We start from the raw sequence: 72,089 nt of genomic DNA, 5'->3' as shown, positions 1-72,089 counted from the left end.
ATGCATGGCTGCGCGTTACTTCTAGGCAGTGTACGCGTTTCACACTTTATGCCACAGAAAAATGACGCCTGAAAACGCAAGCGTTAATCCCTTTAAACCTTTGAAATAACGAAATTCAGCACACATAATCTTTATTTTTGTGCTTGTAATTTTTTTCTATTTATTATTTTACTGTCCAGCCAGATGGTGTATATAGCACGGCTATCATCGCGCCATTTTTGGCACGTACTCTCGAACTGTCCTTACGGTGAAATTTGCGCGAAAGACGAGGACGAAAGTAATGGTAAATGAAAACCCTAAAATTCGCGTCATTTATTTGAGCCTTCTAAATTGCCCATTAAAGTCAACAGAAATAGTGGTTGCAGAGGAAGGCAAACAGGGCAGTCAATATATAACGCCTTCAGCCAGCTGTCTCATCTCCGCCTGATACCGCAGGAGTACACTGCCGTGGCGATAGCTGGCGCCACGGGTGGCGCTAAAGCCATGCGCTGCACCGTGGAGCTCACGAAAATAAGCTCGCAGAAAAGTAGGGGCTCAGGGTTTCGCTTACGTTAAGGACATCGGGCAGCGTCAAAGCTAGGAGCGCCAGTCGGCTGACCTCTCCATAGATGTTCATTATGGCCAAGTGCTTCATCGACGGCGGTAGGCCCCGCAGATTCTGCTGTGTTCTCTGGTTCTCGAAAGTAACCTTGTTTGCGTATCTGCGGAAGAAATAGAGGTACGCTGGGCTATGGAGTAAGCACTTCAAGAGAGTACGCAGCGTAGCAGTCAGAGCGGCTGGTGCAAGGGTTGGAAGTGTGAGCAATGTGTACCGGTATCGTGTGCGTGGCGGTGAACGTTAAGATGCCGGACGATGATGCTGATGATGTGGGGGCCAGTGACTCATTTGCTCTAAACGTACAGTTTCCGTCAAAAGTATACAGCCTGAAGGGTTTCCTTCTAAGCCGTTTAGCGCGGCTCCCTAGCACATCTACCAGTCCAAAGCTTGGGACGATCGAGCATGCAAACCGGCCCCACCGTAATCTCACCTCACCATGACCGTAACCTATCTTTGAGGAAGCATAACGAGGCATGTTGCAGGCCTCGCAAGCAAACCCCTTGGGCTGTATACTTTCAAATGAGGTTGTACAAGCACCCACGTAAGACTGATTTTTCGCTTCTACGAAGTAGCCCATCCCTTAGCACTGTACATGAATGACTGTGCTCACATAAAGTCTCATCTAAAAACTTACTTAAAAATATAGAGCCATCAAGGTTTGCTTCTGGACTGTAACGTCCCCCCGAAGAACAGTAGACTTCCTGGTTGCTGAGAACCCCACAACTTCGCTGAGAAGCACACAATCTGGGTTGTTTATATTTGATGAAGGATCTAAAGCGGCCTCGTCGAATGAAGTGGTGCGCTAACCGCGTACGTACTTCTCGGGCTAAGTGGTGTCGTCTGTTTAGTGAAACTAGCTTTGTCGATTTTTCGAAGTACTGGAGGCCTCAGGACGAATTATCAATGACAGAAAATTGTTCCATAGTCATACTTGCTGACGCAGCGTGGATGGAAACGAATATTCTTGTCCTGTATCAAGACCTCCAGTCTCCACTTTATTCGATTATAAACATCTACCAAAAGGGATGGAAGAAATATACTTTGCGAAATACTCCGTAAAGACCATGGATGGCTGGAAGCAGATTGTATCGCCGACTGTGCTCAGCGAAAGAGCCTTGTAGGAGTACGCTACGGTATCTGCGTAAGCGGTGCAGTAAATCGGCGTTGGCTGGCAAAAGAAAAGTAAGTTCAATATATGCCGTAACAAACTGAATATAGTTGCAGGTCCGAAATATTTAAAATTGAGTCGTGCGATACATTTGAGCAAGCCGACCCTAATGACGACTAAACGTAAGAGTTTGTATGAGTCCCTGCCAGCTGGCGCTTTCATTTAGTGATTTCCGCGAAGGGGCCACATGGAACAGCCAGGTTTCGAAAGGCAGTTCGCAACAGTTCCGTTTTCCGTTTTTCGCAACAGTTCCGTTTTTATTTTGTTGTTTGCCAGAGTTGGAGCGTGTATCCACTCCTCGGTGACCTGCCACTTAATGTATTTGTTTGTTTTGTTTAGTGTGCCTGATACGTATACGTCTTCTGGTGGCCTAGGTTGGCCGTTTCTCGATTAAGCTTCAATTGTTAGTCCAGCGTTGTCCTGTGTTCTTCGTCTCCTCGTGTCGCGTTCTTTCGCTGGTGAAGTTGTGTCCGTTCAATCAGCTTTGTCTCACACAGCCAGCGCTGAAAAGAGCGCATATCTGCTTCGTTAGCACTTGCCGAGCTAAGAGTGCGGTGGCTTTACATTGAGTACCCTTTGAATGCGCTCATGCAATAATGTACCATGAGCTTCGGAAGCCCGCTGAATAGCTTTACATTTTTCATAGCTAGCACTTACCGCGAATCGAATGATAGCCCGCAAGTGGTGTTTGCGTATCCATCGCAGACGGCGGTGAAAGCCGTGTAGCTTTCGTTGTTTAGCGAGGCGACCTTGCTGGTGTTGTCGACCCTCACGTGCGTGTAGATGAGCATGTCGCAGAGGCCGTCGGGAGGGTACACGTTTTTCAGCGTGGCCGTGTGGTCCACCGAGCACAGCAATGGCGGCGGTGGCGTCGTTGTGGTCGTGGTCGTTGTGGTCGTGGTGGTCGTCGTGGTTGTTGTGGTCGTTTTGGTTGTTGTGCTCATCGTGGTCATCGGGGTCATTGTGGTCGTCATGGCTGTGTCTGCAATGAAACATGATTACGAAGTGTGGTATTGTCATTATTATTAGATCGCGTTCCTTGACCCTGGCACAAAAATTGTCAAAAAAGCACATGTCAATTTTAGAAACACGGACGAAAGAAATTAACTATTACGTGGAACAAAGCACATGTACTACAGCTGTAACCTTTTGCTATTACATCGCTTTTTTCTAACCTCCCCTCAGGCGTTTCCTCATTACATGTCCTTTAGTACTCATAAATGGTTACGATAGCGGGAACTTCCTATTAACTTCTCGGCTGTCACGACTAGTCCTAGTTTTCGACACTCCACTGGCTTGCCACCTTGAGCACATGTGTATGCTTCAAACGTCAATATGCTAGAGCGCTGAAAACGCTTAAAAACATCGTTCTAGGCAGTGCGCATGCAAAAAACACTATTGTAGTCCGAGTTGTAATAAATTCTGAGTTATGGCCTTCGGACCCAAACGTATGCAAAAAGAATTACAGTACTCTGAGAGGCATTATTCGAAGAGTTGTGCTTGAGAGCGAGTTTACATTGGCCCTTAAGCTTCATATTTAGCAGCGATAAAAACGAAACCTACAACGCAGACAAAACACAACCCAGGGGCAGTCTACCAATTGATTTTTATTCCCAAGAAAGAAAACTATATAGGCGCATATAACGCAACGAAAGAAAAATAAATATTTCCTGTCAGCAAGGGCACAGAGAAGGCGCAGTCATTCATTTTTTTTTATCGGCCCGAACAATCCAATAACGAAAGCAAAAAAAAAAAACAACAGCAGAGACACTCAAGACACCTTCTCATTCAATCACCTCGAATGAAAAAGTTCCGTTTTTTTCCCGCTGATCTCTACCTTCAATTCTTCAGCTATCTAGTTGGTGTCACCCTTGGCATACGAAGCTGAATAGTAAGAAATGTAAGGTTATGCGTATTTCACACTGGTCTCCTAACATGAATCTTAGTCCCTACCATATTTCAGGCTCTGTACTTGAGCAAGCAACGACGTATAAATATTTAGGGGCTCACATAACTGTTAACCTGTCATGGCAGGCGCATGCTGATTATACTGTTAACAGTAGTGACCGCATGCCTGTCCACTTGTGTTGTAACTTTTCGACGACTCCATCTTTTTTGAAGCTACTACTCTTCAACACCTTAGTGCGATCGAAATTAGAATAGGCCTGCTCTGTGTAAGACCCGGGACTCGAATCTCTTACTAATCAATTAAGAATCAGTACAGAACCGTAGCTCCCGATTTATGTTGTCTAACTTTTCCCGCACTGCTAGTGTAACTCCAATGAAAAGTTCTTTGAACCTTCCTAGCCTTTCCCTTCGTAGAAAACTCTTGCGAGTGCTAAATTTCCACAAAATTTACTACCACAATCACCAGTTAAAACGGGATCATATATCCGCGCCACTTTTCATACCACTTCGCACAGATCATCGCCATAAGGTTAGCATTCCATACTGCCTGACCAAAGCACTTTTTAAATCATTTATACCGAATACGGCCAGCGATTGGAACCCCCTGCCCCCCTTGGTTACCAATACTTCTGACACGCTTTTGTTTAAAACAGCCGCTTGAAACATAAAGTTTGAATAATCTGCCTTGCTGCCTAATCCGATTTTCTATCTTGTGTGAGCTTAAGGTCTTCTTTGCTGTATTACATTTTGTTTTTCTTTTGCTGCACTTGTGACTACTTTTCTGCTGTTTATTTCTCATCTTGCGTAAGCTTACGGTGTATACTTTCTTGTGTTACATTTTGTTTTTTTGCTGCGTTGTGACTAATTTTCTCCTGTTTATTTCACTCCCTTCTGTAACGCCCCCGGGGCCTTGAAGGTATTGCGGTAAATAACTAAATAAATAACTGCCCTTTAAGTCCTTTGTCCTATTGAGAAATTCAAATGCCATGAGACCATACTCAGTGCACTATGAAGCCTGGAGCATGATCGGACACAAAGAAACGGACAAGTAAACATCAGATGATATAAAGGGCTGTCGTTTCACGTCTCTCCGTCTTTTTATGTGTGCCCCGATAGCGTTGTACTCTTCGTGATGTTTCGGCCCAACTAGTGTGAAAGAGCATCTTAATGCAATATCGAACGCGCTCTGTACAAACTCATCACTGTCCATGAGCTGCTGCCTTCAAGAATACGTTTCTTTACGGCTCTTGCAAAACGAAAGCACCCCAAGACAAAACTCAATAAAAGAAAAATCAAGCCAACACTGAAGTGATGTAAGGTCATTTGTAATAGTTAGCCACAAGCCAGCTTCTCTAAGTTGCTTTTGAATATCCCACGCTTATTGTTTCCAGGTGCAACTCGTCTTGTCCTTTCTGCTACTTCATTTCAGCACTAATTTGAGATAAAAAAAAGTCAAGTGAGTTTTCATCGGCGCTATGATACATTCCCAAAGTGTGAAGCTTGTAGATCTTAAACGACAAGTTGTGTTTAAATGCTTACTATTTCTGTGTTTTCGTACGTGCAAATTTAGACCAAGGCGACAGTCGCCGCGTAACGGAGCGCCTGATCGCCTATAGGCTCCATCTTTCCACACATTAAGAGCTACTCTCTTTCCCTCAGAGACTTCTGTAACGTTGTAAGCGTTGTAAAACAATTACGTAAACATCGCCATAAAGGCATCCATCCGTCTTAGTGGACGAAGATCGGTAGAGTAAACAGACTACAAGCATATCCATGTGCCTTGTCATCGTTGCAGTGTATCCTCATGCCCTCTTAATTAAGAACGGCACTGCTCGCTTACAAACCCGACTGCTCAAACACAGGTGGCTTAGTTATCTTTGAGGGGGCCAGAACTTTTGAGCCATTCTGCTGAATTTCGAAGTGTCACTCACATGTATTCGGGACCGCCGTCTGTGTCATTGTGGTCTCGGCCGGAGTAGTCTGTATCAATAGCAAGAGAGAAAAATTATGAAGCGCTTATTTGAAAAGACAGCAATATACAGGGTGTTGTCTCCTTCAGAAGAATGCTGAATGATAGTTCTCTCGTCTACATCACTGTATTATTCCAGCTCAAATTTTGGCAGAACGGTAGTAGTTGACAGCCAATTTCATTTTATACTTCGTTTCGGAGGCCTACACTTTTGATTCGGTGGGAAACGCATCTCATCATATGTGCCAAAATTGGCCGAAAAAAAGAAGGGTGAAGATCAACGCTATAGCCAGCGATACATGTTGCGCTCTGCTATGTATGCGAGGTTGCTTCCGATTACTGACGTTCTTTTTACCAAGCTTTTCATGTTGAGCAGTTTCAAGTTTACAAACGTGCTCTCTGACGAGTGTCCTCTTGAGTAGTGCCCCAGCGCCTCGCCCTCTCCAACCGGGCTTACTAAACAGGCTTTTAAGCTTAAACTAGGCCGCTATTCGGTAAGATCACTGAAGCCTTAGGACAGTAAACAGATTCTTTAATATCTTTTTATATAGAGCTTCTTAATATCATTGCCACCGTGCTATAAATAAAACAATTGACGACACTCATTACATTCCTGCACTAGACATTACCGACACCAAAACTTTGCCAAATGCTTTAGATAAAGATAAAAGTTAACAAACGCCTGTTATCTTTCTAACCTCGCTGAAACGGCACGTATACACGCCAAGGGGATGCTCCTTACACCCACAAGACCAACCCCCAAGTATTAAAGCAAGTGTTCGGGGTGGTGGCATACGATTTCGCGGTTCGTGCAGCATAAACTTACTAGTTAAGTTAGAGTCTAGCCCGCGGCAGGGATTCGAACCGGCGACCTAGGTTAGGTGTTTTAACGCTCCATATTCGATCGCTGCCTCAGCGTCGGCTCCTTTTGCAGAAATGTATGTCATGATCTGCGCATAAGAGAGCAAGAGGTACAAAGGTTGCTTCTCGCGTAAGAATGCTTCCTACGCAGTCTAAATTTCACAATATGCGGCATTGCTTTTTGTGGACAGGATTTACAGTGCACCGAAATAAGAACGAAGATGGGAATGGCAGTACCAAAGAATGTTATGGCATGAAGCTGCGTGTTCTGCCCCCAGATAGGTGCATCAGTTTCAAAAGTTCTAAGAAGAACTCGCTCTATGCACAGCCGCAATTGAGAACAAAAGTACCCCAACACCTGATAAGGTTTTGCTATCAAATCAAAAACGAGATTTTTTAGACCATTTTCTCAGGACCTAGGAACTCTCTACCTGAACTTAGTGGCTCTGGTGATGCCTCTGGTGTTTTAAAATTTCATTATATTTATCGGCTGTGCATACCGCCGAATTGATTCCTATACCGTGCAATGTGTTTTTATGGACATTCTGAAAGCAGCAGAAAGTACATAAAAAATAAACAATTTCAGTTAGTGCTGTACATTCTTATGTGAAACAAGTCAGGAGGCTGGGGCAATATGAAGCAAAAAAATAGGAAGGGGGCTTCATGTGACAGCTCTGAAGCCTCAGTCAGAAGGAACAAAACCGGTGAAGTCGGCCCGAGATGACCACCCATTGTTAGCCGCATTCGCTAGCACCTGTTACCGTTTATCAGGTGGGGCCGAATTAGTTGTGGTCATGAGAAAATAGGGGAAAAGGAGCGATATTAAGAGGTCTTGCCTAGGAAAGGCCCTCCGCTTATCGTCACACTTCCGTCTAAAATTTTTCTCTCCATGTCAGGGAAAAGAGCAAAAATTTTGAAGTTTCTGTCAAGAATAAATAATTAAATGTGCCTTTCTTTAGGAGAAAAAAGCTGGATTACTTGTTTTATGTCACGCTGATTCAAGGAGGTGTCTTTTCTTTTTCAGCGTAACAGAAAAAAAAAACGCGCTGTCATTCAGCTCCTGCAGAAGCAGCAAACGAGTGCTTGGACGCATCACCTCGCCCGCTGGTGCGCGCTTAAACTCCATCGGACGTCCGCAGGACGTCTCAAACGTCCCCAGAATGTCCAAGGGACTTGAAGTGCCCATTAGGACGGCAATTTTTCGGCGCTTGCATGCGTACCCTTGGTGAGAATTCCTTAGCCCACATGGGTTATTGTTCAGCCGTGTAGTAGAGAGCTCACTACAGCGGCCCTCAAGGTCCGACCTTACACAGGCCGAGGAAAACCCTGTAGCTCACCTTTTAAGACAATTAGGTTTTTCACGGTGCCGCAATGACTGCTCTATCCGGCTCAAAAGTAAACAGCGCAGCCCAGAGACTTTCTGTAACGGCTGTAGTTGTGCGAAACGACCCTGCGTGTGCGCCATTACTCACACTGGTTGATCTCCTTGGCGCGGGAGGATATGGAGCAGGACCAACAGGGCCGCCATCTCCACCGCGTTCGACGGATGACCCCGCTTCCTCCTCGCTATCTGTTTCAACTGCACAAAAAAAAGGCTGAGGCTTAGCTAAGGTTAAGCCTAGTCAGATGCGAAGCATATTGATGGCTAGGCTTGATAATACATGGCTTTCCTTGGTTGAATACTTGGTCATTTTAATACAACCACTAGAAGTGTAGCAAGGATTGCCGTGGCAGCTATATACGGGATCATCGGTGAATTCAATGCAGAGTGTACAACCGCTGCCCCAGCACCGGCTACAACAGCATTCTTGGCACCCATGGAAAGTACATTGGAAAGCTGAGGCAAGCTCAGCTTTATACCGCTGCTGTAGCGTCACGTGGTCAGCTGCAGCGCCTCTGATGTGGAGCCTCCACCGCCGCGGCCGACCGCGCGAGCCGGCAGCCCATCTCTCCTCTGCTGTGACGTCATGTTGTCACGTGGTGTCACGTGGTCACGCTAAAGGTCAATGGTAGCTCCACCGCCGCGCTCGACGGGCTGTAGTGTAGCTCTAGTAATATGCTTCGCATAAATATGCTGTAAAAATTCGTCTTCTGCGGAAAAGATTTCACCGCTAAAAATTAATCTCCTTAAATGAAGCGCCCAATGTTAGAGAGTGCGGCGGGGCGGTAGCTGATGGGTGGCTCTTAGGAAGGGCAGCCGGCCTTCTTACTAATTCCTTAAATCAACTTCCCCTCAACTGTTCTGCGAAGCGTCGGCCTTTTGAAAGATAGAAATGGATGTTCAGTGTTACATTAATTTTCTGAGCGGAAAGGATATTTGCCAAGCGCCAGCTCGCGTCTGCGCCTCGCGCCCCCGCATGCGCGAAAAGCCTGCGCACGCGCGAAACGCCTGCGCATGCGCCTCGTATGCGCCTCCGCATGCGCCTCGTGCAGGCGCTCGTGCGCCTGGTATGGGCTGATGGAGATGCGCCTTTACTGCGTCATTTCCTTTCCTCAAAACCAATTTTCAGGGTGCCAGGTACGGCTTGCGCGTTTTATCTGAAGACATTGCTTGCGTTCGAAATGTTTTAACTGCACGCGTTTATTATTACAGTCATAAAAGTGAACATTTACTTAAAAGGCTCATGTTCCTGGGAGAAGAAATTTTATTTTTTACATCTCGATTTCCACGATGGCAGTAGCATGCGCGCATTCTTTCATAAACTGCAAACAAAACTGGCGAACTTGAGTGTTTTTTTTTTTAGATTACAACGAACGAAGACAGAAAGAACCACGGGAAGGAGGTGGTGACGAAGCGCGGCTACGGCCGCTTATCTGTTTTTTCAGCCAGCGTCCACTTCGGCGGACGCGGTCGTTCCTGCGACGCCGCTTTTCTTTTCTTTTCTTTCAATCTTTCCTCCTCTTATCTTTTAACTCTCCTCTATCTGCACATGGCAGCGGTGGTGGCTCGGCTGGAGCCAGTTGGCAGACCCGTGGAATTTCATTTTCATCCTTCTCTCAGTCGCAACAACAAGAACAACGTGATAGACCAGTAGCTTTCGAAGCGGTAGCTTCACTACAAGAGGTCTCGGTTGCCGACGGCCTTCGAGGCTCAGCCAAGGTGAAACCGTGAGTATATGAGTTTGGAGAACCGGTGGATGGTCAGTGATCTGACCAATAGTCAAGCAATTGGACAGGTCAAGGTCAACCCGGAGACGTCAAGGTCACAACAAAGTCACTAAAATTTGGTCACGTGATCGAATTCGGGCTCGCCGACGAGCCTAAACGCAGCGTTTGCGTTATAGGGTGTGACGTCACGTCATCTTTAACCGAGTACATGATGGAAAAAGCGCTGGCGCACCTAGGAATACCCTTATAAAAAAGTTTTAGACAGTCTGTAGAGTGTCTATAGACTTCTGTCTATAAAGTCTATAGACTCTCTATAGACAAAAGTCTATAGGCAATACAAATGTCATAGACAGTCTATAGACAATCTATAGATTTATGGCCATACACTTTTAGTAGACTTTTATCTATGCACGGTCACATACTATTAATAGACAAAAAGATATCTATAGGAAGTCAATAGAGTCAATAAGAAGTCTATAGACTGTCTATAGACCATTTTTATAAGGGTAAGTCGACAATGGGTGTTTACTTGCTAGACCATGACGCCACGGCCTTCTAAACCGAGTGCATAATGGAAGTAGCACCGGCGCGCCTGGCACGAAGTTCACATGCGGTGTTTACATGCTAGGCCGTGACATCACACGCCCAGGTGGGCATAAAAAATTAACGGTTCTTTAGCTTTGGTTAAACCGAGTGAGAAGCGGCATCTTCCTGACGGTTTAGCCGGGAAAATACCAAGGAAACGCTAAACGAACAGATTAAGACATTGCCAGGCTGAACCATCGTGAAGATACCGCTTCTCACTCGGTTTAACCAAACCTGAAGCACCGTTAATTTTTGTAGGGTCATTGTCTGCTCGAGATTCATGGTCAGATGGTGGGGATGGGGAGAATTGTGACCTGGGATTGAAAGATTTCTGGCCCTACAGGGCAGGCGTATATTGCATTCTACGATTCTTTGGGCGGTGGCAGAAGGTTATCCCGATATCTATATCGTCCCTTGAAATAATACCAAACGTGCTAGCCGCCTCGAAAGCTTGAAACGTTTTTCCAGATTTTATAGATTTTTAGCACTAAAGGAACTGCGCATGAGAAAGTAGCACGTCGCGGGCTAGTTGGTTCATCACAAGGCAGAACAGCGCAAGCTACACAGGTACAAGAAAGTAGACGAGACACACACAGCGCTGTGAGAGACAGCCTGAGAGAGACTCTGCCAAGCTTTGAGTTATTACCTCAACCACGAACCAAAATGACAACAACGAGCAGAATGTTTTGAGCGTTGGACCTAGCTTGCACGAGCAGTAGCTTCGACTTTAGCAGCAGCATGAAACGGCTAGAACATATATAGCATATAAAACACCCATCACAGCTTCCTCGGCACTTTCGCAGACGTAATGCGCCGCATGCATTGTCCCTTATCTGCTGCGCAAAAATAATATGAGAAGAGTGGACTCACTATCCCCGCTGAAGACAACCAGGAAGATGATTATGGCGATAAGTGAGCACATGAGGATGAAACAGCACAGGCCGAAAATTAACTTGTTGTTGTCTCTGCACAAAGCGCCATGGGGCAGAATAAAAGGTATCACGATCACAATAGAAGCAAGGCTGCAGGATCATACATGTATGGCTTATGACAAAAACAGCTACGTTGTCTCCTGTGGGCATCGTACAAAAAGCTTTAATGAGACTTTTGGACATGCTAACTGGTGCACGTAAGGTTATGAAAGTGTCTGGCTCAACACAGACCTCATTATTGCAACAACTGTTTGAACAACTTCGACGCGCCGTTGAGGGAGGAGATTTATTACCTACTGATAAGTAAACATTTTACAACCCGTAACTTGTCGCAACTTTCATATTTCTCCATAAGCTTTACAATAAAAAAAGGAGACCTTGCGTTTTCTCAGTGTTCTCAGTTTACTTTTAGAGGAGTTTAACAACAAAAAAATTTCTTACAATAACGTGCACTGAAATTGAAGAGAGAAGGTGCATCCATTCCTGTTTAAATCCTACCCACTTATAGCGAGAACCGAAACACTCAGGCTTGGCAGAGGTGGTCGGCACTGAGGTGAAAGCCCTTTCTGCTTACTTTCAGGCGGTTCCTTGTTATGACCTAGAGCTCTTCGGTTTTATCACTTGCTAAAGTTGCTATAAACGCTAATTTACTGCAACCTATGCATCTGCTTGGGCTAAACCTCGAAGGTCAGCCGTCTCCTGCTACGCGTGTGGACTAGTACAGTTCGTCCCAGTTAGCGACTCCGAGATGCCGGGTAAGCTTTGTGGAACCTAGCAACGAAAGCATTACAGTAAAAAGTGCAGTGATATATCAGTAGTGCAGATAAACTGGCGTCAACAAGAAGCGATAAATTTCACAGCTTCTGGCGATAAGGACCGCAAATAGTGAAAGTTTATATTTTCGACCCCATGCCCACGCCTCAGTCGGCTAACACTCGCTAAGCAGCGAAGAAGGGCAACCGGGATTTGCAGCGCAATTTTTCAAATGTCATGATCGCAGAGCTCTGGTTTTGTGTTTCGTGGCCTTCTTACTAGATACCACCTGTCACATAGTCATTAAATGTAGATGACATTAGCCGGAACTGGTGTAAAGCTACCACTGCGTGATTTCCTACTTACACTGCAAGCAGACTGGCCACTTGTGCATAAGATAAATTCAGAAAGAGCACGATTCACCCCCCGCCTCCTACTGCACGGCAAGAAGATTTGAAATCGCTGCTCATGTGCTTTGATTTCCTGACGTACACTTATCTTAAGGGGTAAGAGTCCTTAAGTGTAACGGAGTTGATTCCAAGGGAAGGCAAGCGTAGCAGGGGGGGAGGGCCACAAAGTTAGGTGGGCGGAGGAGATTAAGAAGTTTGTGGGGATACGGTGGCTGCAGCTGGCGAAGTACAGGGTTAATTGGAGAGACATGGGAGAGGCCTTTGCCCTGCAGTGGGCGTAGCCAGGCTGATGATAATGATGACTTATCTACAGACACGGCCACCCGTGCTCGTAGCGTGTCCCATACGCCACGTGCAGCCTTTGTCATAATCGAGTGGGACACGTTGTAGTAAGATACCACTAAAGAAGCGAGAACCTCGCACTTTGTGCAAGCTTCGTTGTTATCGCATGGGACATGTTGCTTTAGGACGCCGTCCACTGCATTGAAACACTTTTCGAATGCCACACGTAAACGAGTGGCAGTAGCTCGTATCCGCTCGGCAGATTCAAAGCACAGAGCATGATGTTGGGCCGGATAACATCTGGAATTCCCTGTGCAGACATTTCATTAATAAAAATGAGCTAAGTTCACACTCTTGTACCTAATGCAGGAAGCGCAGCGACTGCAGCATCACCTGCCGGCGCTAGTTACGCTTCCTACATCCTTCTTAGCACAGGCGGAATGATGAGCGTCCTCCCGGTACCGAAACTAGAGATTACAAACCGTGAAGGAGAGAACTTTGCGCTTGCGTTGGCACTTCATCACATCACACAATGGTGGAGTGCGTAACCAAACACATTTAGAGCGTCTGAGGGTAGCGATTCTGTTCTCTCATGAGATGCCATCCGATAACCACGATCACCTGAGCTTGAATCTAACTACCAATTTGCAAATTTGGGGTCGCAGTTTGGTGCCAGCTTTGGACGGTCGCAGGCCAGAGAACAGGCCGGAGCCAAAGTTTCACAATACAACAACCTTTAGAGAGCTAAGAGAAAATAGAGAACAATCACAAATCAGCCATAACGACTTATGCACCGATGCAAATTATTCTTCAAAAATAATGGAAAAACGGATAGAGGCGACAGTAAAATGGAGAAAGGCTATGATACAGGAAGAGATCTTGCAACAATGGTGCACTATGCATGAGAAAGTAAAAGAACCATGAATTGTTCGCCGGGCACTGCGACGGCCCAAAAACCAGAGATCCATTCAAGCGGATATCCCAAAGACTTGCGCCTTGGAGAGGACATAACTTACTGTATTTGCCACAGTAACCGGGCAACAGTTGTTTCCTTCTTAGCGGCGTAGCGAAGCACTTACGGCAGCCTTTAATCTCTGTGCAAAGTAAGGGGAACCCCATTCCTCACGTTTCGCCACCTTTCGGTCTTTAGGGGTGCCGTTACTTCGTTACCGGTTACTTTCGGCAAAACAGGGTACGTTCACTTCCAAACTTACGTACTTTCCGCTACTCATTGGCGAATTTTCCTCCATCGTTCAAGCAAGTTCTACGTAGTATTCGCAGCGTTGGCTCAGGCCGTAGGGCGCTCGGCTACTGAGCCGGAGAAGGCAGGTATAAAAATATAAGATCTTCAATTGTTTATACAGATTTATCACGCACTACAAATGTGTCAACTTGTTGGTTAATTTTTTTTTTAGCTGCGCATTCCAAGACACCCTGATTAGCTTTAAAGAGTAGGGAACTGCCTCTTGAGTTAGGATAGAACGATTCCTTCTTGATCTGCCTGTTCCAGTTTCGGTATAAATCTACTCTCTGCTTCTTTTCCACTGAATAATATTTGCCTTCGGTAGTTTTTACCTGTCGATTAAACGTTTGATTTCTCGACCCTTGTGTCCTGCATACTAACTTGTTAGTTTCTTAGAACTTTCGCGCACTGTTAGTCAACGCGCTTTCTGTTTAAGTATTGAAATACCGTAGCTGCCCAGCTGTTATCGTTCGCTTTCCTCCGGCGTCCTTCATTTATTATTTTATTCTGAGATTTCCGTGCTTCAAACAATGCCCAGCCCATATCCCCTGCACTGTCTCGCTTGTGGTACTGCTTCGGGCACCTAGTGCTAATCTTCCAAAAGCTGTCCGATTTATTTCTAGTTTCGACTTAACTTCTGCCCTTATGGGCACGAAACCATATTCCTAAATGTAAGCCCTTCCACCATAATCCACCTCCAAATACCTCTCAGTACTTCATGCTTGTTGTGCCCCCTTAATATCCTATGTTTCATTATGGCGGCATCTCTTCACTCGTTTGCCCTAACAGTCTGTTCGTGCTTTTCCACGCTTCGTTTACCGATATGCCGAGGTGTTTGTATTCTGCCACTATAGGTATTTCATGGCCATGTACTGCAAGCCCCTCCCCAGTGAAATAGTTGAAAAACATCAGACATGACTTGATTTTGCTAAAACAGATGGCTAGAGCGTCTTTATCGTCCCATTGAAAAGGCTCCCAGAAGCGCCATCCGCCGGCAAGCGAGCAGCAAAATCACTCAAAAAGGTGAGAGTTTGGAATAAAAAATAAATTTTCTTTGGTGAGCATTACCTCTATGCTATCGAATAGTGCGGTGGGCTGGATGCTCATCGTCTCTGAATTTTTGTGACACATTTCTGCATTCGGTTCGAGATCTCGGTTCGAGATCTCGAACCGAATGCGGAAATGGGTCCGCACCATTCCACCATGGAAGGTGCTCATGAACAGTTTATTCTAAAGAGGTTAAGGCTTATGGTGGGTTTAACGTCCCAAAGCAACTCAGGCTTTAAGGGATGCCTTAGTGAAGAGCTCCGGAAGTTTCGACCACCTGGGGTTCTTCAACGTTCACATCGCATACTACATGGGCCTCTAGAATTTCGCCTCCATCGAAATTCGAAGAAATGGAGCCACACGAAGCGCAGCGTAGCAACAATCTGCAAAACCTTGCACATTGTGACGATTCGGTGTGTAATAATTGACAAGTGTCCATAAAACAATATAATGACATATGAAAGCGCAAACACTGCCCAAAAACACCCTTGAGTACTACCATTAATCAGCATAGTAAACGCGTGTCTTATGTCAATTTCATCCTTGAAACTTCACACCATAGACTTGAGGCTGTTGGGCAGTATGTGTGAGGGTAGCGTTCCATGCGCACGTTGCCTGTGTTCAGTCCGCTGCACGCTTTTGGACTCTGGCAACCATCCTACGTGCAGGGTCCCAAACCAAAACAACTTAAGTCAAGCAGGCGTTGCCAAGAGGCGTTTTGAAACGCTGGACGGCGTCTTTTGTACCCTGTCTCCCACCCAATGACTACGGAACTCGCACAAAATTTAGGTTGTTTTGGCGGTGTCTGACTATGTACCCATCCCACAAGATAAAAACGAAGGCTGCTCAAGGCGCGAAGCAGGGGTTGCGTGTACGAGTGGTCCTGTCTGTAACGCTCACTCCGGTAGCTTCCATAGCAATACAGTTACGAGGAAATGCTCTCTTAAGTTTGGCATAGCTGGCGAATTAAATCAGACGAAGTTTCCGTGGATTTCTCTCATATACAGCAACCGCTTTAAAACTATAACCTCAAGGGAAAGGGCTGGAAAAGCAGACATGTACTTACCCCGATTCTTCTTCGCCGCCTAAGAAAAGTGAAACGTAATGAATGACTTATGACAAACACCAGTAGTGCCTTCTAGAGGCACTAGGATTCATGACTTCCAGCCAGTTTTTTTTTTTTAAATAAATGCTCCCGACCGAGAAATGGCGACTCTAGGTTAAGCGTTTTTAAGGCAGGCCAGCTACAACCCCATAAATTGGTCTTAAGCGCATTAACCATTGTACTAAATTATTTGCAAGGCGGCCCCCAACAGCGCCGTGACCTGTGCAGGGTAAGTCGTAGGCAGTTTTGCAGAAGCACGTGAAGAGTGAGAAGTGGGCAGTGAAAATTTTTTATAATTTTCAACCGATGCACATCTTTCTCGGACATCGGTAAACAGCGTCACCTTCAGGCAGCAAGGAGCGAACATAACGTAACTCATGAAGATTTCCTAAACTCTTAATTTTGAAAAACCTGGACAGTAACGGGAGATTCCGCGCGAGCATGGTAGCTATAATGGCCTACTTTTTGTCCCGACTACAAAAATAGTCGTATCGAATTCTTCATGAGCTGAAGCTATTTCCGACGGCCTTTGCAAAGCAATGGCATATACCGAACATTCCTAATCCCCGGGGTTATTTTGATTGGTCAGCGACACGCGGCACCGGGTGGCAGCTACGGGAACGAGAAGCTCTTTTACAGATTTCCTGGGCTTCATTCTGGCATAGGATGGTTACTTTTTGCCACCTGTCTTGCAGAGCACTTTCTGGCGGCCGAGCTGTGCATAATCTGTAGCTCTGTGGTTTGGTTTATGGTATATGGGTTTTAACGTCCCAAAGCGATTCAGGCTATGAGGGACGCCGTAGTGAAGGGCTCCGGAAATTTCGACCGCCTGGGGTCCTTTAACGTGCACTGACGTCGCACAGTATATGGGCCTCTAGAATTTTGCCTCTATCGAAATCTGACCGCTGCGGCTGGGATCGGAACCGCGTCTTTCGGATCAGCAGCCGAGCGCCATGACCACTGAGCCACCGTGGTGACCTGCAGTTCTGTGTTGAAAAGGTGTGTCACCTAACTTGTTAAGCAATATAAAAAAAACTTTTTTGAGTAAGAACAGCGCTTTTTACTCATAGCATTGTCAGCAGCATAGTGCATCAGAATGCAATGAAGACATGCTAACTAGTAGGCTGGTTAACTAATACTGAATGGATAACATTTCAAGCATTACTATTAGTCGCCTTATTTAATTAGAGTCGTCTAGCCCATCGTAATAAATATCCACAACTCTCTTTAGAATTTCGAAAACGCCGCCACACACGGCGCTCCGTCCTACAAATCTTTGCTATTTCTATGAATGAAGTTCACATGAGCAAGCTTTTCGAATGTTGGTCTCGCAGGGCGTCTGCTGATTGACCATTCATATTTACTTATGCCTGGAGCATAAGCGGCGTAGAAGGAAAATTAGTGATACAAATCAAACCGCTGCAGTCTCTCTGGTATCTGCGAAAACTTTGTGATCCAACAATGTAGAGCTTCGAGACGCTCTACCTATAAACAGAACAGCAGAATCGTAGCTAAGAGACGCAGAGCAAGTGATTTAGACCTGGCGTGAGTACATTGACGCAAGTTGTCCACCTTGGATTTCTTTGTGGATTCGTCCACTTTATGCCATCTTCGATTCATCGCAGTCAATTTAGTTCGAAAGCGACTGTCCCGGATATGCTTCGGTGGTCCCAGGCCTCAGCTCCTCAACAGTATTAATTTTTTTTCGTAAACGATGAAGAAGCTCAAAAAGCTGTCTTGCTTTCGTTTGTAACCACCTGGTGGCGATACGATCTATGCTAACGAATAATTACTGCATTGATTGCTTTAAACTCGCACGAGATTGACAATTAGTGTGCAATGCGCACCACGCCAAATTGGCAGAACAACGCAAAAGCAGGACACATACATTCTTTTGTTACCGGTTCCATCTCTGAAAAAAAATTGACGTGGCTCGCTTGTAAGTGAATGTTTGATATGCTCTAATCCCCATCAAGGCTACGTCACTGTAAGAAGATCTATCGAAAATGCGCTAAGCATTGTTCCTGCAAATGTCGGGCGTTTAACAAGAGCGTGCACTCTCTAAGCAATGATGCAAGTTGGGGACACTGTGATGTCACCACGTACCTGATATACCCGACTGTATCGTGGACACGTCTTGGACGGAGAATTCGCTTTCTGAGGAGGAAACATACACACCGTTTAGAGGTTTTTCTAATTTTAGCTGTAGCAGCTTTTTCTATTATGAACAAGCTTTGTGAGTTTACTTGTGATCTTTTACTGGCTAGTATATTCCACTGGGACTCCACCAGTCAAGAGATGAGACAGTAAGAAATAGTTTCTATACTTGCGATATGCCTTCACCTTAATCACCTTTGCTTGGTAGCGTGATCATCATTTACGGCCTCACTGCACCAATATTGTGCAACATCTATGTGTACGTGTGATCGTGTGATCTAATAATTGCTAGTATATTTCACTGGCACTCCTCAAGTCAAGAGACGAGACAGTAAGGAACAGTTCCTATTTTCGCTAGATGCGTTCACATTAACCACGCTTGCTTTGTAGCGCGGGCATCATTTTCGGCCTCACTCCCACGAAAATGTGCTATATCGTCGTGTACGAGAGCTTCGCGAAGTTTTGACCACACCTTTTCTGCCGGTGCAATAGACGACGCGAAGCAACGCGCCACGAGTCATACAACCAGCGCATGGGGGTCACGAGCAATTAAGTGAAGAAAGCTTGCCTGTGAACTTGTCAGATGAAGAAATCTGTTTGTCTAAATGGTTAGAGCAAGAAAGGCAGAGCTACTTGAGGTGGCGTGGAAATGGGCGCAGAAAAATGCAAGCCTTTATAACAATCAGTGTAGTGTGATAAATGGACGAGGACGTGCTTTATAAGCCTTGTCTTTTTAGCACAGCGGGCTGTAATTAATACACGTTTAGGAACAACTATGGCACGCATTTCCACCTCAACGAGAACAGAAAACTGGGCAAGTTGGAACGGATTCATCTTAAAGCAGCGCGAAACACAGGACGTAGTGGAAGAACGAGAGACGACACGAGCGCTATCTAACAACTGCTATCTAGTTGTTAGATAGCGCTCGTATTGTCTCTCGTTCTTCAACTACGTCCTGTGTTTCGCGCTGCTTAAGATGATTTCCACATCACCTCTTATTGCTTCTCCCTCTTTCTCCATTTCGACGTGTGCAGACAGGAGCGAGCCACTCAAAATTTCCTGAACCACCATTTTTGAATGAAAAAGCTTCGTGGCAGAAATTGCCGCTGCAATTCGGCATTGCGACTTCAGCTCTACTTTTAAGAAGCTCTTGGAGCCTAACAATAAAAATCATATATCACAAGCCTTTCCCGTTGTCTTGTTGCTGAAGATGGATATAGTTGTGGGTGTAGAGCCCCCCTCCCCCCCCCTCCCCCCCCCAAAAGAAAGGCTATTTTGCGGTAGAAAAGAAGTAAGGACGGCAACTGCAATTCAGGTTTGGATTTAAGCTTACTCTTAGCCAAAAGTAATCTGTTCACAATGTGTGATGCCTCCTGCTGTGGGACGTTCGCTAGAGGAAATAGCCGTATCGCGTGAGAAGCCGTGCACAGATTAAACCAGGTAACGGGACAACGACGATACTTACCCATGACTGAGAAGTTGCTCCTGAAAACCACAGCGGACAGTGGCGAGCAGAACAAGAAGGCAACATCACAGAAGCAGCTGCGAAGCCATGCTCAGCTGCGCCCAGAAGAACGAAGGTATGACGGCCCGTGGCGCACGTTGATGATGCTCATGATGATGTCCTGGCGCACGTTTGAACAGCTCGCGCCCGGTTCTGCTGCTCGATTTTTTTATTCCTAGTGCACTTTGTCAAAAACAAATTTTACACACTGGCTTGAATAAGCCAGTCTTGAAAAAGTTATTGTTGAATATGTTTTCGACAACAAAACAAGAACAGCAATGGGATTCATTGTACTCAAAAGAGACATTTAGAGACATGATGTAGAAGTTTTCACCCTCAAATATAGGACAGATCTTTGCGGTAGAAAGGTGATGTATTAGAGACATCGAAATTGTGCAGAAATAAAACAGTTGTGTTTAACGGGTTCAAGTTCTCCGGAAAACTAAAGTATTGGTTATTCGCTGGATTCCGCGCACGCTACTCATGTACAGATTTTGAGAACAAACAGCGCTTACAGACAAAGGACCAGAACAAGAAGGACACACAACTGCGCTGACTAACAACTTTTATTTGGGAAGGGAGCCGATCCGCACCTTTTATACAGGACTTGTACAGAGCCAACCCGCAAAGACAAAGGCTGAACAAAGATTCTGCCTACGTTGTTCCATGGACTGCAAGTACTTTCATGCGATTGCGCGTAGCTTTTCTTTCAACTTCTAAGGGGTGTTCCACTATAAAATACCCATCAGTGCATACCGAAGTCAGGCACACATCCCCCCACTGTTATTCTGCTTCCAAACTCCAGTGACTGCTTCGCAGCTTCAGAGATTTCGATGGAAGGGAGCGCTGTCTTTCATTTACCGCAACTGTTTTTCAAGCATATGTCCCAACCATGCGTAAATTCAGACGACGCATTTTACTGAACTATGCAGTGTCCGCCACACCGCTATCCGCCGCGTCTCTCAAGAAACCTAGAAACGCCATCAAAAAAGGGAGGTCCAAGAGAGAATATCCATTAACTTTTGCGATTACTTTAATCTTAAGCTGAGCTCTCACCGAGCTAGTGCAGGTAGAGAAAACAAGGTTCGGAAGATAATCTCGGAGAAAACCACTCGGGTTCCTTTCTAGTCTGCAGTTGTTCAGAACTTTCGGACGCGAAATGATACAGCCATGCAATCACGCCTCCGGAACCAGTGGAATCTTGATTGATGAGTCGGTGCGGGATGTTACTAGCTGTAAAGTCGTCAAGAGCAGTGCAAAGGTATGTGGTTAGAGAATGGCTGCCGTAGGCTTTACTCCACAACGCCGGCTACTGGAAACGGCAGCGGTCTGCATGACTGTGCCTGGTAATATTTAATCTTTTTTAGTGCGAAGTTACTACTTCACGCGGTAAAACCGGCTCACCGAGTTTGTTTGAAGCTTTACCTTGAGGGTGGGCTGGGCAAAATCATAAATAACTGAATAAAATAAATTGTTAGGAGAAGGTAAGTGACGCCAACCAAGTAAAATACAGGAAAAAAACACGACGTTTCGGTACCGGCTCAGCCCCTTCTTCACAGTGTGACGTGGAGGACCTCCGTGTCCCTCCACGGAGGTCCTTCACACAGGGGCTTAAAAAGCCAAGCTGCGCTTGCCCGTAGTCACACCGTGAAGAAGGGGCGAGCCGGTCCCGAAGCGTCGTGTTTTTTTCCTGTATTTTACTTGGTTGGCGTCACTTACCTTCTCCTAACATTAAATTTCCCAACCAGACAGATTTCTGTTGAATGTTTCCTTTTGAATAAAATAAATTGTGTGGGTATTGGGATGCGAACCTGCGGTTGAGATAGTCACTGCACAGGAGCACTGTGCTATCGCCGCAAGTGAGGACGCCCGAAACACTTCCTAAGTAACAGTTTATTTAGCCGATTAGTTTAACCCTTGGTTGTCGCCCCTTGAGATTGAATTATGAGGTGCTTTCGAGCAGATATCGTTTTTTAGCCACTCGCGTGACATCAATTTTTCACAGCTATTTTTTTTCGTTTAACAACCAATTACCTGCATGCAAAATACTTATCATTCCCCGCGGGACGTCTATTATCATGTAGGCTGCACTCTGAGATGTTTTGGACCAAAATGCACTGAAGTTGGTGCACTGCGCTCTTGCGTTTCCAACCTCCAACAACTTGCATTTGTTCCAAAAGAAACGCGGCCGTCCACAAAAAACTTCCTTCTGGCCCACAACCTTCCTGGAAATTAATCATATCGATATCATATTTTGTGCTCCCTAGCGTGTAATTCCGATAAAAAACGATGGCTTTCGTTCCTTTACAATCGAATTAACTATACAAAAAATAATTGCAAGTGCACGAGAGCTTTCTGAGCCAATATCGGCCCCACGAAAACGGACGAATAGTAAAGAAACATTTTGAGCAAGACTATTGCTGAACATTCGAAGAGTATCCAGGCGACAATAGTGCAATCTTCCGACACATAAAGTGGTCTTTTGGCAGTCTTTTATAACTTCGGGCATTCAGTAAAGTGCTCCTAGCAGCAATGTCACAAAAAATGTGCAGCACTTCTTAAACTGCGCAAACAAAAACCTTCACTTGCTCTATCTCTCGGCACACCAGTCCTCTTTCCATCGTCTCCTTTAAAACACAATCAACACAGGTCGCCAGGTACAACAGGCTGCCACAGCTCACAGGTCATTGCTGCTGTGAAAACGCTTCCACCTTGCTATCCCCCTTTCGCTTGATCATAGCAGATGTGCCTGCAGCCCTTCAGGTGTTCAAAGGTACCTCCTGGGAGACAGCGCCCAGTGACGTCTGTCAAGTGCACGTTGAACAAGAATCAGATGGACAAGGGGTGCCTGCCTGGTGCGTTCATGAACACTCCTGACCTTTAAAGAGACGACCAAATAGGGCTCGGCACCCGAGGAGAGAGAGGCCTTCGAAGGCACGTTCGCAAGTGGGCGAAGGACGACTGGAAGTGAATTTTAATAAGTACAGAAAGCTGGGCTAGTTGGTGTGGATTCATACTCAGCAGCGCAAAAAACGAGGACAATAGCTTCCCTTTCGTGAATAAAATTTGAGTTGATAGTCTGCGCTTGTGTTGTGCCTCCTCGTTCGCTTTGGTCCTCGTTTTTTGCGCTGCTAAGTATGAAGTGAATTTTGTTGGCAGCGTTATCAGCCAACTAGCCTTTGTAGACCCTAATTTCTATCACTTGCCCCCTGAACATCACTCTCTGTACTTGTTATTCACTCACGTTGCGTCGTGTGTTTCTGTGACATATAAATCATCGACATGGTCAACTAACAGCCTGCTTTCAAGCAAGTCAAGCACCTGTTCTTGTTTCAAACCAGCGAAGGATGTCAATATCGGAAACCATGGGCGGGGGCGGAAGTACAAGAAGTAAAGTGGGAGCACAGACGACAAACTCTCCAAAGCTCGCACGGCACGTCTTCCTTATTCCTGTTCAACTAGCACGATTTCTCTCTCAGCCCCCGAACCAGTACTGTTTGCAGCGAGGCAGAGAGTTAGTCATGGCATTAAAATGCCCATAATAACTGGTGTGCTATGATGCGAGTAATCTGTGATATGGTATGGTATGGTAGGCATGGTACGATATGCTACGTTGGTATGGTACGTTATGGTATGGTACGTTATGGTATGGTATGGTATGGTATGGTATGTTATGGTATGGTATGGTACGGTACGATATGGTAAGGTATAGTGTAGCATAATATGCTGTTAAATATGAGATCGCCGGTATGGTATGATGCGGTATGATACAGTTTCGCATGGTATAGAATCATATGCTGCAGTACGAAGAGTGCAGTGTTGTTTGGTATGGTGTGGTAAGGTATGATTAAGCATGGAATGGTACAGTATCGTATGTTATAGTATGGTATAATGTAGCATGGTATGGTAATGTATGACATGGTTTTGTACGGTTTTCGTGGTTGGTCATGGCGGTAGTATGGTATGGTTCGGTGCCATAGACTGCGCTACGGCAAGGTATCACAAAACACTGAAGGAGCATGCGAGCTCGGCCGAGCAACGGAGCACTTCAATGATTAGTTTTTTTTTTAATATGTGCGAATTCTTGCTACAGTTTCAAACGCACTGGACTTTCAAAGTCATCTGGACAATTATGCGTTCGGTTTATCATAGGGAGCGAAGTAGCAAACGAAGACTCACCTTTTTTCTTTCATGAAATTGAGGGTGTCATGCGACGGTCCTATTGTCCACAAAGTTTCTGGACCGATCCTTGGCTGTTTAGGCCGGTAACACCCTCCTTACTCTTAAGCTCCGTTGCTCCAACTTAGCAAGCCTTAAAAATAATAGCCACCACTTATGAAAACAAACAAGGGGCAAGAACACTGTTTTCTGTACACTCCATTTTAGCAAAATATGTTAAGTGCAGTTATATTAAGTCCAAAAGAAATTAGTGGTGTGAAATAAATAGAAAACAAATAGCCTCATCTTGACGAAACAATAAAATATATAGGTGGTGGCTGTTTATTGAATGCAGTGCGATAAATAAATATATATAAATATCAGATCTCCTCATTACTTACAATTCGTACGTTCAAGAAGGCAACACTCCGGTAAGAAAAAACTACTGGGTTAGAAACAATACAAACATAGCTCAAAAAGTGAAAAAAAATCACTCTCTTTACAATAGTCTATAAATGGCCATTCCTAATAAGCTGTTTCATTTTATCTTCATGTTTTCCTCCTTTCCAGTTAAACGAGGACTCGTCGGATATTCAGGATAGTAACACAACAAATAATCCACATACTGTTACGCTGCGGCCGGCCGAAGAATGAGGCACTATAACAATGAACAACAGATGTTTTAATGGCAGCTGTTGTTGTTGTTGTTGTTCACCTCAAAGAGCTGCCCTAGCGCGAGCGCTCCGTCCCGCGCCACTGCCAGCTTCGTCTTTTTCGTCACACCACGAGCCACGAGCGGCAGCGCAGCCAGCCATCAGCTCGAACCCTGAAGCAACCGCAAAGATCACTAGTAACCACGTCGACCCTCAGTTTGACGGGACCTCGAAGACGCACACCGTTCTCCAGCTTCCCGCACCTGTCCATGCAGAGTCCGCTTCCAGGCTCTTTGGAATGCTGACAGCCCCAGCCGCGGTCTTCCAAGGAGACCGACCTGACCTCAGCGTGGAGATCGACCGGTCCGGGAACCAAAGGGAGTGCTCGAAGCAGGCGCCGAACCCATCGGAGGATGCGACTGGTGAGCCGAAGGCAAGGCGGCGCCGCAACAAGGCAGCGGTGGTCGCAAGGGCGCTCGACTCTGCCGCTCAGAAAAGAAGCTTGGGCCGTGCAGGAGATAAAGTGAATCGTTCGCCTAACCAAACGGTGGAAGTCACCGCTCGGTCTAAGGGCAAGCAGGCCCTAGAGAAGGCAACCGCCGCTGCCAAACGCCGTGGCCAAAAAAGCTTCCGGCCGTCCCAGGCAGTGAAGATCGCCGGCCTTCTGCCATTCTCAGGAGAACCAGGACTGCTCGCCGCAAGACACGCCCTATCAAGACAGGTTCTTCATCGGCCACCACCGGCGGGAGTGCGCGGAGAATTAAGACGCGTCGCCCAGCGCGGACCTGATAGGAGTGCTGCAGGTGGCAGCCAAAGCAACGGAAGTAGTCGTCGGCCGCTCCGCGCTGGGGGCAAGAAGCGTCGCTCCAAGTCGCGTGGCCAGCCGAGTGCAAGGTCCTCCAGCCATAAATCCACCGGCAAGAGGGCTGGCAAGAAGCAGCGGCTCACGGAAGCGCGGAGGAAGGCGTCGCCACCGTTCCACGAGCCAGAAGAAGCGTCGCTCCAAGTCGCTTGGCCAGCCGAGTGCAAGGTCCTGCAGCCACAAATCCACCGGCAAGAGGGCTGGCAAGAAGCAGCGGCTGACGGAAGCGCGGAGGAAGGTGTCGCCACCGTTCCACGAGCCAAAAGAAGCGTCGCTCCAAGTCACCTGGCCAGCCGAGTGCAAGGTCCTCCAGCCACAAATCCACCGGCAAGAGGGCTGGCAAGAAGCAGCAGCTCACGGAAGCGCGGAGGAAGGCGTCGCCACCGTTCCACGCGCCAGAAGAAGCGTCGCTCCAAGTCGCTTGGCCAGCCGAGTGCAAGGTCCTCCAGCCACAAATCCACCGGCAAGAGGGCTGGCAAGAAGCAGCGGCTCACGGAAGCGCGGAGGAAGGTGTCGCCACCGTTCCACGAGCCAGAAGAAGCGTCGCTCCAAGTCGCTTGGCCAGCCGAGTGCAAGGTCCTCCAGCCATATATCCACCGGCAAGAGGGCTGGCAAGAAGCAGCGGCTCACGGAAGCGCGGAGGAAGGCGTCGCCACCGTTCCACGAGCCAGAAGCGTCGCTCCAAGTCGCTTGGCCAGCCGAGTGCAAGGTCCTCCAGCCACAAATCCACCGGCAAGAGGGCTGGCAAGAAGCAGCGGCTCACGGAAGCGCGGAGGAAGGCGTCGCCACCGTTCCACGAGCCAGAAGAAGCGTCGCTCCAAGTCGCTTGGCCAGCCGAGTGCAAGGTCCTCCAGCCATAAATCCACCGGCAAGAGGGCTGGCAAGAAGCAGCGGCTGACGGAAGCGCGGAGGAAGGTGTCGCCACCGTTCCGCGAGCCTGAAGAAGCGTCGCTCCAAGTCGCGTGGCCGGTCGAGTGCGAGGTCCTCCAGCCACAAATCCACCGGCAAGTGGGCTGACAAGAAGCAGCGGCTGACGGAAGCGCGCAGGAAGGCGTGGCCACCGTTCCACGAGCCAGAAGAAGCGTCGCTCCAAGTCGCGTGGCCGGTCGAGTGCGAGGTCCTCCAGCCACAAATCCACCGGCAAGAGGGCTGGCAAGAAGCAGCGGCTGACGGAAGCGCGCAGGAAGGCGTGGCCACCGTTCCACGAGCCAGAAGAAGCGTCGCTCCAAGTCGCTTGGCCAGCCGAGTGCAAGGTCCTCCAGCCATAAATCCACCGGCAAGAGGGCTGGCAAGAAGCAGCGGCTGACGGAAGCGCGGAGGAAGGTGTCGCCACCGTTCCGCGAGCCAAAAGAAGCGTCGCTCCAAGTCACGTGGCCGGTCGAGTGCAAGGTCCTCCAGCCACAAATCCACCGGCAAGAGGGCTGGCAAGAAGCAGCGGCTGACGGAAGCGCGCAGGAAGGCGTGGCCACCGTTCCACGAGCCAGCAGAAGCGTCGCTCCAAGTCGCGTGGCCGGTCGAGTGCGAGGTCCTCCAGCCACACATCCACCGGCAAGAGGGCTGGCAAGAAGCAGCGGCTGACGGAAGCGCGCAGGAAGGCGTGGCCACCGTTCCACGGGCCAGAAGAAGCGTCGCTCCAAGTGGCGTGGCCGGTCGAGTGCAAGGTCCTCCAGCCACAAATCCACCGGCAAGAGGGCTGGCAAGAAGCAGCGGCTGACGGAAGCGCGGAGGAAGGCGTCGCCACCGTTCCGCGAGCCAAAAGAAGCGTCGCTCCAAGTCACGTGGCCGGTCGAGTGCAAGGTCCTCCAGCCACAAATCCACCGGCAAGAGGGCTGGCAAGAAGCAGCGGCTGACGGAAGCGCGCAGGAAGGCGTGGCCACCGTTCCACGAGCCAGAAGAAGCGTCGCTCCAAGTCGCGTGGCCGGTCGAGTGCGAGGTCCTCCAGCCACAAATCCACCGGCAAGAGGGCTGGCAAGAAGCAGCGGCTGACGGAAGCGCGCAGGAAGGCGTGGCCACCGTTCCACAGGCCAGAAGAAGCGTCGCTCCAAGTCGCGTGGCCGGTGGAGTGCGAGGTCCTCTAGCCACAAATCCACCGGCAAGAGGGCTGGCAAGAAGCAGCGGCTGACGGAAGCGCGCAGGAAGGCGTCGCCACCGTTCCACGAGCCAGTAGTCTGTGGGAGTAGCGCCTTGCTGGCCGTGAGCTAGGACGGTGTGCCCGCTTCCCCGAAGCCTTGTGTCGGCAGGCTGCGGCGTCTGCCGGCCCCTTCCGTGTGCAATTGCCAGCTTCAGCGCGAACCTATGACAATGGTGAACTGAAACACAGCTGCGGACGTTAAGGCCATCTCAAAATTGGCACCTTAAAAAGCCGGGAACTTGTGTTCAAGCTACCCCTTCCATAGTTCTTGTGTAAAGAAATCGGTCGCTCTGGTGACAGAAGTTTTCACCGATGCCCCCAAGCACGCAATAATTTCATTCTTCAGCTCATCTTCTGTAAATGCATTCAACATAATGTAACGCCTATAACTATTGTATAATCAGATATTCATAGCCAATATACACTTTGTCACTGATATTATTTTTACTTCAATAACTATCGCATAATATTAAAGCTCAATCATGTAAATAACTTTTAAAAGTGATCGTGGCCTTTTAATAATTGACAGAAAAATATTCAAAGTCTGCACATGTTCAATTCTTGTGATCATTTTATCCTGTCATTCTTGCCTTTATTATAGTTGAATGTGGATTTAGATTTTTTTATTCGTGTTTAAGAATTCTCCAAACGCCCCCATCCTGACCTTTGCTCAGCAGGTATTGGTCGAGTAGATGTCATATTTTTCCTTTTTTTTTGCAAGTGTGGAAATGCCAAAAAATATTTTCCATTCTCTCGAGTTATTTCTTTTAAACTGGTTGTAGCCTGTTGTACCGAGATGGTGCGGGCAGGGCAATTTGGTTTCATTTTTTTCGTCTTCTCTTCCACCATTTAACGAAATCAGTCCGCTCGGCTTAAGTGAATGTCATCTCTTACGGGCCAGGTGGACGTGTGGGGATGGGGTTACCCTTTCGGATAAGAAGAACACCGTACTGAAGCCCTCCGGATAACATCAAACCCATAAGGTTTTTCGAGGCCGCACTATGGGAACTCGCAGCTTTTTTATTGTCCGTCTAAAGTAAATAGTCCCGCCTTTCAAGACTCTGGCTCCCTTATTTTTTACGGCAGCTAGAGACACTTTTATAACTCTGATGTCGAGACATAAAGTGAAATCACTTTTTCGCACCTGCGTGAAATCAGCACATTAGGTCATTGATAAAGTGATACGTCCGCCTTTTTTATCCTTTGTTTTAAGCTATTTTCCCATTAAGCTATAAAAGTGCTCTAGCAGATTCGTTAGGAAGTTTACACTGATAGGCAATAATCATTTTCTCTTCTCCGCAAAAAATTCCGGGGCACTTTGTTGACCTAAACTGCGGTTAAGCGAACACCTTAAGCGCGGTGTTGCTGCTTGTGTCACTCATGCGTTGTTAAGATGTTAGGCTTCACCCCTAAGAGTGAAACGCGACGGCGTCTTGCAACACTGCCAGGGAATCCATAAAACGCCATCGCCCGTTCGTTTCTACGCCTTGCTAGTCGGTAAATTGGTTATTGAGGAAAGGAAATGCATCTGTCTCTCATGGTTGGACACGCTGCATCCAAGTAAAATATGCCTGTCTTACTTCCTTAATAATTCTGAATAAATTTTGCCCTGGCTTCACGCCTCTCCTGATTATACTCCCAATTCATATTTTTGGGGAGCGACTTAACCGACAAAGTATTTTTCCATGCCTCCGGGATGTCGACTCTGCGTTCAGTGGTGGGGAGCAGCGCGAGATTGAGGTCCCGAAGGACTTGTCTGCCGGCGCTGGACACCGACAGCCTGCCAATTTGGTTTGTTCTATGGGCCTCAATCAACTCCTCCACCGAGTTGTGGACTGCAAGTTGGAGCAGGCGCTTAGTGGACGCTTTGGCAGGGAGTCCTAGCGCATTTTTAACCGCCTCCCGAATCATCGCGTTGAGGTTCCCGCGGTCGCTCTTCCTCAGCTTGAGGTAGGGCGCCGCATAAACCACGCGACTGACGATGAACGCCTGAACCAGGCGAACGGTTTCTTTTTCGAGAAGTCCACCATGCTTGCCGGATATCCTGCCAATCATCCTACTAATTTGTTCGCAGGTGGACTTCATCTTTTGCAAGACCGTCGCATTGTTACCCTGGTTATTAATTTGTAATCCCAATACCCGAAGCGTCTCCACCACTGGTATCTGGGTGTCGTTAACGTAAATTTGCATGTTCTCACCTCAGTTTTTATCCGTTTTAATGTGTAAAAGTTCTGATTTGTTCGGAGCGCATTCCAGACCACACTCCGGAGCGTAATCTTGCACTACCGAGGCGGCCAATTGGAGGGCTCCCTCCATCTGCCCCACGCTGCCCCGGGACGACCAGATAGTAATGTCGTCTGCGTAGATGGCGTGGCGTACGCCATCCACGGCATTGAGCCTCTCGGGGAGGCCCATGAGGGCAACGTTAAAAAGCAGCGCAGAGAAAACTGCTCCTTGAGGTGTCCCTCGGGTTCCCATCTCGATGGGCCCAAATTTTTCATTGCCAAGTCGTATATGAGCTTTCCTATTTTCTAAAAAATTTTGTACATATCTGAATGTTTTCTCGCCGCAATTGGTGGCGTTCAAATTCTCAAGAATTTTGCTATGTTTAACGTTGTCAAAACCGCCCTTCAGGTCCAGTGCCAAAATAGCCCTGTCCGTCGCGTTCCCGAAGGGGGGGTCGATGACTTCCGCATTGATTTGGAGCAGCACGTCCTGCGCTGATAAATCTGGCCGAAAGCTGAACATTGAGGGCGGCAGCAGCTCGTGCTGTTCCAAATAATTGGAGACCCTTTGCCTCACTGCCGCCTTCATGAGCTTACCGGCGCAGGACGTGAGAGATATTGGTCTCAAATTTTCTATGTTTATCTTTTTACCGGGCTTGGGGATGAATGTCACTACAGGTGTTTTCCAGTCGTTCGGTAACTCCCCCAAGTCCCAGCATTCGTTGATGTAGCGCGTAAAATCTTCTAGAGCTGGATCGCTGAGGTTGGCCAGAAGGCCGACCGTAATCTTGTCATCTCCCGGTGCCGTCCCTCGCCTCATCTTCATCAGTGCGGCTTTGATTTCCTCGACGGGTCCAACCGAGGAGGGCATCTGCAACATTGCGGTAGTGCACGAGGAAAAGCAGGTGAACGGGCTCTCGGTAAAAAAAATGGCTGAGGCTTAACTTGGTTAACCCTGGTCAGATGCGAAGCATATTGATGGCTAGGCTTGGTAATACATGGCTTTCCTTGGTTGAATACTTGGTCATTTTAATACAACCACTAGAAGCCTTCGTCGTGGGGGAAGACAACGGCATGGCTACAGCGGAACGCCGACTAACCCCGAGACGCGCGTTGGGTGGGCGCCTGCCCTGGATTGCCACGGAAGCCGCGTCCGCCTACCCGGTGGAGCGAGCGTTTCACCCACACCGAGTGTGAACGCGCGTTCGAAATGCGCGGGAATGCCGCTCGAGGACATTCCGGTGTCTATGCGATGGCGTCGTTCTCCCTCTCCCAGCGCGTGACGGCGTTCTGTCGTGACGTCATGTGTCACGTGGTATGTCACGTGGTGTGACGTCACTGTACCACGTGGTCTGCACGGCGTGCAACCCCAGCGACGGCGCGAGGTGGACCCCCATCTTCCTCTGTCGTGACGTCATGTGTCACGTGGTATGTCACGTGGTGTGACGTCACTGTACCACGTGGTGTGCACGGCGTGTAACCAAGGCGAAGGGCTGTAGTGTACCCGTCTTCCTCTGTCGTGACGTCATGTGTCACGTGGTATGTCAAGTGGTGTGACGTCACTGTACCACGTGGTGTGCACGGCGTGTAACCACGGTGAAGGGCTGTAGTGTACTCCGTCTTCCTCTGTCGTGACGTCATGTGTCACGTGGTATGTCAAGTGGTGTGACGTCACTGTACCACGTGGTGTGCACGGCGTGTAACCACGGTGAAGGGCTGTAGTGTACTCCGTCTTCCTCTGTCGTGACGTCATGTGTCACGTGGTATGTCACGTGATGTGACGTCACTGTACCACGTGGTGTGCCCGGTGCGTAACCAGGGCGAAGGGCTGTAGTGTACCTCCGTCTTCCTCTGTCGTGACGTCATGTGTCACATGGTATGTCACGTGGTGTGACGTCACTGCACCACGTGGTGTGCACGGCGCGTAACCACGGCGAAGGGCTGTAGTGTACCTCCGTCTTCCTCTGTCGTGACGTCATATGTCACGTGGTATGTCACGTGGTGTGACGTCACTGTACCACGTGGTGTGCACGGCGCGTAACCACGGCGAAGGGCTGTAGTGTACCTCCGGCTTCCTCTGTCGTGACGTCATGTGTCACGTGGTATGTCACGTGGTGTGACGTCACTGTACCACGTGGTGTGCACGGCGCGTAACCACGCGAAGGGCTGTAGTGTACCTCTAGTAATATGCTTCGCATAAAAGTAGCGACGCGCTAATGTTGGAGGAAGTGGCGATTCCACTGGCCGCCACCCACTCCGACGCAGCGTACATAATGTCGGACTCGCAGCAGGCCTGCCGAAATTACGTGCGGGGTAGGATAGCGCCGCTTGTCCGCAGAATACTATTGGCATTTGAGAACAATTCAATTCGGCTATGAGTAAAAAACAGATGGTATGGGTGCCCGGTCACCAGGGGGTTGAGGGAAACGAGGCCACTCACGCGGTTGCCCGAGTGTTCCTTCCCCCGAATTCCACTCAATTCCCCGGTTCTGCCGCGGCACTCATACCGATTCCGCTAATACGCGGATATCACAAACCATTTACGCCTCTGCAGGAGGGTACTCCCGGGACCCGCCAAGGGTCTCGACAGAACCGAGGAGGGCCACCTCAGACGGCTCCAAACCGGGTCTTTCTTAAATCCCGCCGTACTAAAACACGTGGACCCGACATTCATGGGCAGGTGCAAATTCCGCGGACAGTATGCTGACCTATACCACATGGTGTGGGCCTGCCAGTACAATACAAATGTAGCAGTTATAAATCAGCCAACTAGGGAGGGCTGGGAGGCAGCCCTGTCCAGCTCGGACCTGGAGGCCCAGCGGGCCCTGGTCCAGAGAGCACGGGCAGAGGCGGCAGCCAATGGCGTCCCGGAATAGGGGCTGCCACCCAGCTCAACATCCATCCACAGCTTCCCTTTCCAATTTAATACAGTGCTACAATAAACGTTTTCTCCTCCTCCTGTCTCTCATGACTCGGGTGATTCCTAAACCTCGCCGTAACGGGAAGGGAGGAAGATGAGAGTGAACGAAGACACAGTATTCACTAGACGCGCGTTTGTTCGTTCCAAAGCATCGAGCTGGCATGGCGGAGTGGTTCGCATGCTCGTCTCGATTCCGGAGACCGAGGTTCGACTCCCGAACTTAACTAATTTCTTACTCGGCTTTATTTATTTTTCTGGCCTGACTAGAAAGGTTAATTAGGCTCATTGGGTAATTAATTAACTAAACTTAGTCCCACTTACCTGCAGCATCACTAGACAATCCCTTTAATTGGTTGCATGGTTACTAGGCAACGCACAATTGGCCCCGTTTGAAATTCGCTCACTGTGACGTCACGACCGTTTCGAGCTATTGAAAAGCGCGACATTTCTGTCGACAACTGCTTACAACGATGAGGCATGGAAGGCTTCCGCCTTAAAATGCTTTCATCGCTGACGTCACAGTAGAGGTCTAAAAATGGCCTATTTTCGAAACCCTTACGGAAATTTCTTGTCCTCTCGTAACTTTTGCATACTGAAATGTCTGATCTCCCCCGCTGGCCCCACCCACTCGGCCCCTCCGCCGGCTGCCAACGCGCTGGAGTTCCGTGAGGGGGGGGTTAGGGCGCTGGCCATGGTAACTGAATGACGTCGGAAAGACTAGGCACGGCGAACCAATGATAGCCTTCCGCTGTTCCCTTAACCAGCATTGCATGACGCGATGTACGCGGATTCGGAGAAATTATTGGTATCAAATAAATAAACAACAAATAACCTCATTTTGACCAAAAATAAACCTTATAGGCGGTGGCTGTTTATTTAATTCAGTACGAGAAATAAAAATATAAAAATAACAGAAATCTCACAAATGCTAACAATTCGTACGTTCAAGAAAGGCAACATTTGGGCAAAATAAAAGCTACTGGGTTAGAAACAATACAAACATAGCTCACAAAGGGAAAAAAATTACTCTCTCTACAATAGTCTCTAAATGGTCCAACCTAATTAGCTGTTTTATTTTATCTTCAAGTTTACCTGATTTCCAATTAGAACGAGGCCAAGACTACGGGGGAGTGGCCAAGACACAGGCGGTGAACTGTTAGAAAGATTAGCAGTTTTAGAGGAAAAGGAGTAGTAATAGGGTGTAGGCTGACAGAGTGGACGACGCAACGACAGGGGTCCTGTTAGAAAGGAGATCGAAGATGGGACGACGGCTTCATGAGCAAATTCGAATGCAACACATGGAATGGTTCAATTTTGTATTGACTGAAAGAGAGACAGAAAAAAAATGAAAATAAAAATAAATCATAAATGGACTGTTTCATCCGCGCTGGTCCCGCGCCACTGCCAGCTTCGTCTTTTTCGTCACACCACGCGCCACGAGCCGCAGCGCAGCTAGCCATCACCTCGAACCATGAGGCAACCACAGAGATCGCCAGCAGCCACGTAGACCCTCAGTTCGACGGAACCTCGAAGGCGCACACCGGTCACCAGCTTCCCGCACCTGTCCATGCAGAGTCCACTTCCCGTCTCTTCCGAATGCTGACAGCCCCTGCCTCGGTATTCCAAGGAGACCAACCTGACCCCAGCACGGAGATCGACCGGTCCGGCAACGTAAGGGAATGCTTGAAGCAGGCGCCGGAACCAAAGGAGGATGCCACTGGTGAGCCAAAGGCAAGGCGGCGCCGCGACAAGGCAGCGGTGGCCGCAGGGGCGCTCGACTCTGCCGCTCTGAAAAGAAGCTTGGGCCGTGCAGGAGATAAAGTGAATCGTTCGCCTAAGCAAGCGGTGGAAGTCAGCGCTCGGTCTACGAGCAAGCAGGAACTAGAGAAGCCAACCGCCGCTGCCAAACGCTGTGGCCAAAAGAGCTTCCGGACGTCCCAGGCAGTGAAGATCGCCGGCCTTCAGACAGCCACACGAAGACCAGGACTGCTCGCCGCAAGGCACGTCCTTCTACAGGTTCTTCATCGGCCATCACCGGCGGGAATGCGCGGAGGAGTAGGCGGCGCCTCCCAGTGCGGAGTTTATCACAGAGTGCGGCAGTTGGCATCCAAATCAACGGAAGCAGTCGTCGGCCGCTCCGCACTGGGGGCAAGAAGCGTCGCTCCAAGTCGCGTGGCCGGCCGGGTGCAAGGGCCTCCAGCCACAATGCCACCGGCAAGAGGGCTGGCAAGAAACAGCGGCGGTCCCTCTCTGCGGCCTCAAGGCGCAGCGGCGGACGGAAGCGCGGAGGAAGACATCGCCACCATTCCACGAGCCAGTTTTCTGTGGAAGTAGCGCCTTGCTGGCCGTGAGCTGGACGGTCGCTAAGGCCTTCGGCGACCGTGCCCGCTTCCCCAGAGCCTTGCGTCGGCAGGCTGCGGCTTCTGCCGGCCCCTTCCGTACGCATTTGCCAGCTTCATCGTGGACCGACCACAAAGATGAACTGAAACACAGCTGCGGACGTTGAGGCATTCTGAAAACCGACGACTTAAAATAGCCGAGGACTTATTCAAACCATCCCTTCAATACCTTTTGTGTAGAGAGGTCAAGCAAAAACTCTTTTGAGATAAATATTCGTCGATGCCCCCACACCTAAAATAATTATATATTCTTCAGCTCAACTTGTGTAAATGCATTCCACATCATGTGACGCCTATAACAACGGTATAATCGGATAGTCATAGGCAATATGTAGTTTGTCACAGTTTTTACTTCAATAACTATCTCAAATTCTTCCATCTCAATCATGTAAATAACAGTTAAAATTTATTGTGGCCTCCTAACAGTTGTGCAGTAAAATAGACAAACCCTGCACGTTTTCAATTGTGAACATTTTATCTTATCATTCCTGTCTTTCATGTAGTTGAACTTGAATTTAGATTATTTAATTCGTGTTTAAGAATTCTCCAAACCACCCCATCCTGGCCTCTTCTGAACAGATATTGATCTAATGTCATTCTTTCTCGTTTTTTCCAGTGTGGAAATGCCAACAATTTTTTTTTTCCATTCACTCAAGTTGTTTACTTTAAATTGGTCTTAACTCGTTGTACTAAGGTGGTGCGGGCAGTGCAATTTGGTTTTAATTTTTTTCTCCTGGCTAGCCACCATTTGACGAAATCAGTCTGCTCGACTTAAGTCTATGTCATAATTTACGAGCCAGGTTGACGTGTTGGGACGTGGTTACCGTTCCGGATGACGGCAACACCGCACTGAAGCCCTCGGGATAACATCAAACCCGTTACAAAATGAACAAGTGAGGGGAAAACCTCAGGTTGCTTCAGCCAACGTTTCGACACGGGGAGTTGTCTTCGTCTGGGAAAAGCGTTCATCATTGGCAGGGATTAAATAGGGCCTTCGCTCCGAGGAGGAAGGCCCCTAGTCCCCTACTATCAGTTCTCGGAAACCATGACATTCCTGTTACCCCCTCCGCCCCCCTCTTTTGGCTTTCTCTGAACTCGAGCCATTCCCCCCCCCCCCCCCCCCCGGCCTTGTCCTTCCTTGGAAATGTCCCCCCTTTCCTTCTCCGTCCAATGCCAGCCTATTTTGTTTGCCTTCTTCTCATTTCCCTGTACCACACTGACTAATCCTCTTGTCCGAGTTTCACAGGTCCACCCAGCGCGTCCCCCCGTCGCAGCCCCTTCAAAGCCTTTGTTCATTACACACCCCCCGGATATAAGTTCTTCCACCATTGCAGCTTAACGAATCAAGATTCACCTCCCTCCCCTTCCTGACACGCATCCCCTCTCACACCACTTTCCTTCCCCACCCCCGGGGCTTTCCTCCTCGGAGCGAAGGCCCTATTTAATCCCTGCCAATGAGTGAACGTTTTGCCCAGACGAACACAAGTCCCCTTGTCGAAACGTTAGCTCAAGCAACCTGAGGTTTTCCCCTCCCTTGTTCATTTTGTGATCGCCAAGGACCATCTACCACACCATCTCTCTACCATGGACATCAAACCCGTTAGTTTTTTCGAGGCCACACTGTGATAACTCGCACCTTTTATTGTCCATCTAAAGCCTTTCAAGACTTTGGCTACTTTTTTTACCGCGGCTAAAGACGCTTTTATTGATGTCGAGAAATAAAGTGGGATTAATTTTCGCACCTGCGTGATATAAGCACATTAGGTGAGTGAAAAAGTGATAGGTCCGCCTTTTTTACCTTTTCTGTTAAGCTAGATCTCTAGTAGATTCGTTTGGAAGGAAGCTTACCTTTACAGGTGATAATCCTTCCTTCTCTATTCTCCTTAAAATGTTTTCATTCCTGACGTCACCGTAGAGGTCTAAAAATGGCCTATTTTCGATACTCTTATGGAAATATCTCTCTCCTCTCGTAACTTTTTCATACCGAAATGTCTGCTCTCTTCCGTGGGGAGGGGGCTCCGGCTCGGCCATGCTAGCTGTGTAACGTCAGAAAGAATTTACACGGCGAACCAGTGATAGCCCTCCACTGGTGACGTAACCAGCAATGCATGGCGCGTTGCACGCGGATTCGGGCGAAAGCTTAGCACCGATGGTCGCCACGAGGCTTTCAAACACGAATTTTTACTAAAATATTGTAAATGATTGGCTCATTTTTGAGGCTTTGTACACGGCACGAATACTCAGTGACCTATGCTCTACATAACGCAAGAGTATTATAACTAACCTGAAACATCAATTTAGTGGATCCTTTAAAAAGGCAGGATAGAGAAAGTTGATGCGCTAACTGTTTTTATTGTTTTATACCAAAGCTGACTTTTAAGAGATAGACCACGTGGAGCACACAGTGGTCGGGAGCCAATTTTGGACAAAACCTCTCTTAATCTCTAGTCTGCGATTGAATCTCATTGAATCCTGATGACTCAGTCGGTGCAAGGTGTTTCTACTTCCAAAGCCGTAAAGAGCAGTGAATAGGTACAGGTCAAGCAGTGGCTATTGTAGGCTGCTCTCCAGAGCTGGGGAGCATAACCAGTCGACACCATCTGTAGCTCGCAATGGTAATCCCTTTTTTTTTCTCCTTTTCCTAACCATTTCTTTCCTAATCACAACGAATTCACTAGGTACATCTTTATTCAGCTTGAACCAACGAGACTTCGTGGCTTTAAGTGTTGAGCTCGTCTCCCAATCCGAAAGTCGTGGGTTAAGCTTTTACCCAAACCCAAATGACGCACTTTTCTTTTCAGCTCAGTTAGGTTACAGCAACCTACGTCATCAATGTGGTGTCAGTGCGAACGTTCTTTGACCTGTTCCCGAATTTTCGCTGACGGCTAATGACGCCGACGTCGCCAGCGCCGGCTTTTCTGCGACGCGGGAGCCTTAACGCTGTCCCGTTAATATTGTTCAAGCAGAAAATCCTTGAGCCAAAAATTTGCGAAATCGTTGCTGGACAACGCTTATCACTTATCGCTGAAGCCGCAGCCCTACTATAAACATGCGACCGTGGGCGGTGCTGTATTTCAATTAACGGAGATACGAACGTGAGACCACAATAACTAGAAAATCGCGAATGAATAGGCAAAATAGATCTGCCATTTCTTTTTTCTATGACAGTTCAGCAGAAAGCACAATGAAACAAAATTCAGTGGAAGTTGATGAACTGGCCTGTTCCGTTTTCCAATAACCCCCTCCCCCTCTCCTGCGTTTGTTCCAAAGCAAACATGGCCATCGAAAGAAAACTTCCCTATGGCAAAAGATCTTACCAAATAAACTTAACAATCATATTTATATCATAACCTGATGTCCCGAGCGCAAAATTCTGATCAGAAGCGATCATTTTTCGCGCTTGTCCATAGAAATAAATATACAAACAATAAACAGAAGGTGCGCGTGGGCACCCTCAGTGAGGCTGTGCTGGGATAGTACAGATGATTTGTAAGGAAACATTCTAATTATGAGCACTAAGAATCTGGGCAAAGGAAGCCAGATGACACTGAGACTTTCTGCGGACAACAAAAACAGCCTCTTCCCTGCGGTTTCTTCTTTCCTTCACGCATTTAAGTGCTTCCGGGAAATACGCCACAAAAAATGTGGAGCCAGTTATAAAAATGCGCTAAAAAAATGCACCCACTTCCCACCTTCTACTACTAAACACAACCCAAACATGTCGGCAGGCAGCACAGGTTGGACCGGCTTCACAGGTCGTTGCTGCTGTGAAAACGCTTCTTCTTTGCTATCCCCATTTCGCTTCTTCATACTAGAAGTCCCTGAAGCCCTTGAGGCGTTCAAAAGGGCCTCCAGGGAGACAGCGCCCAGGGATGTCGGTCAAGTGCACGTTGAACAAGGACCAGGTGAACAAGAGGCGACTTCCTGCGGTGTTCATGACGATCCTTGCCTGTAGAGGGACGAACTAATAGAGCTCGGCACACGACGAGCCAGAGGCCTTCTCAAGGCACGTTCACAAGTGGGTGATGGACAACTTTAAGCGCAAAATGGCGCAATGAGAAATTGGGTGCAATAACAGCACTGGGGTGGTGCGCAGCGCAGTGAATTTTGTTAGCAGCGTTATCAGTCCACTAGCCTTTATAGACACTAATTTCGAAAGCAACAATACAAACATAGCTCACAAAGTGAAGAAAGGACCCTCTTTACAATAGCCTATAAATGGCCCATCCTAATAAGATTTTTATTTTATGTTCAAATTTTTCAGATTTCCAATTAGAACGAGGCCTCTTCGGATATTCAAGAAAACAACAAATCATCAAGCCTAGCGCGAGCGCTCCGTCCCGCGTCGCTGATAGCTTCGTCTTCGTCACATCAACCGGGGCCATCGAGTGATCTACCGATCGTTAATAAAGACACTGAAGAAGATGCGGGCGAAATAGGGATGGGCTTTAGAGAACTGTAGAAAAGAGATAGCAAGATGGTGTAAAGCTAGGCGGCACGATGAAAGATGGACAAGAGATTATTTAATAGCAGCTGGCCCAACGCGACCGCTCCGTCCCGCGCCACTGCCAGCTTCGTCCTTTTCGTCACATCACGCGCCACGAGCGGCAGCGCAGCCAGCCATCACCTCGAACCCTGAGGCAACCGCTAGGATCACCAGCAGCCACGTCCACCCTCAGTTCGAAGGAACCACGAAGGCGCACACCGCTCACCAGCATCCCGCACCTGTCCATGCAGAGTCCGCTTCCTGGCTCTTCCGAGTGCTGACAGACCCAGCCGTGATATTCCAAGGAGACCGACCTGACCCCAGCATGGAGACCGACCGGTCCGGGAACCAAAGGGAGTGCTCGAAGCAGGCGCCGAACCCAACGGAGAATGACACTGGTGAGCCGAAGGCAAGGCGGGGCCGCAACAACGCAGCGGGGGCCGCAGGGTCGTTCGAGTCTGCCGTTCAGAAACGATGCACGGCCTGTGTGGGAGATAAAGTGGATCGTTCTCCTAACCAAGTGGTGCCAGGCAGCGCTCGGTCTAAGTGCAAGCAGGCACTAGAGAAGGCAACCTTCGTTGCCAAACGCCGTGGCCAAAAAAGCTTCTGGACGTTCCAGGCAGGGAAGATCGCCGACCTACAGCCAGTCATACCAAGTCCAGGACTGCTCGCCGCAAGGCACGGCCTTCCCCTACAGGTTCATCAGTCACCACCACCGGGAGTGCGCGGAGGAGTAGGAGGCGTCGCCGAGCGCGGAGCCGGTCGCAGAGTGCTGCAGACGGCAGCCAAGCCAACGGAAGCAGTCGTCGGCCACTCCGCACTGGGGGCAAGAAGCGTCGCTCCAAGTCGCGTGGCCGATCGGGTGCAAGGTCCTCCAGCCGCAGTGCCACCGGCAAGAGGGCTGGCAAGAAACAGCGGCGGTCCCGCCCTGCGGCCTCAAGGCGCTGCTGCGGACGGAAGCGCGCAGGAAGGCGTCGCCACCGTTCCACGAGCCAGTAGTCTGTATGAGTAGCGCCTTGCTGGCCGTCAGCTAAGACGGTCGCTAAGGACTTCGGCGACCGTGCCCGCTTCCCCAGAACCTTGCGTCGACAGGCTGCGGCTTCCGCCGGCCCCTTCCTCTCGCCATTGCCATCTCCCATCCTAGCCCTTGCTAAGCAGCCATCGAACTAATCGATCTCTTATTTTTTGTTTTTTACAATGCGGAAACGGAAAAAAAATTTACATTGTCTCACGTTATTTATTTTAGATTGGTTTTAGCCCATTGGGCTAAGGAGTACAGGAAGGTCAATTTTTGCTTTAATTTTTTTTACCTCTTTGCAGCCCTTAGGCATCATTTAACAAAATTAGACCGCACAGCTTAAGTCAAGGGCATCATTTATGGGGAGGTTGATCACTGGGGATGTGGTTACATTTCCATATGGACGAACACCGCACTTAGGCACTGCGGATAACATCAACCTCATTAGAATTTTCGAGGCCACACTGCAGTAACTCGCATCTCTTTATAGTCCACCTAAATTGAATAGCCTTGCTATTCAACACTGGTCCCTTTTAACGGCTCCTAGAGAAGCATTCATAGCTGTGATGTGGAGTAATGAAGGACTTATTTTTCGTGCCTGCTTGATTTCAGCGCCTAAGACCAGTGATAGTGATAGGTCGCTTGTTTTTATCTTTAGTGTTACGCTATTTTTCTTTTAAGAGATAAAAGTGCTCTTGTAGCTTCGTTAGGAAGGAATTTTTTATTGATAGGTGATAATCCTACCTTTTCTTTCTCCCCATACGTCGTCTTAAATGTGTAGAAATGGCCTATTTTACAATCTCTTACAGAAACTTCTCTCTCCTCTATTAACTTTTGCTTACTGAAATGTCTTCTCTTCCCCGCCGGCCCCACCCACTCGGCCCCTGCGCCGGCTGCCGACGCGCTGGAGTTCCGCGGAGGGCGCAGGTTCCGATTCGACCACGGTAGCTCCGTAACGTCAGAAAGAGTTCGCACGGCGAACCAATGTGGCCCACCGGTGCTTACGTAACGAGCACTGCATCACGCGTTGAAGCGCGTTTTCGGGCGAATGCCTGGCATTGATGGTCGCCCCAAGGCATGGAAGCGTGAATTCTTAAACATGCATTGTAAATGATCGGCTCGCTTTGGAGGTCTTGTAGGCGGCAAGAACGCTCGGTGACCTATTCTCTACATTATGCAAATGATTATAGCCTACCTAAACCGTCCTTTTCAGGGATGCTTTAAAAAGGGAGACCAAAGAATATGCGCCAACATTTGAAATTTCTTTATAGCTAAGCTGAGTTTTCGCCAAGATAGAGCAGGTTGAGAACACAATCTCCGGAAGCCAGTTTTGGACAAAACCCTCAGAATCTCCAGTCTGCAGTTTTTGGTGCCTTTGTAGGCAGAAAGGCGCAGCTACCCGCTCACACCTAGCCATCTCCGCAGCCAGCATAATGCTGACGGCTGAGTCGGAGCGGATTGCTTCTAGTTCCAAAGCCATGAAGAGGAGCGAATAGGTATGGGTTAGTCAACGGCTGGCGTACTCTGCACTCCCCAAATGGACCTACTCGGGAACATAAAAGCATCGTCTGTGCCTCGCAATGGTAATTGCGTTCTTTACTTACTTTACACCGAGCACGTGCACTGCCTTCTGTACACTGACTTTTCAGTAAACGATGCTTTCAGGCGCGTCGCGCTCCCCTATTGCGGAGAATGATAGTGAAATTTTCACAGTTAAGTAAAGTGCAAAAGAAATTATTGGTAGAAAATAAAAACAACAAATAACCCCATTTTCACCAAGAAGTACAATATATACGTGGAGCCTGATTACTGAATGCACTACGAGAAATAAAAGTATATAAATATTAGAAATATAAACAGTACTAATATCATTGTGTTAAAAAAGGTAACAGTCTGTTAAATAACAACTACTGGGTTTGAAAAAGCAACCGCAAAGATCACCAGCAGCCACGCCCACCCTCAGTTCGAAGGAAGCACGAAGGCGCACACCGCTCAGGAGCTGCCCGCACCTGCCCTGGCAGAGTCCGGTTCCTGGCTCTCCCGAGAGCCGACAGCCGCAGCCCCGGTTTCCCAAAAAGACCGCCCTGTCCTCACCATGGAGAGCGAGTGGCCCGGGAACGAAAGCGAAGGCTCGAAGCAGACGCCGAGCCCAACGGAGGATGCCACTGGTGAGCCGAAGGCAAGGCGACGCCGCAAGAAGGCAGCGGTGGCCGCAGGGGCGCTCGACTCTGCCGCTGAGAAAAGAAGTTTTGGCCGTGCAGGAGTTAAAATGAAGCGTTCGCCTAGCCAAGCGGTGGAAGTCAGCGCTCGGTCTAAGGGCAAGCAGGCACTAGGGAAGGCAACTGCCGCTGCCAAACGCCGTGGTCGAAAAAGCTTCCGGACGGCCCAGGCAGTGAAGATCGCCGGCCTTCAACCATTCCCAAGAGGGCCAGGACTGCTCGACGCGACGCACGCCCTTCCCCTGCAGGTTCTTCATTGGCCACCACCGGCAGGAGTGCGCGGAGGAGTAGGAGGCGTCGCCCAGCGCCGAGCCGTTTACAGAATGCTGCAGTTGGCAGCCAAAGCGAAGGAAGCAGTCGTCGGCCGCTCCGCAATGGGGGCAAGAAGCGTCGCTCCAAGTCGCGTGGCCGGTCGGGTGCAAGGTCCTCCAGCCGCAGTGCCACCGGCAAGAGCGCTGGCAAGAAGCACTGGCGGTCCCGCCCTGCGACCTCAAGGCTCAGCGGCGGACGGAAGCGCGCAGGAAGGCGTCGCCACCGTTCCACGAGCCAGTACTCCGTGGGAGTAGCGCCTTGCTGGCCGTGAGCTAGGACGGTCGCTAAGGCCTTCGGCGATCGTGACGCCTTCCCAAGAGCCTTGCGTCGACAGGCTGCGGCTTCCGCAAGCCCTTTCCGTTCGCGATTGCCAGCTCCCATCCTGGCTCTTGCTAAGCAGCCATCGAACTAATAGATCTCTTATTTTTTGTTTCTTACAATGTGGAAAACGCAAAAAAAAATTTAGTTGGTCTCTCGTTTTTTATTTTAGATTGGTTTTAGCCCATTGGGCTGATTGGTTTTAGCCCATTGGGCTAAGGAGTACAGGAAGGTCAATTTTTGCTTTAATTTTTTTTACCTCTTTGCAGCCCTTAGGCATCATTTAACAAAATTAGACCACACAGCTTAGGTGAAAGGCATCATTTATGGGGGAGGTTGTTCATACATTTCCGGATGGACGAACACCGCACTGAAGCACTCCGGAAAACATCAAAGTCATCAGGATTTTTGAGGCCGCACTGCAGTAAATCTCATCTCTTTGTAGTCCACCTAAAGTGGATAGCCTGGCCATTCAAAACTGACACTTTTTTACATCACCTAGAAAAGCTTTCATAGCTCTGATGTCGAGAATTAAAGAGGACCTATTTTTCGCGCCTGCTTGACTGCAGCGCTTGAGACCAGTGATAAAGTGATGGGTCCCATCTTTTTATCGTTTCTGTTTAGCTATTTTTCTCTTGAGAGATAAAAGTTTTCTTGTAGCTTCGTTATGAAGGAATTTTACATTGATAGGTGATAATCCTACCTTTTCACTTTGTAAAATGCTTTCACCCCAGACATCGCCGTAAAGTTGTCGAAATGGCCTATTTCGGAAACATTTATGGAAACTTCTCTCTTCTCTCGTAACATTGCATACTAAAATTTCTGCTTTCCCCCTTCGGCCCCACCTACTCGGCCCCACCCACAGTTGTATTACAGCCTATCTGAATGACCTTTTCAGGGTTCTTTTAAAAAAGGAGGACAAAGAAAAAGTATCCGCTAACTTTTGCGATTGCTTTATAGCTAAGCTGAGTTTTCTCCAAGATAGAGCAAGTTGAGCACATAATCTTCGGAAGCCAATTTTTGACAAAGCCCCTCAAAATCTCCGGTCTGCAGTTTTTTTTGTGCCTTTGGAGGCAGGAGGGCACAGCCACCCGCTCACGCCTAGCCATCTGCGCAGCCAACTGAATGCTGACGGCTGAGTCGATGCCGACTGTTTCTAGTTCCAAAGCCGTGAAGAGGAGCGAATAGATATGAGTTAGACAGGAGATGGCGTAGTCTGTACTCCCTACTGGGGAACACAACTAGTCTGTACTTTCTGTGCCTGGCAATGGTAATTTCTTTCTTTACTTTACACCGGGCACGCGCACTGCCTTCTGTACACTGACCTTTTAGTAAAACATGCTTTGAGGCTCGTTGCACACCACTATGGCAATGAATGATAGTGAAATGTCCACTGTTAAATAAAGCGCAAAAGAAATTATTGGCAGAAAATAAAAACAGCAAATAACCCCATTTTGACCAAGAAATACAATATATATGTGGAGCCTGTTAATTGAATGCACTACGAGGAAGAAAAATATATAAATATCAGATATTTAAAGAATACTAACATTTATATGTTAATAAAGGTAAAAGTTTGATAAATAAAAACTTCTGGGTTCGAAAGAATGTTTTGATATTAAACAGGTGTTATAATAGACCAGTGCCAGTAGATAAATGCAAACATAGCACTCCGGCCCCGCGCGCCACAGCCAGCGTCGTCTTCTTCATCACCACGCGCAACGGCCAGCAGCGCGGCTAGCCATCACTTCGAACCCTGAAGCAACCACGAAGATCACCAGCAGCCACGTTGACTATCAGTCGGAAGGAAGCACGAAGGCGCACACCACTCAGCAGCTGCCCGTACCTGCCCTGGCAGAGTTCGGTTCTTGGCTCTCCCGAGAGCCGACATCCCCAGCCGCGGTATCCCAAAGAGACCGACATGTCCTCACCATGGACAGCGAGTGGTCCGGGAACGAAATGGAATGCTCGAAGCAGCCGCCGAACCCAACGGAGAATGGCACTGCTGAGCCGATTACAAGGCGGGGTCGCAACAAGGCAGCGTTGGCCGCAGGGGCGCTCGACTAAGCCACTCAGAAACGAGGCACGGCCCGCGCGGAAGCTAAAGTGGATCGTTCGCCTAACCAAGCGGGGAAAGGCAGCGCTCGGTCGAAGGGCAAGCAGGCAGTGGAGAAGGCCGCCGTCACTACCGAAAGCCGTCCGCCGAAGAAGGTTGCGTATATCCCAGGCCTTGAAGAACCCAGGCCTTCAGCCACTCAAACGAAGACCAGGACTGCTCGCCGCAAGACACGTCTTTCCCCTACGTTATCCATCGGCCACCACCGACAGCAGTGCGCAGATAAGTGGCAAGCGCCGCCGAGCGCGGAGGAGACATCTGAGTACTGCAGTTGGCAGCCAAAGCGAAGGAAGCAGTCGTCGCCCTGCCACAGTGGGGGCAGGAAGCGTCGCTCCAAGTCGTGGCGCCGGTCGGCTACGAGGTCCTCCAGCTGCAGTGCCACCGGTAAGAGGGCTGGCAGGAAGCAGCGGCGCTCCCGCTTTACGACCTCAAGGCGCAGCGGCAGACGGAAGCGTGGAGGAAGACGCCGCCACCGCTCCACGAGCGAGTCGTCTGGGATAGCGCCCTGCTGGCCGTGGGTTAGGACGGTCGCTCAGGCCTTCGGCGACCGTGCCCGCTTCCCCGGAGCCTTGCGTCGGCAGGCTGCGGCTTCTGCCGGCCCCTTCCGTGCGCAGTTGCCAGCTTCAGATCGTACCTACCACCAAGATGAACTGAAACACTGCTGCAGACCATCAAACCATCTGAAAACTCAGGCGTTAAAATATCCGGGTCTTATTCAAGCCATCCCTTCATTAACTTTTGTGTAGCGAGAGAAATCTTCGCCAATGAACCTACACCTAGAATAACTATTACATATCCTACAGCTGTTTAAATTATTTCCACATCATGTAACGTCCATGTTTGTTGTATAATCGGATAGTCATAGGCAATACACTGCTTCTCAGATGTATTACCGTTTTTACTTTAATAAGTATCGCAAAATCTTCCATCAACATCATGTAATTAACTTCTAAAATTTATCGTGTGCTCCTAATTATTGTTTGTAGTAAAATGAGCGAAACCTGTAAATTTTTTATTCTTGCTAATGTTTTAGCCCATTATTTCTAGCTATAATATAACGGAATGTTTATTTTGGTTTTTTAAGTTTAAGAATGCTGCAAACGCTACCCTCCTGGCCCTCGCTCTGCAGCTACCGATCTAATAGATCTTTTTTTTGTTTTTTTTTCCTAATGTGAAAGTGCCAAAAAATTTATTGCATTTTCACTCGTTATTTCTTATCAATTGTTTTAAGCCCGTGGTGCTAAGTTGGTGCGGGCAGGGCAATCCTGTTTAAATTTTTTGTTTATATTGGCTGCCTAATGCATCATTGCATCATTTAATGACATTAGACCACTCGGCTAAGTCGATAGGATCGTTAATGGGAAAGTTGACATGGTGGGATGGGGTTACCTTTTCGGATTGGATGAACACCAAACTGAAGCACTCCGGACAACATCAACCCCATTAGGTTTTTCCAGGTCACACTGTGGTAGCTCACAGCTTTTTATAACCCACTTGCAGCGAATAGCAGGGCCTTTCAAGGCAGTGGTCCGTTTTTTACGGCACCTAGAGACGCTTTCATGGCTCTGATATCTAGAAATAAAGTGGGATTACTTTTCTCTGCCTCCGCGATTGCAGCGTGCCATATCAGGGATAAATTGATAGGCCCTACCTTTTTTATCTTTTAAGTTCAGTTATTTCTCATTTGAGAAATAAAGGTGGTCTATTAGCTTGGTTACAAAGGAAGTTTACAGGTATAAGAGATAATCCTTCTTTTTCTATTCTGTGTAAAATGCTTTCACCCCTTAGGTCACAATAAAGGTGTAGAAATGGCATATTTTGGAAAGCGTTATGCGAACTTCTCCCTCCTCTCGAAACCTTTGGACGCTGAAAAGTCGGCGCTCCCCCGCTGGCCTATCCCACTCTTCCCCTCTGCGGCGACCGACACGCTGGAATTCCGCGGGGCGGAGGTTCCGGCCTTGTCCATGGTATCAACATTATAGCCCTTCACTGTTGACGTAACGAGCATTGCTTGACGCGTTCCACGTGGATTCGGGCGGAAGCCTAGCACCGATGGTCACACCGAGGCGGTGATGAGGCTCGGAAGTGCGAATTTTTAATAATATATTGTAAATAATGGACTCGCTTTTGAGGGTTTGTACATGGCATGACTCTCTGTGGCCTAAGCTCTTCATAATGCAAGGGTATTATAGCCAACCTGAAACATCGTTTTCAGGGATCCTTTAAGAAGGGAGGACGGAGAAAGATGATGTGCTAACTTAAGCGATTGCTTTATACCTAAGCTGAGCTTTCATCGAGGTACAGCACGTTGAGCATACAAGGTTCGGAAGCCAATTTTGGACAGAACCTCTCTGAATCTCTGGTCTGCAGTTTTTTGGTGCCTTTGGAGGCAGAAGGACCTAGATAGCCTCTCACGCCCAGCCATCTCCGCAGCCAACTGAATGCTGACGGCTGAGTCGGTGCCAAGTGTTTCTATTTCCAAAGTCCTGATGAGCAGTGAATAGGTATGCCTGAGGCAATGTCTGGTGTAGGCTGCCCTCCTGTACTGAGCTTACCGGGGAACGTAACCAGTGAGCATCGTTTGTGCTTCGCAATGAAAGTACCTTTTTTTTCCTTAGTATCCTAAACATTTCCTTCATTTCTTTTTTATAGTTTGTCGTTTTCCTTTTCCTTTAGCAGCGGCTGTGGGTTAAACTCGTGTGGTGTGCATGTTGAACTTTTGACATTAAACCAGATTTCAAAGTTCTTGCCCCGTTGCCTCGTTGAACTTTCTGGCGTGCAACTTCCAACACTCCCGAAAGCATTCAATTTCTTTACGTACGAGCAAAGGTGGCATCTTGGGATGGGAAGAGACGGTTGAACGGTTTGGGGCTTATATTAGAAAAAATTAACAGTTTCCATCACTTTAAGGATTCACCTCAGTGGCCATTTTGCTGCATCCTTAAGTTGCCAGAACACATTCTTCCCAGAATTTTTCCCAAAATTAAGCAGTACATCGAGATAATAGGATGCCAAAGTACAGGATTCAACAAAGTACTACATGTTGCGCACGATTACTTGGGCGCCGCCAGCAACAGCAGGCTGCTATCACAACTTGAACATGCGCTTTCAATGAAAAAGTTGTAAGGTATTCATTTCACAGAATCTTTATTTTTCGGAATTCATTTCCTAATGAAAGCAAACGAAACAAGGACGTAAACTATTGGCAAGATTTTGAATCTTTTAAATCAATTCTGCAGCAAAGCCTAGTGCCAACTCAATGAAACTACCGTATTTAGCCTCGAAGTGGTTCATTCCTAGTATTCTTAGACGTCCTACCCTCGGAACCTCAGAAAAAAAAAATTTGAGGTGCCCTCGAGTTTCGCCTTCTATAGTAGCAGGCGATGTAACTAATTATGCAAACACTAAACACAAGGTGCGCGGGGGCGCTCTCAGCTAGGGTAGGTGGTGCGAATACAGATGAGTTGCAAAAAAACATTCTATTTACGAGCAGAACGAAACCGGGCTGGGAACAAGGTAACATTAAGTTTCTTTCAGACAAAAAACAATGGCCTTTCCTGGAGGTTTGTCCTTTCGGTCCTGCAAGTAAGCACTTCCGGAAACAACGTCACAACAGATGCGCAGCCCTTCTAAAACTGCCCTAATAAAAACGAACCAACTTTTCATCATCTGCTTAAAACACAACCCAAACACGTCGGTGGGCAGAACAGGCTGCCATAGTCCACAGGTCATTGCTTCTGTGAAAACGCTTCCCTTTGCTATCTCCCTTTCGCTTCTCCATAGTAGAAGTCCCTGAAGCCCTTGAGACGTTCAAAGGGACCTCCTGGGAGGCAGCGCCCGGTGATGTCGGTCAAGTGCACGTTGAACAAGAACCAGGTGAACAAGGGGCGCCTGCCTGGGGTGTTCATGACGATCCTGGCCTGTGAAGGGACGAAGGAATAAGGCTCGGCACAGGGCAAGACAGAACCCTTGTAAAGGCGCGTTCACTCGTGAGGTAAGGGCAACTGGCAGCGCAAAATGACACAATGAGAAATTGGAGAAATTGAGCCGCTGCGCTCCGCGGTGGCAAGTGTTATGAACCCGCTAGCCATTACAGACCCTCATTTCTATCACTTGTCCCCTGGGCCCCTCTCTTTATACTTTTTATTAACTCAGGTTACGTCGTGTGTTGCTGTGACATTTAAGTCATCTACATGGTGGGCCCACAGCGGTTGCTCAGTGGTGATGGCACTCGGCTGTTGACCCATAAGACGCGGGTTCCATCCCGGCCGTGGCGGTCGAATTTCGATGAAGGCGAAATTCTAGAAGCCCGTGTACTGTGCTATGTCTGTGCACGGTAAAGATTCCCAGGTGGTCAAAATTTCCGGAGCCCTTCACTAAGGCGCCCCTCTTAGCGGGAGTCGCTTTGGGTCGTTAAACCGCCTCAAAATTTTAAACTATAAGCAACCATCTGCATGGTCCACTAGTGCCGGCTTTCAAGCAAGTCAAGCACATATTCTTTGCTCAAGCAAGCAAAGGAAGTCAACATCACAAACAAAATTTGGGCGTCGAGGAACAAGAAGTAAAGACGAAAGCATAGACGACAAACTCTCCAAAGCACGGAGGGCACGTCTTCCTTATTCTTGCTCAAAAAGTTCGCTTTCTCTCAGTCCCCGAACCAGTACTATGTCCCTTGGGACACATAGTTAGCCATAGCATTCAAATGGTCATATTAATTGGTGTGGTATGATGCGGTACTCTATGGTGTGGTATGGTAGTCTGTGGTACGATTTGGTGTGGCACTATATGATATGGTATGGTATATAGTGGTATGGTGTGATTAAGGATTGAGATGGTATGGTATGGTGTGGTATGGTATGGTATGTGGTGTGAATCGTATGGTTATCTACGATGCTTAAGTTTTGCACGGTATGGTATAGTATATTATGGAATGGCCTAGTACAGAATGATATTGCCACCTAGTATTGCCAGGTGGCGCATACGAAGTAGGGCGACGACGACGAAGTAGGGCTCGCGCCGTGTGGAGTCTGTCGCTGTTGTTGCCCCAGCTTGCCTGGCCTTCCCTTTCGTGCCTGCTAATAAAGCCCCCCTTCGTCAGCAAGTACGTTACAGTCTGGTGTAGGCGCTGGGTAAGATCCCTGTATATGTCTAATACTCCTCCGCATACCCTGGGCTCCAGTCCTTCGCTGGTGGACACCCCTGTGCACCGTGCTAGCCGGAGAAACCAAGGCCTACCTCCCGAACACGGGCTTTTGGAGTCTGCAAGAGCACCCACCCATCGACCTGTTATGCCAGCTGCAGCCTACTATACCTTGCAGAATCCGCGACTGCCCAAACCATTCCATGGCAGTCAGCTCGAAGACGTCGAAGACTGGCTGGTCGAGTTTGAACGCGTGGCCTCGTTCAACCAGTGGGACGACGCAGCCAAGCTTCGAAACGTCTTCTTTAGCCTGGAGGATGGGGCACGTACGTGGTACGAGAACCGAGAAGATGCGCTAACATCATGGCATGAGTTCCGCCGACGCCTGCTGGAGACCTACACCAGCACGGATCGCCCAGAACGGGCTGAACGGGCTTTGCAGTCTCGCATTCAAATGCCGAATGAGTCTGTAGCCATGTACGTGGAGGATATGACTCGGCTCTTCCGGCGAGCTGACCCGGCCATGCCCGAAGAGAAAAAGGTGCGCCAACTCATGCGCGGCGTCAAAGAACAGCTCTTTGCAGGCCTCGTGCGCAGCCCACCATCGACCGTCGCTGCATTCCTTGCCGAGGCCGCGACGATGGAAAAGGTTCTTCAACAACGTTCTGCGACTTACAACCGGCCCGTGCATGCTGCTGCAGTCACCGAATCGTTTGCCACCGCCAGGAGCCACCCTGACGATTTGCGCGAACTGATTCGCACCATCGTGCGTGAAGAGGTCCTCAAGTTTTGCAGCCCTTCGCAGTCTGCACTTGGTTCGATTTCCGCTCTTGTTCGCGAGGAGGTGCAACAAGCGTTCAGGGGTCCTACCGTCGAAACACCACCTCTGCCGGGAGACTACAGCCGCCCCACCTATGCCGAAGTTGCGAGACGCCCGGCTGCAGCTTCGCCACCGCCGATTCCAGTAACGCCTCCTGCACCGCTGTCCCCAGTTCCACCAGTCCCGTATTTCGACGATCGCCGAGTGCACTTGCGGAAGGCCGATGTCTGGCGCACACCTGACAACCGGCCACTCTGCTTTCACTGCGGAGAACCAGGCCATCTCTACCGCAATTGCTCTTATCGACGCCTCGGTCTGCAGGGCTTTCGAGCCGATTCGCCCAGACCCCGGTTTGGCCACCGGCCTCCAGCCATTGAAGACTTCCTCGCAGAACAGCGACTTTCAGCCCGTGCGCCGCATCAGCCGCGCTCATCTTCTCCGCGGCGCTCTTCCCCGAACCCGCACAGCTCCCCGCGAGCAGTACAGGGTCGCTCGCCGAGCCCTCGCCGGGAAAACTGAGACCAGCGACCTTCGGGGGCGAGGTCGCTGGGAGTCGCTGCGCTGAAGACCTCCCGCCGCCGCCGCTACGCTCCGACCGTGAACAGATAGTACCGTCATCTGACCAAAACAGCTGCGTTTCCTTGGACATACCTGTTCTTCTCGACGGTCACAGAGTCAGTGCATTAGTGGACACCGGGGCCGACTATTCAATTATCAGTGATAAATTGGCGACTCTTCTAAAAAAAGTCCTTACGCCTTGTTCTGTAGTGCATCTCCGTACTGCCGGTGGTCATCTCGTTACTCCAAAGGGTATTTGCACGGCTCGCGTTCAGATTCAGGGATCTACGTTCGTCGTCAGTTGTGTAGTTCTGTGCAATTGCTCCCGCGATCTCATTATCGGCATTGACTTTCTGCGGGAGTATGGTGCTGTCATCGACCTCCGCCGACGAATCATCACCTTTTCGACCAGTAACGCGACCCACCTCGCCGACTCTTGCCACCGCAGTACCGCCCTTCGTGTTTCTGCAGACAGTGTCACGTTGCCGCCACGGAGCAGTGTTTTGGTTGAAGTCACTTGCAACGACTTGCATGACGCAGAAGCAGTCGCCGAGGCTAACCGTTCACTCCTGCTTACTCAAGGCATCTGCGCCGCTCGCAGTCTGCTGACGCTTCGTGGTGGCCGGTCTGCGGTCCTGGTCACTAATTTTTCTAATGAGTACCGGCACCTTTTTGCAGGAACGGCTATCGCTTCTGCCGAACCTGTTACCGATATTCCCGTTTGTTTTGCGTCCGCGGCAGCCGGCACTGACGAACCTTCCCTTGAAAACGTCGACATAAACTGCCACCTGTCTCGGGAGCAACGCCTGGCTTTGGAACAGCTGCTGAAGGAATACAAGTCGTGCTTCGCTTCCTCCTCGAAAGTTCGTCAAACACCCATCACGCAGCACCGCATCATCACCTATGACGACGCTCGCCCTATACGACAGCAGCCTTATCGTGTTTCTGCTAAAGAACGGGCGGTTATCCAAACTCAGGTTCAGGAAATGCTTGACGACGGCGTTGTTCAACCTTCCCAAAGCCCGTGGTCTTCACCTGTAGTCCTTGTTAAGAAGAAGGACGGCACTCTCCGGTTTTGTGTCGACTATCGCAAACTGAACAGTGTGACCAAAAAGGACGTCTACCCGTTGCCGCGCATTGACGACTCGCTGGATAGATTACGGCGCGCTAAGTACTTCTCATCCATTGACTTAAAGAGCGGCTATTGGCAAATTGAAGTAGACGAACGGGACCGCGAAAAAACCGCCTTTGTGACTCCAGATGGCCTCTATGAATTTAAAGTGCTTCCTTTCGGTTTGTGCTCCGCCCCGGCTACGTTCCAACGGATGATGGACACCGTCCTCACAGGCCTCAAGTGGCAAAGCTGTCTTGTTTACTTGGACGACGTCGTAGTTTTTTCGGAAACGTTTGACCAACATCTCCAGCGCCTGCGGGCTGTCCTCGAAGCCCTCCGCTCGGCAGACCTTACCCTGAAGCCCCAGAAGTGTCATTTCGGTTACGAAGAGCTCAAATTTCTGGGTCACGTTGTGAGCGCTGAGGGAGTGCGGCCGGACCCCGAAAAGACTGCCGCCGTCGCACGTTTTCCCGTTCCGACCGACAAGAAAGCTGTCCAGCGCTTCCTGGGTCTCTGTGCGTATTATCGGCGCTTTATTGCGGACTTTTCCACGATTGCTGAGCCGTTGACGCGCCTCACAAGGAATACCACCTCCTTTGTCTGGACCACTGAGCAACAGACCGCTTTCTCTACGCTCCGCCAGCGCCTTCAGACACCTCCCGTTCTTGCGCACTTCGACGAAGATGCCGATACCGAGGTCCACACCGACGCCAGTAACATCGGTCTTGGCGCGGTCCTTGTTCAACACCAAGACGGCCTTGAGAGGGTTATCGCCTATGCTAGCCGTACTCTCTCCCGCGCCGAGAGCAATTACTCCACGTCTGAAAAAGAATGTCTTGCGGTCGTGTGGGCCACCATGAAGTTTCGCCCTTATCTTTACGGCCGCCCATTCAAAGTGGTCACCGATCACCACTGCCTATGCTGGCTGGCAAATTTGCGAGACCCATCTGGACGCCTGGCACGCTGGAGCTTACGGCTCCAGGAATTTGACATTACTATTGTTTACAAGTCCGGCCGCAGACACGAAGACGCCGACACACTGTCGCGTGCACCAGTTGATCCTGCCGACGCAGCGCCCGATGACGACAGCGGCTTCCTTGGTACTCTCACCGCCTCCGACCTACTGACTCGGCAGAGGGCGGATCGGACCTTCGCCCTCTCATTGACGCCCTTGAAGGTAGTGATACGATTATACCTCGCCACTTCTCTCGACGTCTTGGCTCCTTCTGTTTGCGGCAAGGTCTCTTGTACAAGAAGAACTCGAGAGGCAACGATAGACCTTACCTTCTCGTCATTCCAGCCGACCTCCGATCTGACGTTCTTTTCGCCTGCCACGATGAGCCCACGTCTGGCCACTTGGGCTTTTCACGTACGCTCGCCAGAGTGCGGAACATGTATTACTGGCCTGGACTTTCTGCTGATGTCAAACGATACGTTAAAAGCTGCCGAGAATGCCAGCGCCGGAAAACGCCCCCACTTAAGCCGGCGGGTTTTCTCAAGCCCGTTACTGCCCCTCGTGCTCCGTTCGACCAGATCGGCATGGACCTCCTCGGCCCTTTCCCCTTGTCGCAGGGCGGCAATAAGTGGATCATAGTTGCTACCGACTATTTGACTCGCTACGCCGAGACCAAGGCGATCCCTCGTGGCACAGCTTCAGAAGTCGCAGAGTTTTTCATGCACAACATCGTCCTGCGACATGGCGCTCCTTCGCACGTGATTACAGACAGAGGGACGGCGTTTACAGCGCAACTAATCGACCACATCTTTCGGCTGAGCTGCACAACACACCGCAAGACCACGGCCTACCATCCGCAGAGCAATGGCTTGACCGAACGATTAAACAGGACCCTTGCGGACATGTTGTCCATGTACGTAGATGTTCAACACAAAACTTGGGATGAGGTCCTGCCGTATGTCACCTTTGCCTACAACACCGCCCTGCAGGAAACTACGCGCTTCTCCCCGTTTCGCCTTGTGTACGGACGCGAAGTCCAGAGCATGCTTGATGCCATGCTCCCGTGCCCAGAGGATGACCAACTCGCCCCAGACGCCCAACAGTTTGCCCAACGTGCTGAAGAAGCCCGTCAGCTGGCCCGCGTGCACATCGGGCAACAGCAGAGCTCGGATGCGCGCCGTTACAACCTTCGCCACCGACAGGTTGACTACAAACCCGGTGACCAAGTCTGGGTGTGGACTCCTGTTCGTCGCCAAGGCTTGTGTGAGAAACTGCTCTCCCGCTATTTTGGCCCTTACAGAGTGGTACGGCGTGTGAGTGAGGTTAACTATGAAGTGGTTCCGGACGATGCTGCGCAACCGCGACGCCGACAGCCCGACTCTGACATTGCGCACGTTGTGCGGTTTAAGCCGTACTATACACGGTGACGCAACCGTGCTGATGTTTTCGCGCGCTTCAGTTGCGGCAGTTTGCTTGTTTTTTTGTTTATTTTTTGTTTCACCCTTACGTCGACAGCGACAGCGCTTTTTTTTTTTTCCTTCATAAGGGGGGAATAATGCCACCTAGTATTGCCAGGTGGCGCATACGAAGTAGGGCGACGACGACGAAGTAGGGCTCGCGCCGTGTGGAGTCTGTCGCTGTTGTTGCCCCAGCTTGCCTGGCCTTCCCTTTCGTGCCTGCTAATAAAGCCCCCCTTCGTCAGCAAGTACGTTACAATATGGTAAGACATTATAGGCTATTGGTTGGTATGGGTAATTGTGGGGTAGTAAGGTATGGTTCGGCGCCGTAAAGGATGCTACGGCAAGGTATGACAAACTTCTGAAGGTGCATGCGGGCTCTGTCCATAAACAGAGCATTTCAATGTATTCTTTTTTTTTCATCTATAAGAATCCGTGCTTAAGTGTAAAGCGCACTGGACCTTCAAAGTCATCTCCACATTTGCGCGTTGCGTTTATCGTAGGGTACCACGTAATAGAGGAAGGCTCACCTTCTCTTTCATAAAACTGAGGTTGTCATACGATTGTAGATATTGTCCACCGAGTTTCTGGACCGATTCTTGGCTGTTGATGCCGATAACAGTCTTTTCACTGTTTAGCTCGGTTCCTCCAACCTGGCAGGCCTGAAAAATAATAGCCGCAAGATATAAAAATAAACACTGGGCAAGTGCACTGTGTTATGTACACTGCCTTTTTAGTATACACTTTCACGATTGTTACACTCCACAGTAGCGAGGAATGATAGCATAACGTCTTCAGCTAATATATATTAAGTGCGAGACCAATAATTCGCATAAAATAATAAATCAACAAATAACCTCTGTTGACTAGGAGAGACAGTATATAGGTGCACTCTGTTAATTTAATGCACTATGATAAATAAAAATATATGAACATTCGAAATATAACCAATACTAGCACTTATACTATACCAATACTAGCACCAATACTAGCACAGTCGGGTAAACAAAAACTGTTCGGTTAGACACGAAATTTTGATATGGAACTGTTGTTATAGTCTACGAGTCCAATTAGATAATAGCATACCTCCACACAATTAAAACATAGGACCTTTTTACAATAGTCCAAATATGTTAAGCTGTTTTATTTCATCTTCAAGTTTTGCAGACTCCCAGTTAGAGCGAGGCCGCTTCGGATCATTACGCAGGTGAAGCAGCAAATCATCAAGATATTGTCACGTGGTGGCTGGCCGAAGAATAAGGCGCGAAGAACGATGAACAAGAGATAATATAATGGCCGCTGGCTTTGCGCGAGCGCTCCGTCCTGCGGCACTGCCTGCTTCGTCACACTATTAGACGCCACCAAGCGATCCTTCCCTGGCCTGTGTCTTGGCCAATCCCCGCAAGTGGGTACGCGTCATTATTTTCTTGAGGAAAACAACATTTCAGAGTACGGTACAACAGAGATGGCAAGGTGGTGTAGCGCTGGTCGCCACGATGAAAGATGGATTTAATGGCCCCTGGCCTAGCGCGAGCGCCTAGCGCGATACAACAAATCCAATCAGATTGGGTTTGTTGTATCCTGCAAACTGGCTACTTGACTTTTCTCTCGAGGAGTCCCAGCACCATAAAGCTTTAAAATAATTTTTGATCACGTGGTTTTGAGGTTTTGAATTAGCTCCAAAAACTCGCGGCATGAGTTCCATTCCGGCAGGCACGCTTTACGGACAATTATCTAATGACTTTGTAGAAAGCGAAGATGACTTTAGTGACGAAGACAACTATGTGCCTCCTTCGACAGAAGAGTCCGCCCACTAGTTCCGACAGCGAAAGTAAAGAGTACGGCAGCACAATCAGTAGCAAAGACAAACGGGCAAGACACTCCCGGAAATTATACATCAATGACCTCCTGACTTTAAAAAAAAAACTGAAAACAAAATGCTTTAAATAACTGTTTATAACCAAATCATGTGGTGGCACTTCCTTTCTTTGCGAGGGACTAGAAGGCCCAAATTAATTCTGACCAGTGCCGTAGTCAGTGGGGAAACTACACCTGACCGGAAAGGGTTTAGGTTGCTTAGACATGGTATAGCTTCGGCAAGTGCAAGAGCGAGAGTCGAGAGCGGCGGTCGGCGCCGGGATTGCCAAGTGCAAGAGCAAATCACGCGACACATGACATACCACAGCTGGCGAGGAGGAGCGGCCGAACAGCAGGCAGCGCAGCGGAGGACGTGACTGCCAAGCGCATATCTATGGCGTCGGTGACTAACATGACATGACGTCATATCCACATGCGACACGCCTCCCGTTAGAGGTCAAATCTAAGAGCCAGTTGACCTTCAGGTTCAGCACGGGAGAAGTAGAGCTTTTCGCTTTAGAACTTGCCTGGGAATAGTCTGACACCGACATTGACTCGCATTCCTTGTAGAGGGCGTCTAGAGGGGCGGTATGACGCCCTTTCAGTTTGTAGAAGAGGACGCCCATTTGGAAGGAGAAAGCGACGATCAGCCTTTGGTTCCCGAAGGACGCCAAGGCGGTCGGCAAAGCTCTCTCCTGCAATGGCGAAAAACAAGATTTATGCTCCGCGGTTGAGCTCCTAAAGCACCAGGCGAGTGCTGACAAAGTTAAAACAGGAAGATCAAATATGGCTCCATTGCTCCACAAGTCCAAGTTTGCAGAGATTTATTTAACAGCGTACTTATGTGCAGTGTATTCCATTCAGTTAGAGACATAGCCGCAATGAACACAAGATATTTAAAATGTACTTGAGTTAAACAGCGCATCATCTACTGAAATGCCAGACTGACAAGCCGGTTCCCTTAGTGCTATTTGCCGCCTACTCTCCCCTCTGCCTCTCTCCTATTGGTCAGCATTCCAGCCTGCTTCACAGATGCCGCGAGCGAGAGAGAACACACCACGGCTAGCGGCCTACTACTAACAACTGAAAAACGAAATTTGGCCACAGTTTTTTGCCATGGTGCGTTTAAAAAAGCGTTCCCTGTATCCACCAGCTGCGGACCCTGTGATGTAAGCCATTATTCGCTATGAATGGCGCCATGGATGCGGTGATGAAGTGAATTGAGGCCTCTAAAGAGGCTAATGTGAGTGGCCCCGACGCAGAGATTACCCGCATCATGCTTTGTTGTTGCTCCGCTCATATGAGTCTGTTGTTTGTCGTCCGGATTTCATTATGTGACAAATCATGTTCTTCGAGGTAAACACGGAGATACTGATTCATCTAGCGCAAGTCCCAAACGCAGCAACACCTTAAGCCGTTCTGCTCTTGATAAGGACAAAGGAAGAGACGCTTCTTTATCAGAAGTACGCTCGACACGTCATGAATCAATAGCGAGAATGTGTATAATATTGGCCTGCCTGAAGTACCCCTTTATTCTACGCAGTCACACCGCACATACCAAGTTCTTTATTCTGTACGCTCATAGGCCTAGCGTACTTACGGTTTGGAACATACGGCATTCTCGCACCTCTTTATTTTCTCCTCACAACACTGATCAAGCGTTCACTAAGTCAGAAGGTTAGCGCGCCTTTCATTTTTTTTTTTTGAATTCCTGCTCCTAGAAACTTTTATCGCGCAAGGCGAGCAAAGCGGATAAGAAACTATTCCTTCACAGAAGACCTTTGAAGCGCTTTTCTTGCTTATCTGGGTACAAAGTTTTTAAATAAAGAAAATGCAGCAGGATAGGTCCAGCTGTTCTGAGCATCTCTATAGCTTGCACACCCTTTGCAAAAATATCACTGCAATTTTTGACACGGAAGTAAGAGGTATAAGTAGAGAAATTATAGAAATGCATCTGCTCATTTTTATGTCACACAAATGAACGTGTGCCGCACGGCAGGAAACGTTTTTCTGTCCTGTACACGCTTACCAATGTGGGCGTCATTGAATTCAGGCTCCTCATGGCGTTCGCAGGGAGGGTTGTGCATTGACTCCGACTGGGCATCGTCAAGACGCTGGTGATTATAACAACGATGTCCACATCATCGCTGCACAAAAATAAAAAGAATCAAATTTATGAAACAACTATAAAACTGACATCAACAATTACAAACATCAACTGAACGAAAGTTTACTTTTCTAAGCTGCGGTGCGACAACCCTAATTATTGTGCCATAAGAAGATGGTTTCGGCTATTCGTCTCGAATTGGCTATAAAGTTGTTCCAAAACGGTTCATCAAAAGGAGCTCGAGGCAAAGAATATAACTCTAAATTTTATATGTAAAATTATCAATCTCATTCGTACAGTGGTCGGAAGCTTAACTGTAGTAATTATGGGTGATGGTGACCCAAGGGCGTCTTGCCCAAAGAAGTGCCACGTTTGTTTCGTTCATATCAGGTGGGACCAACTACATGCTTACTACCAACTATTCACGTTAATTACAGGGTGTCACGTTAGGAAGTCTCCACGTCGCAATGGCGGTAAGAAGTGGCCTCAGCTAACATGTTGATAAAGCAAAACAAGTGTTCCAAGATTGCTTCTTAGAAGTTTGTCTGGGTTGTAGTCGGTTGACTTTCCCTTACCAATTATGAGCTAGCAATGCGTAGAGGTTGCAGAGTAGTGAGCCTTACGGAGATAAACTCAGCTCTGGACAGCAATACATTTCCCGTTAACTGTCTTCACAGGAGCTACTCTGAGTGAGAGTAGATGCTCTATAGGGTTTAGCCATGTGCGGCATTAACATGGTATAGAGAACACAAGTCGGACCTGAGAAGATATCAACAAGAAAGGCGTGCCTTCAAACGTTTTGTGCTCGGTGCACTTCAAGTATAATAGCAATATTTTTTTTTAAATCCGGAATGCGGGCTCTATGTCAAAAGAAATAAATATCAAAAAGAGATAGAGCTGTTTTTTTCTAAGTTTGACTGACAAAAATGTATCTACGGCGAAAACTAAACAAATAAAGTTATGTTGAGTCTCCATGGTCAAGTTATGACAGTTATGCTATAATAGGTTATTAAAAAAACTCCATAGTGCGAAGGGAAACTGCCTCAGGAATTGAACACAATCCGATTACCTCCAAGCCTTGTTTAGCAATATGCGGTATACACGCAAAGCAAAACTGACGGAAGGAATTTGTCACATTTCAACATATTTACTTATAATGCACTGAAATCAACGGAGGAGTAACTAGGAAATCATGGCTGAAAACGTAATTATTCGGAACAGTACTTTATTCGAAAATCAAGTGACAACGAACAATGTTTTCAAAGCCTGTCTGGATAATCGTAACCCACAGGAAAGTTTCATACAAAGCAAGACAAAAAAACGGCAACGAAAGAAAAGTCTTTAGCCGACCACATCGGTGCATCTCAAGTGATTATCTTAGACCATTTCCATCTTGCTACTTCTCTTTGTGTCGTTCTTCCGGTAATTATGTGTCCTAGAATTTGATAAAGCTCCATTCTGTCGTGTGTACTGCCACAAAAAGTCGCCACTAGGGGCGCGATGCTCACGTGGCAGTGTTTTCGGCGACGTAGGCGAGGTCAGTCCAGGCGTCGCTTGCGTTGTAGTTGAAGTAACCAACACCAAATATAACCTTGTTCGTTGCTCTATCGTCTCCTAATAGTTTTCGAAATTCCTGCAAGACAAAGCACAATTTTTCAAACTCAATCGCTCCGCTGATTACTGAAAACGGTGCGAAGTATGAGGGAGAAACTGACAGTTCAAAAATAAACCTCCTTCCTGCAACGCTGGGGTATTCGTGGTTAATAATAGCTCGAAAACGCTCTTGGAGAAAGAGAATGAATATTGTGGCCTTTGTGTAGACCTTCACCAGGGTCATATGTTTGCTCAATTAGAACTGCTAACACCGATAGCGATGAAAGCTTCGCTCTCCGAATCACGTCTCCCTTTTGTTACTGGCTGTTCGAAACTAGTTCACTCGTTTCTACCATTTTGTCAGTAAATAGGGTATTTTATGCCACTGCCTTCTGTTCCCAAATTTAAGAGCATAGTGTTATGTGCTTGCTACAAAACGCACACTCCAATTCGGAACAAAAGACGCGCCTCACCTAAATCAGTTCAGGTTGCATTTGGTTATTGCTAAAGGTAATCCGCCATTCCACGTCAGGCGTCCCCGAAAACTACGACGCATTTTCGCTGCACATGACTGAACCACACACGAAACACAACCATATGGCTCAAGGAAACAAAAACCTTGCATTAATGCGCAACTCTCGATATCTGTGTTTGCGTTTGAAAATTAACGCTGTGTTCAGTAGACTGCAATATCGGAAAGTGTAATGGCACTCTTGAGAATCAGCTGCCCTCGCATGCAAGCACTGAGAAGGAACGCTGTTCGCTTACACTGAATATTGGAGTCGCCAGGCCTGAGTAGGTAGTCACGAGCTGCTTATTGCCGTACATATTCATTATCGCGTAGTGGTTGACCCTTGACGTCATCTTGGCCTTCGAAAGCTCGTCAACCACGTCCGTGCTTGTGAACATATCTTGAGAAACGTAACTGTAGAAAAAAAATTAAATTAAAAGCAGCAGGGAACGCCCATCAATACTTCAACGAGCGCTCAAATTTCATGAGCAAATTTTCTTTTCACAGGATGCACACTCGCCATACCTAGCACGGGAGCAGTCGGATAGTCAGAGTCGTTAGCTTTGGTGGGCAGACGTATATTCCTTTCACGTAAGCAGTTAGTAGTAAAACAAGGGGAGGCTTTGGGCCAGTTGGTCTGACATGTTGGACAGGACCGCTCGTCCTGTCCTCTTCTCGTTCTTCAGCCTCGTCCAAGTACGCGGTTATTCCTCCTCTCCAACAAGTTAGTAGTACCAGCCCGAAAAGCAGCTGTGGTTTGAGCACAATGCGGCTGACTTATAACTCTATTCTTTTAAAGGCTTCCACCTAAGAGATGGGCAACTGACTCCTGCTGCCACCTTGATATTCTTAGTCCGTCACAATAACCGTAACTTGAACATTTATAAGCAGTTCATCTCAACGGGCCCAAGTGGGGCGACACTCGGTTTACTTTTGAGCGTTGCACCAGTCATTGACAGACCATGATGCATGGGCCTTATCGCGGTTTCACAACCCGGATAATCTCATAGCTATTTCGCGAAATACTGTTCATCAACCCACCGGACATCGAAGGAGAGCCCGCACGTTGTGTCCATGTAGAGCTTGCAAGTGTCCTTGAATTTCCCGTAGCTGGACTCGCCCTCCAATCCGACTATCTTTTGTCCCTCAACGAGCACGTGCGTGTAGATGAGGATGTCGCAGGTGTTGTCCGGAGGAAACCAGATATCCAGCGTGGCGATGAAGTTCACTGAGCACAGCAGCGGCGGTGGCCTCGTGGTAGTCGTTGTCGTCTCCGTGGTTGTCGTTATAATCTCCGTTGTCGGGAAGGTCGCTCCACCTGCTGCCACCAAGGAAGACGCAGCACAGTCTATCAGATCTTCTACAAGACTAGCAACAAAGTTTCCTGCTTTGTAAACTACTCTCTCTCCCAGCAAGTAGCTGCTGCTGCTTTTTGCTTTGTTGGGACTCGTAAAAGGCTCGTGAAGGTCATTAATATAAACGTCATTAACGTTGATCTTTAGTCTGTGTGGATATAACAGAGAGCAGGAAGCCGATGCAAATATTCTTTCACGGGAACAAAAATGCACTTGTATGAAATTACGATACCCACCACTAGCCAGCTGTCCAAGCTATACAATTCTCAACTAGGCCGTCCTAAAGACGAAAGCTTAGGTGTTGCAAGGGATGGCATTGAGAGTTCACGTCATCCTCTGAATGCAGATTAGCGGCGTTTATTTATTTATTTATTTAGAACATACTGCAGGCCTACAGTAGGCCCAAGCAGGAGGGGCGAATACATAATATATGCAAAAAAAGAACAGGTTTAGCAAAATTGAAAAATGTTAAATACAAGTTGTAACACAAAATACAGCAATAAATACAAGGCTGGCTTTTCTGGCTCACAAGAAGGTGCCAGAAAAGCAGGATTTGAAAAGGTAAAGCGACTGCTATTTTCCATAACGTAGCAGAAGCAACAGCGCTACCAATTTTCCAAGGGTGAGCTGACCTCCTTGAAAACTATGTGAAAAAAACCTTCTACATACAACCGAATTTTACAACGCAATCCTTACCTTTTTCTTGAAGATTTGAACAGTTAAATACCTAAGACGAAGTTGTGCTCAACAAAAGACCATAAAAAAGCATTTTCGACAGGAATGATGTGATGCGTTCTATGAGGACGTGGCAATCAGCTCCTTTCTAATCCTTTTCTTTTTCTGAAAAGATTCTCCAATTAATTTCTCAAATACAGTAGCGAGCATATTAAATTATTAATTGCTTCTTTTGAATCCAGTGGTTGTGGTCTCTTACGCAAACACACCTCTCATTGATTCAGGCTGGCAATTTCAGACACGTCGTTTATTGTTAAGACGAACGGCTTTTGTTGCGAAAGCAACACTACGCTAGTCGCTGAGCATTTCCCAGAGCTCTGGAAAGGCCAAGCTGCGCACGCGCTAGGAGCGTGTGACGTCACACGGCGCACAGCTGGCGCGCCGGAGCCGCCGCCGCGCGCTCTCCATCGCCTCGCTGACAGTCTCCCCCTCTCCCTCCCTCTTTGATGCGCAGTAGCGACTGCGCATCGCCATCTGGGAGTGGTGTATATAAAATTGGCAGTGGCTTAGCTCTGCTATGCCGGGATATAGTACGTAGCGTGAGGTGAGGGCGAGGTGTCCACATCTCGCAGGATACCTGAACCAGAGGGAAGGCACATAACTGCCCTCTTGGAACAGTGGACACCTCAACCATGCGTTAAGCTAAGTGGCCGTAGTGACAGCTGTGCGCTGCTTGCGTTGGAATTGACAACGTTGTCCCAGAAAAGCGGCGTTGAAGCCATGGGTTGTCGGCGTTCGTTGTGTTCATTGTCGCTGGCGTTGACCCCGTTTTAGACTCCGATAATTTTATGGAAAGGAAGTGCGCATAATGGCTCTCTGGGTCAGTGAACACCTGAATCGTGCTTATAGGTACGTGGGGTGATGGGAGAGGGATGTGAGCTGCAGGCATTGACAAGGTTGTGCCAGAAACGCGGCGCTGAAGCCATAGGCCATCGGCGTTCATTGTATTCATTGGGGTTGGTGTTGTCAACGTTTTACACTCCGATCATTTTAAGGAAAGGAAGGCGAGAGTGCACAGCGAGACACGCCAGCTGTGCGTAATGACGTCAATTGCTCCTCGCGCATGCGCAGTATGGTCATGCAAGAGCACGCGAAATGGCCAGACTGTGGTCAATGTAGCTCACGCAGCAATGTATGGCTACGCGCAGATGTTGCTTTCGCAATCCTCTAGGCTTAACCAAAGCTAAAACACAGCCAATTCAGTGCATCAGCTGCATGCTAAAGGCTGTATTTATAATCGTCAGGACGGAAGTCCTTACTTTCAACGCAGAATTCCTCCAGCCATAACTATTTTAGCCCATTTGTGCGTAAAAGAGTAAAAAAATGGCTGAGGCTTAGCTAAGGTTAAGCCTAGTCAGATGCGAAGCATATTGATGGCTAGGCTTGGTAAAGTTCCTCGCTTTGTTCTTCAGTTGTTGTAGAACGTTGTCGCCGAGCTCCATATTGAGCACGCCGCTTAGCCAGACGTTCATCCCGCTCTTCATTGGTCTCTGTGGCACGCTAAAGCTTTCGCTTCTCGTTCAAATCAGCCCTGCTTCTAGGCGGCATGCCAACACCTGACCGCCTCGTAAGTGCCCGGAGAGTTGTTGTTGTTGTTGTGACTGAGAGAAGGATGAAAAGGAAATTGCACGGGCCTGCTACTGGCTCGAGCCAAGCCACCACCGCTGCCACGTGCAGATAGAGGAGAGTTAAAAGAGCAGAGGAAAGGGGAAAAAGGAAAGAAAAGACGCGCGTCGCAGCAACAACTGCGTCCGCCGGAGCGGACGCTGCTCAAAAAACAGATAAGCGGCCGAAGCCGCGCTCGCCGAAGCGAGAACGGATACTGGCAAGCTCAGCTTTATACTGCTGCTGTAGCGTCACGTGGTCAGCTGCAGCGCCTCTGATGTGGAGCCTCCACCGCCGCGGCCGACCGCGCGAGCCGGCAGCCCATCTCTGCTCTGCTGTGACGTCATGTTGTCACGTGGTCACGCTAAAGGTCAATGGTAGCTCCACCGCCGCGCTAGACGGGCTGTAGTGTAGCTCTAGTAATATGCTTCGCATAAAAAACTAGCGAAAGCAACGAAAAGTTATCTGCTAGTTGTGCTCTGGAGATCTCTGTGGGGCACTGATCGTATACGATTTGTAGTGGTGTGCGCTCTCCAGAGCTCTTACGGAGAAGTGCAGTGTTCTTATAAAAGCTCGACTCACTTTCTTCTATCGTCGTGATGACCTGCGTCAGTGACGTAAAGTTTTGAGTATGCGGAGAAGGAGCTGTTGGACCAGGAGTGACCACAGGCGGAAAAGACGAAGGGAGTGTTGGAACGACGGGGCCTGGACCAAGGCTCCCTCCAGGGACGTCCTGAAGAAGCCGGTGAGACACCAATGCTTAATAGTCAAGAAATGTTTGCAAAGCATACCCACACACTGGTCAATGAGGAATGTCACAGCGAAAGGCTTTGGATTTATTTGCATAATTGGGCTTTTTTTAAGAAAGCGCAACTGTTACTACACCAGTGTTGTTGCAGTCTGCATTCGTCGACATACGGCCCATGCTAGGGGGACCGGAACTAAGTCTTCGCAAAGAATCACCCTACGCTGTATAAGCTGGGCCCCTGTTTTGACTTACGTAAGGACACCAAACGCCAGGAAAACTTTGCGGGGTAAATGCCGAGATCGTAGAACAACTGTTCCACAGCTTATAAAACCCTTCGGCTGCCACTGCGGTATTTCAAGTCAACAGGTCATAGGGGTCATTCAATTACAGTCTATGATATAGCCGTAGTGATAGGGTGTGGATAATTGCAAGCCGAATGGGGTTTTTTAGGGTCAGCTGATATCAGACAATGCATGGCGTTTTTGCTGTTTATAATATACAAAATGTGAAATGTTACGAAAAAAATGAAGTACGAATTGCGTAGTCTATTATATACACACAGTTAAAAGTGCATGGCTTCGCGAAGTATCACACCAGATTAATTGTAAAAGTACATAATCTGTTAACACACAGAAAGGTGTTAAAATGAAAAGGAAATTCCCAGTACAATTGAGAAAGTCGCATTGCATATTTCTGTTCGAGACAAAAACAATTTCACAAAACGCAATCCGAAACACGTAGCTGGCGCATTTGCTGCTGTGACTAAGGTATATGGCTAGTTACCATAGAGGTGGAAATTCTTTCTGAAATAAAAAACTTTCCATAATGTATAAGTTCTGCCCCCCCCCCCCCTCCCTTGTAATGGGCAGTGAAAACCGTGACAGCACAAAAAAAAAACGTGGGCTGAGACAAAGGAAGAGACAGACTGTCGCTATATAGCTATTCCTCCAAACTGATGTTTTCGACGCCAAGTTACTCGGTCCGAATGAACACCGACAGATTGTTCAATTACAGGTCGTTCAAATAAGAAGGAGCGTATTCAATGAGCTTGTTTTTGACTCGACAAGTTTGGCCAATATGAAAAAACTATGGGTTCGCATTACGCGAGTGCGAATCAACGACAGTCTGTTTCACTGCATCTGACAGAGCTTTTCTTAGCAGCCAATACCGCAACAATAGCTTATAGTTAATGTTTAACGTTTGAGTTCATTATAGGTAGCAGTATTAATGCGAGGTACGGATACATACCATGGGTTTTTCCGGCACGACCATGGTTGTAATATCACCGTTTCTATCACCATTCTCAGGAATGTCTCCAAAGCGATTTCTACCGCCCGGCCCTTCGGCAAACTCAGTCTCTGAAAAGGAAAAGAAAATATAAAAAATGAAAAATTGATTGCCTTGCTTTTGCCTGCCTTAATTTGTACCCAGCTCAGCTTCGGAGCTACCTCAAAGCCGAAGCTACTATTCACGAATGGAATTATAAATTCTTAGTCGCTTCAACATATGGCTTTGAAACCCGCTCTAGTTTCCATCTATTTCGGGAAAGAAGAAGCTAGGGAGTAGTGAAATAAATATTGTTCCTTTTTTTACGCGTCTACAATGATTGCAGGAAGTTCTTGCTTCATATTAGTAGCGCCTATGTGGTAAAGCTTTAAAGCAGCGAGCAGGGTTGGAAAAATGTTTATGTGCTAAAGAGTTGAAATTTCAAAACTGAGAATTTAAAATCAATTTAAAACCCTTTTCGCTCATACGAACCTGAACATAGGAGGATCTACAAGTTAGTTTTCCCCAAAGGTTCAGCGAGATTGACAGGGAAAGCTAGATTCTCATCCAGAACGTAATCCAGGTGGTCGCATGTAGCTGAAAAATCTGGCTAATGAAGGGGATGTAGAAATTTTCGAACAATACCCATCAACTGAATTACAAATTAGCATTGTAAATTTTGCACCGTGTTATTACATGCCGCTGAGAACATTGTCTGTGTAAAATGAGACAATGCGAAGTTGGAATCGTAATGGAGGCTATAAATTAGGTTCTAGTGCAAAATTTTACATCCCACATATCACATAGCCTTTGTCTTGTCGTTGTCCCGCCTTTTCTGCGCTGTTCCCCAGTATGAATGTATCAGTCATATCACTCTTTCCGACTGATAACTGCTGCGGTGTTGGTTGGGTTTTGTCCGTGTCTTTAACATCTCGAACAATAAAACAACCACTCAGATGACTAAGTGACTAAGTTTAAACATGTGGTGAAACCTGCTCCACACTATCGGGATCCTTTAACTGCATCACTTCGTTCCCGTCCTTAACGCCCTTGAAACGCTGCGCCCTACAGCAGCTGAAGCAGGCATGACAGCAAGTTGTAGGCGGTGTATTCCGTCACATTCAAGTATTGTTTCCTGTGTCTCGCAATCATATCTCTCAGCTGCTTCTCTGCGCAAATTTGTGGTCAAATAATCATGAAAGAATTTTGAATTCATGGTTTCTAGCAAAATGACACACGCAGACAAGACACACAATGGGACTGCCGTATGAGAACAAGAATAGTGATGATGCTGTAATTTCGCGTGCGGTCTGCATCGCTCATTTCACTCGGAACTATGAATTTACAAAGCCACTACAAAGTAGTCCAACTAAACCCTTTAGTGAAACATTCCGCTACGATCAGCAGTTACCGAACTGCCGTGCAGAGTGGGACTGACAGCTATTCGTTTTTCTTTGCTCGCAAACAGCCAGTATAAAATGATTAACCCTTAATCTTTGGACATTACCGCTTTCTCAAGACGGTTGCTATCGCTAAAACCAATTTGACTTTCGCAACTGCAAATGAAGGGAGCGTTCAACTCGCACAACTGTATTCATTAGTCAATATCCCATAGAAACACAGCGCACGACTTCAGTGTATACTAAGCGTATATAGCCACATGCCAGTCGGGACATTCAATAACATCCGGGTTCCCATATGGTAAATGCACCCCCCCCCCCCCCCCCAACGGTCAGAGCATTCTTCTCAAAGGGCAGAGGCAGTCGGCTAGCGTCTGGCTGGATTCAGTTCTGACTGATCTCAAGGCTAAAACGGCCTTCTTTGTCAATTTTCACTGCGACAGGACACTTACCTTCGATGCTGTACAAGGTGAGGCCGACAATGCTCAGGAATAGCGTGAAAATAAGGACACAGCTGACAACGATGACCCAGGACAACTTCTCTTCCCTGCAATCATGCGTAGGGTAATTCAGGGAGCTCTGGAGAATGTCGGCATCAGAAAGCAGAGCTCACAAGCGTAAAGTGCAGATGACCTCTTTTTGCGAATAATGAATTGCTGGGGCTGTATTCTGTAAGGAACCATTATACATTTTTCACCTCATTCAGCGTGACGTCAGTGCGATGCTCCATCAGACGAAATATGCAAGCGGCCAATCGTAGTAATTGCAAGGTAGCAGGTCCTTACGCTGACAATAGCCTTCCCCACTCGCCAAACACCCCGGATTAACATTGGTTGTGCCATGCAGCCAATGATGAGGCCCGGTCATCGATGAGGCAATGGTCGGGTCGTTTTCCTCGGGCGTTTGGAAGCCGCGGCTACAGCACCTTACGACACTGACCAATGCCATATATCAAATCGATCCAAAATGAAAACTGATAATTGATAATCGCTTCTTATAGAATGCAGCCTCTGCATTTTGTCGACCACTTTCCTTGCTTATGTCTTGCAAAATCACACTTTGTGTCTGTATGCACTATTTTTTTTATTTTTCAGCGAAAGCATTCAGTGTTATCTTCTAGGTTTAAGAAGTGACTGAAACAGCGGTATTGATACACAGTACTCAAAACAGCGAAATGTTATCGCCTGAAGAGCATTTTATACCATAAAGTATAACCCCAAATGCAGAATCATAGCTTTCATTCTTCAGCATTACAGACGAAGAATAATTTTCAATAAACCAATCAACATCAGTCAATGAGGAAATCTAGATGTTGCCAGAAGTTGTTCTCGAGTGGCCTTCTTGCGTGGCATGTTAAATGACACCCATTGCAGAAACCTGCGGCTTTGCAGTGTTCGTTTTGAAGGCGTCATTGAAACCAGATAAACAGCCTTTTATTCTGATCATACTCTTAATCTACCTTATATCCCAGTTCTTCATTTCTTAGAATAAACAACTTCGTGACTTGCACTCAAGTGGATTTCCGCAAAATAACCTGGTCGCCCAGCCAAAACACTGCGACAAACAGCAGCTGGTATCAACCTTTTACGACTCTCGTTAACTCGAACTCTTGACGGATATAAAAGGCCATCCATTATTTCGTTATTTTGAGGAACGTAAAACTTTTCGAAGGCGCAAATTTTGATTAACCATTTCCTGCGTTCGGTAGAGAATAGCCCCAAATTCACAACACCTTCTAGGAAAATTCGAAAAAAAGTTAGTTGAAATAAGTACCTGTTGGGTTGTTTCTACCGCTTGATATTACGAGAATTATTGTGGCTTCTTCTAATAAGGCCTAGATGATGTTCAAAATTAAGCTCTACAGATTTCTTAAAATTAGGCACTGAGTGGTACATGAAATCTACCTCAGAGCAACAGTTGTGCGACCACGTGGGTACAAAGTGGGATAACAATTCTCACTGTCACGCCCCTAATCAACTATAGTCGATAAAGTTCATGACACACTAAGTGGCGGTTTTCAGTTTTAAACTACCAGGAAGTCGTATTCCTAAGCAAATTCCATTTTGTAGAATCACCCTAGCCAGAGTGCATTCAGAGATATTCGCTTCCGAATCTTCACCTCGATCCGCGCATTTGTGCATGCGAGGCGGTGAGAATCGGCGCGAAACTCCTAGCGGCGTGACGCAGCGTTTCTTCTGCCAGCAGCGTAGAGCAACAGGTCGATCTTGTGTTTCCGTTTCACTTTCGGCTATTAAAACTTCGGCTATTGAGCACTGCGTCATACTATAGGAGGAGATTGCATTGCCTGTCATCGCCTTGCATGCGTAAAAACAGAAAATCAGTGAAACTTTTGGGAACGAAAATCTCGAAGATTTCTACGAAAATAAAGTTGTCTTGAAATGCGACCGCCATGTTTTCATTATAAAGATTCACGCTGGCTGCAAGAATATACGGTAAACACTTACGAAATGGTGCCTGCAAAAGAAATGCCAGATGTATATATAGAACACACCACATATGCATGCAAACACTATATACAGCTCTGCAAACTGTGTCGGACGGAAAAAAGGTTGCAGTCGTTAATTTAGTCGAAGCATTTGAACGGCTGACTGAGCGCATCGGAATGACTGTCATTGTAAAGTAGACATTTCAATGCAAACCTGAATATTATCGGCATTCAGCACATGTCCTAGTAGCAGTGCATAATCGAACACCTGAAAAGATATTATTTCTTAGCTCATATACAGCCCCGCCATATATCTTGATATCGTACCCTAGTCTCTTCGTCACGCTGTGGCGAAGGCATGGAGCCAGGAGTCGGTGTCGGTGCTGCCGACGACATTGCAAGTATCTAATCTTCGCTTGCATCAACTTAATTGACCCACTAAAGCGCGCACACCTTAACACTTTTGCTTCATCTGTCTGTGTTCCCGCTGTCTATTCTCTATCATTCTATTCTCACTGAAGCAACAGTTGCCGTCTACCACCTGAATACATTGAAGAACCTGGTACACATCGGTATCTCATGATCACGAGGCGGTAACGGCACATTTGTGACGAATCACCGAGAAATTGGCAGTTCTTGGCTCGTTGTAAAAACTTCTTGTCCTAATAAACAAAGTACACGTCTCTAAGGTAACAAGTCTGGTCTACCATGTTTAATTCCAAAACAGGAGGTCATGCAGCGTGTGCCTTTTCGCATTGTGAAACCTCCTTCAGTTGTTATTAATCGCGACATCTCGTAATGTTGTAACGGTCGGAAAGAAAATGGGCAAGAACCCATTTCACATCGCCAGCACGTCGTCTGCCATTGAAATAACCACAGAAAACAGAGCTCTAGTTGAAAAAATACGTAATTAAAAATTCTGCACGCCAGTGGGTGCCACCCCAACAGGCGTAATAGCAGTAGTATGCAAAATCA

At 48.0% G+C, this 72,089-nt stretch overlaps 1 protein-coding gene across 1 annotated transcript; it reads right to left on the bottom strand.

Annotated features, from left to right (window-relative positions):
• Positions 1-49,205: 49,205 nt before the first annotated feature.
• Positions 49,206-61,292, bottom strand: LOC149331881 (uncharacterized). Its single transcript, XM_089557427.1, has 6 exons — positions 61,278-61,292; positions 60,964-61,088; positions 59,378-59,495; positions 57,876-58,043; positions 56,022-56,153; positions 49,206-49,367 (listed from the first exon to the last, which is right to left on the bottom strand). Exons 1-6 carry the CDS (start codon positions 61,290-61,292, stop codon positions 49,206-49,208), a joined length of 720 nt encoding a protein of 239 aa, XP_089413553.1.
• Between the last annotated feature and the right edge of the window lie 10,797 nt (positions 61,293-72,089).

This window comes from Amblyomma mixtum, chromosome 8 (genome assembly GCF_055824585.1).
Source record: "Amblyomma mixtum isolate Tamu chromosome 8, ASM5582458v1, whole genome shotgun sequence".
Classification (NCBI taxonomy): Eukaryota; Metazoa; Arthropoda; class Arachnida; order Ixodida; family Ixodidae; genus Amblyomma; species Amblyomma mixtum.
Note: the sequence above shows the minus strand (reverse complement) of the source record. Positions and strands in the feature narration are given on the sequence as shown.

Excerpts from the sequence above, each read along its gene's own strand:
- LOC149331881 (XM_089557427.1), bottom strand. Across the intron at positions 59,496-60,963 it reads GTCGCCGAAAACACTGCCAC|CGATGATGTGGACATCGTTG; the intron begins GTGAGCATCGCG and ends ATTTTTGTGCAG. Across the intron at positions 56,154-57,875 it reads CGGTGTCAGACTATTCCCAG|GCCTGCCAGGTTGGAGGAAC; the intron begins GCAAGTTCTAAA and ends ATTATTTTTCAG.